A 69,167-nucleotide genomic window follows, 5' to 3' on the forward strand; every position below is an offset into this window, starting at 1 on the left:
CCCCACCCACACCTCATCTTGAATGGTAATCCTGGGTGTTTAGGGAAAGACCTGGTGGGAAGTGACTGGATTATGGGGGCGGTTTTCCCCATGCCGTTCTCATGATAGTGAGTTCTCACGAGATCTGATGGTTTTACAAGTGACAGTTTCCCTGGCTCCCTCCTGCTGCCACGTGCTTCCGCTTCACCTTCCACCGTGATTGTAAGTTTCTTGAGGCCTCCCCAGCCATATGAAACTGTAAGTCAATTAAACCTCTTTCCTTTATAAATTCCAGTCTCGAGTATTTCTTTATAGCAGTATGAACATGGACTAATACAGCACTTAATAAATACTCCTTACATTTAGCTATCTCAATCAAGGGTGGGCTAGATAAGGGCTTTGGCCAGGGCAGGATCACCATCCACCAGCCCATGGCAAACTGCAAAAGGACGGCCTTCCATGGAGAAGACGTAGCCCTGACTGCAATTAATGTGGCCTGGGCCAGTCCCCTTGTGCAGTGCACAGCCTGCACAACCCTTGGTGGTTGCCTGAACAAGGTGCTTGCTAATTATTTGTTGACTGATGGAAGAAATTCATGAACTTACTCCTGACAAAAAACCTCAGAGGTTTTTTGTTTTTTTGAGACAAGGACTGGCTCTGTTGCCCAGCCTGCAGTGCAGTGGTGCAGTCTTGGCTCACTGCAGCCTCCCAGGTTCAAGCGATTCTCCCACCTCAGCCTCCGGAGGAGCTGGGATTACAGACATGCGCCACCATGCCCTGCTAATTTTTGTATTTTTAGTAGAGACAGGTTTTTTGCCATGTCGGCTAGGCTGGTCTCGAACTCCTGACCTAAAGCAACCTTCCCCACCTGGGCTTCCCAAAGTGCTGGGATCACAGGCGTTAGCCACCTCCCAGCCCCTCAGGTTGTTACCTGCGGAGGTCACGCCCTAGGGAAAGAAGGAGCCTGCTGGGTGTCAGCTCCTCCCTCTAGGGAGTGAACCGAGGGTCAAGGGTGGAGCCCTGGGCCCCTTAAGGAAGGAACTAGTGCGGAGGTCCGCTGAGCTGCCTCGCGTTCAGGGAGTTTTGCCTTGCGGAGGAGGGGGGTGCAGGTGTGGGTGCTGAGCCGCCCGCCGCCTGGAGGGGGAGACTGAGCTTCAGGACACGCAGGCCGCAGCGAGGGCCCGGGCCCCAGGGACCTCAGGTTAGTCTTCCCGCGGCGAAGGTGCGGGGCCGGGCCGGGAGGGACGCAGCGGGGTCCGGGGCGGGGGTGGAGACCGAGCGCAGCGCGTGACGCGGCGGCGGGGCCGGGCGGGGCCCAGCGACGACGCCGCGGAGGCCGTAGGCTCGGGCCGACCCGGAGCTCCGCCGCTGCTTCCAGGTTGCGGCCCCGGGGGGACGGGCGGCGGGCGAGTGGGGAGCCGGGGTCTCAGGCGCCTGGGCGTTCACGGAGCCTGCGGGCGCTGGTCCGGGCGTCCAGGGCTGGGGGGCGCGGGCGGCTGGGCCCGGACTGGAGGCCTGGCCCCGGGGCCACCCGGGCGGAGGCTCGCGGCCGCCTCCACCCCTGCCACATCCCGAGGCCATTGCCGGATTCGGAGAACTGTCAGGGGACCTCCAGGCCCCCACGCGCCTGCGAGATCCGGCGCCTGCCTTTCCCCAGCCACGGTTTCTGTTTCCGAGAAACCGGTGAAGTAAGAGTGCCCCGAGAGCTTGCTGGGAGGGTGGGTGCGGTGAAGGCCAGCACGAGACGCCGGGCCGGGCAGTTGGGGAACCCTATCGGTGTGAGGGCTTCCTAGGGCTGGCATGGACTTCCCCACCACAAAATGCCCCGTGTGGGGGCGGGGAAGGGGCGCAAGAAAATGCGGACTGGGCCAGAGACCAGACTTCAGTCACCACGGTAGGAAGCTATTGGTGCCTAAACGCCTCTAGCCTGGAGCCCAGTGACTTTTATTTGGTCTAGAGTCTAGACAGTGACTTTAGAAGTTGCCAGCGTTTATTTATTTATTTTAGGCAGTCTTGCTCTGTCACCCAGGCCGGAGTGCAGTGGCATGGTCACAGCTCACTGCAGCCTCCACTTCCTGGGCTCAAGCGATCCTCCTGCCTCAGCCTCCTGAGTAGCAGGGACTACAGGCACGGGCCACCAGGTCTAGCTAATTTCTTTTCTTCTTTTTTTTTTTTTTTTTTTTTTTTTTTTTGAGACAGAGTCTCACTCTGTTGCCCAGGCTGGAGTGCAGTGGTGCGATCTCAGCTCACTGCAACCTCCACTTCCCGGGTTCAAGCAATTCTCCTGCCTCACCCTCCTGAGTAGCTGGGACTACAGGCACCCGACACCACACTCAACTAATTTTTATATTTTTATAGAGACGGAGTATTACCATATTGGCCAGGCTGGTCTTGAACTCCCGACCTTGTGATCCGCCCACCTCGGCCTACCAAAGTGCCGGAATTACAGGCATGAGTCCCCACCCCCAACCTAATCTCTTTTTTTCCTAGAGACAGAGTCTCACTATGTTGCCCAGACTACAGGCATTTTTAAAATTGACAGGTTTTACATTTTTTTTCGAATGCTACATTTGCTTCTCATAACTTAGAAGACTTGGCCACATTGAGTTTTTTTTTTTTTCCCCTATCAAAGCCTTTTTCTTTTTGACAGTTTTGCTGTTGCCCAGGTTGGAGTGCCATGGAGGAATCATGGCTCACTCTGCTCCAGCGGGCTCCTTCTTTCCCTAGAGTGTGACCGCAGCAGGCCTCATGGACTCTAAGTTAGAAAACCTCTGAGGGGCCGGGTTTGGTGGCTCACACCTGTGAGCTACTGCAGCCTTGACCTCCTGCGCTCAGGAGATCTTAATACCATAGCCTCCCGAGTAGCTAGGACCACAGGCACTGGCCACTATGCCCGGCGAATTTTTTTCACTATTTGTAGAGACAGGGTCTCCCTGTGTTGCCAAGGTTGCAAAGCATTTTTTCTCTTTTTTTTTTTTTTTTTGGAGGAGTGTCTTGCACTGTCACCCAGGCTGGAGTGCAATGGCGCAATCTCGGCTCACTACAACCTCTGCCTCCCGGGTTCACGATTCTCCTGCCTCAGCCTCCCAAGTAGCTGGGATTACAGGTACACATGACCAAACTCGGCTAATTTTTTGTATTTTTAGTAGAGACGAGGTTTCACTATGTTGGCCAGGCTGGTCTCGAACTTCTGCCCTCCTGATCCGCCCACCTTGGCCTCCCAAAGGGCTGGGATTACAGGCTTGAGCCACCGCTCCCAGCTTGCAAAGCATTTTTCACGAGGCACAAGTACCTCACCTGTTTTCTCTGCCATGTAAAGTATTCCTCCCCGGGCAGGAGTCAGCATACACCCACCCTCCGGTTTTCTGGGATGGGAGCTTTCAGAAGACTATGAACTGCTGCTATGGCCAAGCCTCTATGGAAAATCAGAAGAGGCCACAGCAAAAGGCTGGGTGCAGTGGCTTATGCCTGTAATCCCAGCACTTTGGGAGGCCGAGGTGGGTGGATCACCTGAGGTCAGGAGTTCAAAACCAGCCTGGCCAACATGGTGAAACCCCATCTCTACTAAAAATAAAAAATTAGCGGGGTGTGGTGGCGGACACCTGTAATCACAGTTACTTGGGAAGCTGAGGCTGGAGAATTGCTCGAACCCAGGAGGTGGAGATTGCAGTGAGCTGAGATCCCACCACTGCACTCCAGCCTGGGCAACAAGAGCGAAACTCTGTCTCGGGGATGGGGGAGGGAAAAAAAAAAAGAGGCCAGCAAGGTTCTGTTTCCCTGCTTGTAGGTGGAGAACATTCTCCTCGTGTGTAAGCAGATGAGGCCCACCTGAGTGACAGGGCAGAGCCCTGGCTGCTGGCCAACCCCCACCTACCTGGGGCAAGTACCTGGGATCCCCTTAGGGGACTAATAGGTGCCCCCAGGTAACAGATTCAGGCCAGGGCTGTGGCACTGCTTGAAGTTTTCTAGAACCCGTGTGCAGTGCAGAGGTACAGGGAGGACAGTGTTGAGGGCAGTGTTGAGGGCAGGTTTGTGCTGGCAGCAATGCTGACCGAAGATCTGTGTTTCACTTGGTTCTCCTGGCCCTTCCAGGGTCGGGACAGTTACCCCCTCCTTTCCACAGCTTCCCAACTAGTCACTGCAGACCAGGATTCAAACCCAGGCAGTCTTCTCAGGCACCCTCCATCTGATTTTTGTTTTCCGGCCATCTCCAAGTAGATTCTGGCCTGACACCCAAGGCAGCCCAGCCGGGTGCTGTGGGGGCTTCCATGGGGTTGTTTGATCACATCTGACTTCCAGGCCAGAGTGAGCTTCTGGAGAGAGGCAGGTGGTTTCTCAGCGCTAGCCATCCACTGAATGAACATTCATGAATCTGGGATGTAAAAATGATTTTATATTCTGGCCAGGCGCGGTGGCTCTCACCTGTAATTCCAGCACTTTGGGAGGCCAAGGCGGGTGGATCACGGGGCCAGGAGATTGAGACTATCCTGGCTAACACAGTGAAACCCTGTCTCTACTAAAAATACAAAAAAATTAGCTGGGCATGGTGGCATGTGCCTATAGTCTCAGCTACTTGGGAGACTGAGGCAGGAGAATCGCTTGAACCCAGGAGGCGGAGGTTGCAGTGAGCCAAGATCGCACCACTGCACTCCAGCCTGGGCAACAGAGCAAGGCTGTCTCAAAAAAAAAAAAAAAAAAGGATTTTATATTCTAACAATGAATCCAGAGCATTAAAATAACAACAATCACCAAAACCCTCACAGAACTTTGCAGATAAGTGTGGCCTCCACAAAATCTTACAGTCCACCCAAACCACTGGCTTTAAAATTAAGCAATTTTTTCTTAAATTGGGGAGGAGCCTTTTAAAATATGTGTCTCTAAAGACTTTCCTACTTGTATTGCACTATTGTATTCTGAATGTGGGTCCCATGACTACTCTTTCCACTGAGGGGCTACTGTTTACTGGAAGGACCCTCAGCCTCCGAAATGCTCTTTTGTGGTTTTGTTGTTTTTGTTTTTGAGCCAGGGTCTTGGTCAGTTGCCCGGGCAGGGGTGCAGTGGCGCGATCATAGCTCACTGTAGCCTTGAACTCCCAGGCTCAGCCTCTGCCTCAGCCTCCCAACTAGCTGGGACTCCACGCGTGTGCCACCACACCTGGCTAATGCAGGGTTGGAGAGGAGTCCCTGGCCTAGACCTCCCTGGTCAGGCTCATAACCGCTGTCCCCCACCACAGGCCATGGATGCTCCCCACCCCAAGGCAGCCCTGGACAGCATTAACGAGCTGCCTGAGAACATCCTGCTGGAGCTGTTCACGCACGTGCCCGCCCGCCAGCTGCTGCTGAACTGCCGCCTGGTCTGCAGCCTCTGGCGGGACCTCATCGACCTCATGACCCTCTGGAAGCGCAAGTGCCTGCGAGAGGGCTTCATCACCGAGGACTGGGACCAGCCCGTGGCCGACTGGAAGATCTTCTACTTCCTACGGAGCCTGCACAGGAACCTCCTGCGCAACCCGTGCGCTGAAGGTGGCATGGGGGCAGGGTGGAGGCCGCCACCGGGCTCGTTCCTTCCCATCCTTGGGCCTTGGCACTTGTGATTCCCACGCTACCTGGAATGTTCTCTAATCCTAAACACCCACCTCACTCCCTTGGTTCCTTCTCATTCTTCAGGTCTCAGTTCAGAGACCTGCCCTGTGCTCCCAATCTAAAAACAGCACTCTCCACCTCCAGCATAGCACCTCCATTTCATGCCCTGTAACATTTTTGACCAGGCGCGGGGGCTCACGCCTGTCATCCCAGCACTTTGGGAGGCTGAGATGAGCGGATCACCTGAGGTAAGGAGTTGGAGACCAGCCTGGTCAAAATGGCGAAGCCCTGTCTCTACTAAAAACACACGAAATTGGGCATGCTGACCCACACCTAGAATCCCAGCTGCTCGGGAGGCTGAGGCAGGAGAATCGCTTGAACCTGGGAGGCAGAGGTTGCAGTGAGCTGAGATGGCTCCACTGTACTCCAGCCTGGGCGACAAGAGTGAAATTTAGTCTCCAAAAGAAAAAGATTTTTTTCAGACTTTCCTTATTTTTTTCTGCCACAAACTTCAAGTTCCAGTGGCCAAATGGACATTGTTTGCTACACTATAGCATCCACAGTGACACCCGCACATAGCAGGTGCCCAAGAAATGCTCGTTGAATGAACAAGCACACTGCAGACCCGCCTGTCCCCCAGAGTACAGCCCAAGCTGCCTCATGTTGACCAAGGGCCTCCTCTGTGTCAGGTATTCATGGGAGATCTTTACAAATGTACTTACCCATCCTCCTGTTAGCCCCATTATACAAACAGACAAAATGAGGATCCAGAGGGGCCTGTGATCACAGCTGAAGGTCCCCACTTAGCCTGTTACATTATCTTGTATTTCCCAGGCATTTTTTTCCCTTTTCCCTTCCTTCGTTTGGTACCTGCTATGTACCAGGCACCACGCTTCCCATATATATATATATTTTTAATTAGAGACAGGGTCTCACCGTGTTGCCCAGACTGGTCTCGAACTCCTGGGCTCAAATGATCTGCCTGCCTCAGCCTCCCAAAGTGCTGGAATTATAGGCATGAGCCACCATCCACCCCGGACACACCATACTTCCTGTTGGGACTCCAGCAGCAACTGATTTTGAGACCTGGTTTGTGTACTTAGAACCTCCTTGCTATCTGTGTACTCTCTTCATCCTCATCAGGATCCTGGGAGATTGGCCGGGTGCAGTGGCTCATACCTGTAATCCCAGCACTTTGGGAGGCTGAGATGGGTGATTACTTGAGGTCAGGTGTTCAAGACCAGCCTGGACAACATGGTGAAACTCCATCTCTACAAAAATACAAAAAAATTAGCCAAGCATGGTGGCAGGCACCTGTAATCTCAGCTCCTCAGGAGGCTGAAGCAGGAGAATCGCTTGAACCCAGGAGGTGGAGGTTGAAGTGAGCCAAGATTGTGCCACTGCACTCCAGCCTGGGAAACAGAGTGAGACCCTGTCTCTGAAAAAATAATTTAAAAATAAAACAAATAGGCCAGGCACGGTGGCTCATGCCTGTAATCCCAGCACTTTGGGAGGCCAAGGCAGGCAGATCACTTGAGGTCAGGAGTTCGAGACCAGCCTGGCCAACATGGTAAAACCCTGTCTCTACAAAAAATACACAAATTAGCTGGGCATGGTGGTGGGCACCTGTAATCCCAACTACTTGGGAGGCTGAGGCAGGAACACTGCTTGAACCTGGGAAGCGGAGGTTGCAGTGAGCTGAGATTGCGCCACTGCACTCCAGCAGCCTGAGTGACAGAGGGACACTGTCTCTCTCTCTCTCTCTCTCTCTCTCACACACACACACACACACACACAGAGGAACCTGGGAGATGCCAAGACAACTAGGGTGGACTCCATTGTATAGATGGGGAGCTTTGGGCCCGAGATGAGTGACTTCCCCAAAGATGCACAATTGCCCAGCTTCCAGGGTTTGGTCCTGACAGATAAAGGCCTCAAACTCCCCCCACCCCAAATCCCAGAGCCCCCATAGACAGCGCCCGACACTCAGTCCCTCTGCCTGCCCCAGATTTCATTCAGAAGCTGCCCACTCAGCTTCACACCGCCTAACGGAGCTGGCCTTGCAGCCTGGCCTGCCCGGGGCCGGCAGTGTTCAGTCAAGCCTTGCTGAGATACCCCCAGGTCTGTACTCAGCGTCAGCCCAGCTCCTAGATTTCTGTATTACTCCTCTGGTTCTCTACTGGGGACCCCAGAGCACCTGAGAATAGCGGGCTTCTGGAGGGGGAGCAAGCCATTGGAAAAGTGCCCCAGTGATTGCCTGGGCAGCACCGGTAGAGAAGCGCCCTTGTTTTCTAAGGTCCTCTAAGTTCAGTGTGAACAGGGTGATCGCCCCCCTGAACCCACCAGGCCCACCTAATGGAAGTCCACCCATGAATGTTACCACACCGCCCAGCCCAAAGGGTACCGGTTCCTCCACTTAGCACTCTTGCCCTGGGCCATCTGGGCCCTATGGGAATCTTGGTTCCCATGACCACCAACAAACCCACAAACCCATCCTCTAGGGCCTCCAATCTGGGTTATGTCGTTAACCAAGGGCCTCTCCCTCCTGGACATCTGGGGTGCCATCTGGGTCAAGTAAGCAGTCTGTGTTGGGATGAACACTTGTTAGCCTTTTTTAAAAAATTATTTTACTTATTTTAAAAAAAAAGAGGCCGGGCGCGGTGGCTCAAGCCTGTAATCCCAGCACTTTGGGAGGCTGAGATGGGCGGATCACGAGGTCAGGAGATCGAGACCATCCTGGCTAACACGGTGAAACCCCATCTCTACTAAAAAATATAAAAAATTAGCCGGGCGAGGTGGCGGGCGCCTGTAGTCCCAGCTACTCGGGAGGCTGAGGCAGGAGAATGGCCTAAACCCGGGAGGCGGAGCTGGCAGTGAGCTGAGATCCGGCCATTGCACTCCAGCCTGGGGACAGAGCGAGACTCCGTCTCAAAAAAAAAAAAGAAAAAAGAAAAGAAAAAAAGGGTGTCGCTATGTTCCCTAGGCTGGTCTTGAACTCCTGGATTCAAGCGATCCACCTGCCTCAGCCTCCCAAAGTGCTGGGATTACAGGCCAAGCCACCGTGCCTGGCCTCACATTAGTCTTTGAGGACAGTACTCTCACAGGTCCCTCATAATTTCATTTTTTGAGAACTGATACTTGGGTATTTCCCAGAGTTCCACCGCAACATGGAAGTAAGGAAGGGGTTGGTTTAGAATTTCTCGTAACACGCATTTTCTCCAGCTGTGTGTTAGGAGTGAGGCCAGTTTGGGACTGTGTGGGAGGGACAGAGTCAGGTCGGAGCTGATATGGTGAGGACAGGTGGGAATGTGTTGGAGGGGTGCTTTGTAGGGGTGCTCCAGGGTGCAGTTGGGGTATACTTGGGCTGGTGGGGTACCTTGGCTACACAGTGCCCTTGAGAAGGAACAAGCTTGTTAACCCTTTGGTGTCCACAGCCCCAGAAACCTGAGCATGAGCAAATTCTGCCTCCCAAGAAGGTCACTAACACCAACCACCCTCCCTCCCGCCCTCCCGGGACCAGGTGGGGAGGGCTGTATTTTGGATTTACACAGGGGGTCTCACCTCGGCTTCTGTTCTTCCTAGAGGATATGTTTGCATGGCAAATCGATTTCAATGGTGGGGACCGCTGGAAGGTGGAGAGCCTCCCTGGAGCCCACGGGACAGATTTTCCTGACCCCAAAGTCAAGAAGTATTTTGTCACATCCTACGAGTAAGGCAAACTGAACCTACCAGGCTTGCATGGAGGGGACAGAGGGTTAGGACACCTCTGCCAAGTCTCAGGCAAAGTCTTCTAAGGGAAGGCCTCTCTGTGAAGCTCAAGGGAGGTGGCCCCAAAACTTGCCCAGAGTCACTGCTTCCTGGAGTCACTCAGTGCTGTGTTCATGGACAGTGGGGATGGGGATCACTGAAGCAGGCCAGGAGTCCATTGGGTGGTTAAGATAAGCCAGGGCTATCTACAGGCATCCATCCCTAAGCTAGGAACTTGAGTTTACAAGAGTGCCCTGCCTGGTGCCCTGGAACACTGGGCCTTTGGACTGGAATCAGATGCCACCCAGGCACAAGTGGGTCAGACTCCCTCCTACACTGGAGGAGAAACCAGTCAGCCCCAGCCAGTGCCTGTCCTGCAGCGGCCAAAGGATACCCTAAGTCCCCAAACCACCTCCCTGGGCTCACAGGGGCTGCCAAGGCTTGGGTGAGGGGGGGCCATGCATAGCACACCCAGGTACGCAAGCCCCCAACTCTGCTCCCCAGAATGTGCCTCAAGTCCCAGCTGGTGGACCTTGTAGCTGAGGGCTACTGGGAGGAGCTACTGGACACATTCCGGCCGGACATCGTGGTTAAGGACTGGTGAGTAGGGTCCATGGCCTGTGTCCCCGACTCTACATGCTCGTCTTACTGCTGTGCCGGGTGAGACAAGCCATAGCAAGTGCCCACTGTGCCCAGCAGTGTCCTAGAGCCAGGTAGCCCTGGCCTCTGCCCCCGCTCTGTGCCCAGACCCTGCGGCACCTCCTGGCCTCCCCACCACCCTGTGACGGAGTCAGCAGGACACAGCAGCGCCAGTGTGCAGATGAGGAGGCTGAGGCCCCCAGCTGGGTTGTCATGGACAGGCACTTTTTTTTTTTTGAGAGTCTCGCTCTTTTACCCAGGCTGGAGTGCAGTGGCGCGATCTTGGCTCACTGCAGCCTCCACCTCCCACGTTCAAGCGATTCTCCTGCCTCAGCGTCCCGAGTAGCTGGGATTACAGTTGCCCACCACCACGCCTGGCTATCTTTTTAATCATTTTAATACAGATGGAGTTTCACCATGCTGGTCAGGCTAGTTTCAAACTCCTGACCTCAAGTGATCCACCCACCTTGGCCTCCCAAAGTGCTGGGATTACAGGCGTGAGCCACTGTGCCCGGTCAACGCTGACAGGCACTCGGGCAACAGAGGACCTCAGGCCTCTCTGGACTGGGTGGAAACCCCCAGGTCCCCTGACCTACCTGCCTCCGCAGCTCCTTTTCCTATTCATCCCATGACTCTTTTTTGAGCTCCTACTCTGTGCACAGAAGTGTGCCAGGCTCTGGCTTGGCCGGTGGCAGAAGCAGGACCCCAGTTCTAGGCAGGCCCCAGGGCCGCCACTCTGAGGATAAATGGGCGAGGCTGGAGGAGTATGCAGAGCTGCAGAGGGGAGAGGTGGCTGGGCTGGGCTGAGCAGAAGGTGAGCTCTGTGCCAGCCCCATTACACAGGCCACCCCCTTGACTCTCCCACTGAATCCACAGCCTGGTCCATTGTAAGTACAGGTGACGTGGCTTGGACAGACCAGGCCTCTCTGGAGGGGTCTTTTGCTTTTTGAGGTCACATCTTTAGTAGGATGCCCGAAAGGGTCCCTTTTCTCAGATGGGGTAACTGAGGCCAGTATGGACCAACTGTTTACCCCCAGGCCACAGTGGGGCATAGGGAGCGCTGCCAGCTGGGCCTAGCAGGCAGAGCAGTGTTGGCTGATGGGAAACGAAGCTCCAAGCTCCAATGTGTAGGTCCCCCCTGCCCCCAGTGCTGGGGCCAGCCCTCGGTGGCTTGGACACAGGGCTCTCAACCCCTCCACCAGGTTTGCTGCCAGAGCCGACTGTGGCTGCACCTACCAACTCAAGGTGCAGCTGACCTCAGCTGACTACTTCGTGTTGGCCTCCTTCGAGCCCCCACCTGTGACCATCCAACAGTGGAACAATGCTGCATGGACAGAGGTGAGGCCTCACCCACTTGCTCTCTCTACCCACTCCTCCCAGGGCCAGGATGGCAGGAAGCAAGGGGCAGCCTCAGGGCCCAAGGTGCCCCTGCTCTCTGGCCTGGAGCTGTTGCCTTCCCACCTGGGCAGCTCTCTTAGAGGACCTGGCTCCTGCCTTCCCCTCCCCAGTCCTGGTGGTCACTTCCTGTCCCCTCCTCCCGGCAGGTCTCCTACACCTTCTCAGACTACCCCCGGGGTGTCCGCTACATCCTCTTTCAGCACGGGGGCAGTGACACCCAGTACTGGGCAGGCTGGTATGGGCCCCGAGTCACCAACAGCAGCATCGTCGTCAGCCACAAGAGGACCAGGAACCAGGCCTCCTCCGAGGCTCAGCCTGGGAAGAAGCATGGACAGGAGGAGGCTGCCCAATCGCCCTACCAAGCTGTTCTCCAGATTTTCTGACAGCTGTCCATACTGTATCCGGGTCAGCCAGAGGTTCCTCCATGCAGGAGCTGAGCATGGGGTGGGCAGTGAAGTCCCTGTACCAGCGACTCCTGCCCCGGTTCAACCCTGCCAGCTTGTGGAAACTTACTGTCACATAGCTCTGACGTTTTGTGTCAATAAATGTTTTCAGGCTGGGCACGGTGGCTCACGCCTGTAATCCCAGCACTTTGGGAGGCCAAGGCGGGCAGATCACGAGGTCAGGAGATCGAGACCATCCTGGCCAACATGGTGAAATCCCGTCTCTACTAAAAATACAAAAAATTAGCCGGGCGTGGTGGCGGGTGCCTGTAGTCCCAGCTACTCGGGAGGCTGAGGCTGAGCTTGCAGTGAGCCAAGATCACGCCACTGCACTCCAGCCTGGGAGACAGATCGAGACTCCGTCTCAAATAATAATAATAATAATAATAATAAATAAATAAATAAATATAAAAAAATTAAAAATACATGTTTTCAGTAAAATCAGCCTGGGGTTGGTTTTAGGAGTGGGGAGAGGGGGTCCCTGGCATTTTGGTGGAGAAGCAGCACCCCCCCACCAGGTTTTCCCCTGGCCATACCTGTCCCTCCCACTCTGGTTAATGATGGCATCAGCTCAGCCCAGCCCTTGGGGCCCCTTTATTGAAAGAACTCACAGCACAGTATTTGAGACAGACAGTGTTTGCCGGCGGAACCCCAGGAGGCTGAGAAGTTGAGGTTGCGGCATCCTTCACTGCCTCCTGGGGGAGGCATCCTCCAAGCAGACCTGAGCGGCCCCGGGCTGGGGCGGGCGATCCACACACAGAGGCGATAAGAGCACTTGGAATCAGGGCAGCCATGCAGCACTGCCCTAGGCGGGGATCCCCCAAAGTCTGACAGTTCGGGCATCAGTGAGGTGGCAGATACCCCCTCAGCTGCCTTTGTGAGCACGCTCTTCCACGTAAAGCTGCATCTGACAAACACAAACAAACAGCTACAGTCAGCGAGACAGCCAGGGCATCCCTGCTGGAGGACACAGAAGCACCTGGTGGGCAGATCTCCGCCAAGGGTGGGGCCTCGTGGCCATAGCCGAGGTGGAGAAGAGTAGAGACGGGAGGAGCCCTCCACCAGGCATTCCCTCGTTCTCTCCCCCAAGCCCTCTAGTAAGGCCTCAGTGCCGGGCCTCACTTCCTAAGCAGCCCCTAAATAAGCTTCCCATGTCCCCACGAAGCTCACCTTTAAAATGTCCGACGTCATGGTTTTTAGTGGTATCAGACGGGGGTCATGCATGTGGACATCCTGCTCATCTGCCAGGATCCAGGGGAAATCCTAGGGAGGGGACAAAGGTCAGGGGGGTGACGGAGCTGGGCCCTTGCCTGCCCTCACTTTGCTGTCCCTCCCACTCCAGACCAGGGGCCTACAACCTGAGCCTCAGAATCACTAGGAAGCTGTTGGTGATGCAGACCCCAGGCCCCCCCCCATTCCCCACAGAGGCCAAGTCCATAGAACCCAAGGGACAAGCCCCAGGCACCAATGCTGAACCTGATGGGCCAGGACCCCTCCCTGGAGAGCCCCCACTTCAGAAGAGCCAGGATGAGCTGGGGGCCCCAGCAGGTGGCTCCACCTGAGCTCCTCACTGCCCCAAGTGCCCAGATGGAGCAGTGGCCAGGCCTGAGGACCTGCTGGGTACCAGGCACTGCTGCACCAATATAATGGATGGCTGGCCACAGGCAACGCCCCTGCCTGCCTGAAACTGCCACATCACGTTTCTAGAGCCTGCACCCAGACCCAGACCCGTCTCATCTCACCTTGATGACCTGGATCTTCTCCATGTTGCGAGTGGCGGCTTCTCTTGTGTGCACTAGGACTGTGAAGGTACAGCCTGGAGAAGCAAGAGGTTGGTGGAGGCTCCCCTGCCGCCCTGGTGCCTGCCACTGGGCCCAGCCTCTTCCCACTTCCCTTGCTGGCTCGGCAGCACCCCCAGAGCAGATGGCAAAGCAAGTGCTAAGAAAAGCCCCAGTCAATAGGGAGATGGAAGCCAGGTGGAATCAATCAGGGAAGCTTCCCAGAGGAGGTGGACTCTCAGGGTTAGGAAGAGATGAGTCTCAGAGCAGCCAAACATGGACCTGGGAACACAGACCAACCCGAGACAACCGTGGAAACGCCAAGGGAAGAGAGGGTGGGGAGTGGACACACCTGGGGGGTTGTGGTCCAGGACGGCATCGCACACGCTGATCTTCAGGATGAAGGCTCGGAGCAGCTGCTCCACGTGAGACAACAGGGAGTCTGAGCTGAGAGGAGAGGAGGTCTTCCCATCACACTGGCGCCCTCCCCTCCACCCCAGGCATCAAGCCTGGATGTAGACCTGGGGTACAGAACCCCCTCCAGTGCCTCTGAGAGTGCTGCATGCCTAGGACCCAGCTCCCTATCCGGTCCACACAATTCAAACCAGCAAGGGAGTTTACAAGAAATGCCCAGCCCCACCCCAGACAAAGTCAGAATTTGGCGGGGGGCAGGGGAGATAGAGGCGATCTGAGGAGGCCTCCCTAGGTGATTTTAATGTGCAGCCAGGCCCAAGAACCAGGACACCAAGCCAGGAGGGGAAAGGGCTTGCCTAAGGCCACACAGCCTGTGGGGACAGGTTGGGCATAGATTCCAGTGCCCTGACCTCACCATCGGAAGCATGCAGTTGACCAACTAACATATGTGCCAAAGGTCAACTTCAAGTTGACTGGACACTTGCCTGAGGAGTCAGAAAACTGGTTCTGTGTCCTGGGCTCTGCCCCTACCCAGGTGACCCTGGGTAGTTCATGTCATTTCTCTGGACCCATCTCAGCTGCTCACAGGCTGTCCCCTTGTCAGGCTGGCGCATCTTGCCCTTTCTCCTCCCAGGCCTTTTCCAAGGTATTCAAGGGCCGCCTTAAAGGGGTGGGTGTGTTGCCAGAGACAGACCTGCTGCCAGCTAGTGGGCGAGGGGCAGGGGCAGCCCACCTGATGGACAGCAGTGGAGGCTGGGTGATCTCAAAGACGAATTTCTCCACTGGGCGGTGCTCTTTATCCAAAATCACCACCACCACTTTCTCCACATCATTCTGCAAGGAGAGGAACCCCCGCTGCAGAGCCAGGCACCCCACCCCCACTCCACCACCCCGCCTCCACCCCCTTGCCCAAGGAAGGAGGGGAAGCGGCCCACTCACAGCCCGGCTCAGCTGCTAGGCTGGGCGTCCCCAAGAGCCCAGATAGCGCGGGTTTGAGAAGCTGGCACCCTCCGGTATGAGCAGTGCAGGCTGAGGGAATAACCAGGCCCCATAGGGAAGGTCCCAGGAAGTCTGAGATCAGGACTAGATGGGGAAGAAACCCTGAGGGGCTCAGCTCAGACAGAACGTTTAGCGTGGAGAACAGGGAACGGATGTGAGAAGAACCTAGAATCCACCAGGGCAGTCCCTACTCACAGCCAGCTTCAACCCAGGTTCCCAGGCCCAAGGCACCCTGCACATGGCCCACATGCCTTGGAGCCTGCCCCTGGGTTGGGATGGTCTCCAGAGTGCAGGGAACAGGCTTCTGGGTATTGGAGCCATGAAGACGCCACAGAGTCCTAGCATCACCCCATCCCAGAGTTGGACTATGAGCATAGAGGGACAGGGGTGAGCATGGGGTGAGGTGGCTGGGGAGCCCAGTGCACCCTCACCTTCTCCAAGAGTGGCTTGACGCAGTGCAGCGTGTCCTGGATATACTGATTCAGCTCCGGGTGGCAGGACATCTGCACACAACACCATGCGGCTGGTGAGGCCCAAAGCACAGATGGGGAAACCATCCAACACGACCAGGAGCCCAAGGCCCCGTCTGCCTTCCGTCAGAGGCCCAGCAGCTCTCCAGGGCCCCCGACCCAGAAGACCCCACTTTCCCTCAAGAGGCTAACAACTGTGAATTTATCCATGGAGAAAGAAGTTAGAAGATAAGAACTCAGGCTGGGCGCAGTGGCTCACTCCTATAATCCTGGCACTTTGAGAGGATAAGGTGGGTGGATCGCCTGAGGTCAGGAGTTTCAGACCAGCCTGGCCAAAATGGCAAAACCCCGTCTCTACTAAAAATACAAAAATTGGCCAGATAAGGTGGCATCTGTAATCCCAGCTACTCGAGAGGCTGAGGCAGGAGAATCACTTGAACCTGGGAGGCAGAGGTTGCAGTAAGCTGAGATCAAGCCACTGCACTCCAGCCTGGGCAACAAAGCAAGACTCCATCTCAAAGAAAAAAAAAAGATAAGAACTCAATCCCAATATGAGCATTTAATATACCATTAGGGGTTCTTAATGTGGGGTCCATGGACTCCTCCAGAGTCTGAAAAGTCCCTAAAGTTGTATCTTTGTGCATGTGGGCATTTTTCCAGAAAAAGGATCCAGAAAAACGTAATCAGATTTCAAAAGTTAAGAACTAAGGAACTGTGTGGCCTCAGGTAAATTCCTTAACTTCTCTGAGCTTCAGTCACTTCATCATAAAGAAAAAGTGAGTAAATGCCAATTTTTTTTTTCCTTTTCCCTCTAAAGGTGACCTTCAACAACGTACTATGGGTTTGTTGTTGTTTGGATACTATGGGTTTGTTGCTGTTTGTTTGGATAAAGCCATCAAATATCGCCAGTGGAAAATGCAATTAATACATGTAACATACAGAACATCATAGCTTAGCCAGGCCTACCCAAACACACTCAAAACACTTACATTAGCCCACAGTTGGGCAACATTATCTAACACAAAACCTATTTCATAACAAAGTGCTCACGCCTGTAATCCCACCACTTTGGGAGGCCAAGGCAGACAGATCACCAGAGGTCAGGAGTTTGATACCAGCCTGGCCAACACAGCGAAACCTTGTCTCTACTAAAAATACAAAAATTAGCCAGGTGTGGTGGCACACGCCTGTAATCCCCAGCTACTCGGGAGGCTGAGGCAGGAGAATCGCTTGAAGCCAGGAGGTGGAAGTTGCAGTGAGCCAAGATCATGTAACTGCACTCCAGGCAGGGCGACACAGCGAGACTCAGTCTCAAAAAATAAAATAAAATGAAAAATAAAGTGCTGGCTTGGCCTGAAGTGGAAGAGGTTTTTTTTTTGAGACGGAGTTTTGCTCTTGTCACCCAGGCTGGAATGCAGTGGCACAATCTTGGCTCACTGCAACCTCCGCCTCCCAGGTTCAAGCGATTCTCCTGCCTCAGCCTCCTGAGTATCTGAGATTACAGGCGTTAGCCACCACGCCCAGCCAATTTTTGTATTTTTAGTAGAGACGGGGTTTCACCATGTTTGTCAGGCTGGTCTCGAACTCCTGACCTCAAGTGACCCGCCCGCCTCGGCCTCCCAAAGTGCCAGGATTACAGGCGTGAGCCACCACACCCGACCAAAGAGTTTTTAAAAGTCCACCCTGTACCCACTCTGTGGTTCTGGGACGTGACTCACCTGGACCGGCACGTTGTACTTCTTTCGTTTCTGGAAGATGCCCACAGGGTAGACCTCGCGCACGTAGAGGATGAGATGCACAGCCACCTCCAGGAACTCGCAGAGCACATCGGCCACCACTGCAGGGGGCACAAGCCGGTGGTGCGCTCGGGGAAGCCCGCCAGCCCAGACGCCCCCGCCCCCGACCCCGCAGGTCCAGCCTCCCTACCTTGGCCAAAGTTGAGGTCTTGTCGTGTGAGCGTGGTCATCCTTCCCGCTACCTGAGTGGTGGGGCAAGGGCAGAGGGTAGTTCCAGACACCCAGGAGCCCAGAACCCGCTCGCCTCCACCGTCTCTTCCCTCCCCACAGTCCGTGGGAACTGGGGCATGACCTCCCGCTTCGCACAGGCTCAGAGCAGCTGGGAAGAACCCCCAACCCGACGCTGGCGTCCGTGCTTGGCGGCATCAGCCTCTATCCACTGGCCGCCCGCGCCCCCTCGCTCCGCTGTCTCGGGGGGTGTAAAGATCACAGCGGTGCCCCTGAAAAGGGCAGGGCCGCGGACGCAGAGGGAAACAGCTGGATGCGCAGGGCCGGCAGTGCAAAGCGGGACACGCGGAAAGCAAAGCTGGGTTGGAATAAGACTCCGCCCCCTGCCCGGCCGCATCCCTCCCGGCGGGAATCCGCCCCCTCTCCCTCCCCTAGTACCGGCTCTGGGCTCGGTTCCCGCCCGAGATCGGGCCCGGCCCCGCCGCGGGGAGCCACCGACCGGACCGATCGCGCCTCCCGCTCAACCCGGGGCCTCGGCGCCGCTGGGTGACGTTCACAACGCTCCGGCGGGTCCTAGAGCCCGCCCCGCCCAGGCCACGCCCATTCCCGCGCAGTCCAAACCCGGCCTCGCACAGGGCGGTTCCGCCTGCGGGGACTAGGCTCCGGGGGACGGGGGCCGGGTCTCGGCGTCGGGGAGGGGCTGAGACCCGCCGCTCCACCTCCCTTCGACTTCAGGTGGGCGCGAAGAAAACACAACGTTGATCTCCAAGTTCCATCGGATTGCTACATATCTTCCCCCGAGGGCGTTTCTCTCGCTTTAGCACGCGCCGGAAGAGGGCGGGTAGGGGTTGCTGGGGAGGGCAAAGGGGAGGGCGCAGCTGGGGACTAAGGGCAGCCACATCTGAGCTAACCCGAGTCACCATTCCTGCAGCTGCCCACCTAAAAGAGGCTCCTCTGGCTCGGGGGCGGGAACAGGGGAGGACAGGGTTGCACCGGTTGTCAAGACCCGGGTGAAATTTTAAAAATAAAAAAAAGAGGGCGTGCACCGGCGCCGCCCCCGCCCCGCCCCCACCGGGTACCTAAATACAGCCTGGCCTGACGGCCCAACAGGATGAAACCTCCCCGCCCTACGCTTCAGAACAATAGCTGACCTTTATGGAGCTCCAGCCGAGTGCTGGGCACTGGGCTACGTGTGTCCCTGGATTATCTAAGTCCCCGGAGTAACTCCATGAGGCCGTTACTCTGACTGTTCCCTTTATACAGATGAGTGAAGCGAGGTGCAGAAGGGTGAATAACCTGCCGGAGTCTCCCAGCTAGTGGGGTGGGCGATGGCCGAGGTGCCTCCTGCCGCTACCTTTTACTGCTCCGAAGTCCCCCACGGACGTGGACTCCGTCTGGAAGTCCTGAAAGGGCCCTCAGAGATGATATTATTAAAATAATAAGAAATGACTAGCATCGAGTGCTTCTTATGTGTCAAACACTGATTCCTTTAATTCCCTCCTTAACCCTAGCAGCTAAATCTCCACTTTACAGCCCCACTTTACAGATGGTTAAACAGGCCCCGAAACGTTCTCTAATTCGCCAAAATCACACAGTGGGAATATAAACCTAGCTCTGATGCCTTTTCTGACACCAGGGCTTCCACTTATTTACAGCCCCCTTATTTTACAACTGAGAAAACTAAGATCTGAGAAGCAGCTACGGAGTTAGTGGGCAACAAGTCAGGACGAGAAGCCAAGAGGACTTTGTCTGCGACCTCCAGGGAGGTAAGAGCTTGTTAATCCCATCCGTCTGTTTGGTCACAGATCTAGCCAGGCTTGTTTATCATTTACAGCTCATTATAGGAGACCCGGATCCCTCCCCCGACCCCCTGATGCCTTCAAACCTGCATTTCCAGACTTCTAATGGGGAGAGAAAAGTAACTTGTAAGTAACCCATTAAGCTAGGAATGTCAGCAAAACATTTCTTCAAATGCAGTCCTAGGAAATCTGCATCAGAATCCCCTAGGAGCCCATTAATCACAGCTGCTGTGCTGCCCAGAGCAACCTGATCGAGGTGGGGTGCACAGCAGGGCACTGGCCCTTTAACAAGCTCCCCAGGGGCCCGGATGCCCAGCAAAGTGTCGGAATCGCCACAGAGGTTTGGACTGTTCCCAGAGAATATCTGCATTTTGTAAAAACATGATGCATTTTGTAAAATTGTGATGTAAAATCATCCGTCCAAAGGGACGGATGATTTTGTTTTAGGAACTGGTGCATTTGGCAGCACATTCTGGGCACAGCAACCCTTCTCAAGACGTGGGGATCCTGCCCACATCATGCCATTTCCACACAGAGCTGGCCAAACAGCTCACTGGCTTATAGACAGTGTCCCGTGGTTCCCTGAGATTGACTAATTGCAGAACTTGGGAAAAACAAGCGTCTTTCCTTTCCATCTCTGGAGGCTGCTTAAGCAGCTTTTGTATTAGTGACAGGCAGTGGCGGTCATAGGGGGCAACTCCTTGCAAAGGAGCCCTTCAGACTGGGGCCTGGGGTGGGGAAACTGAGAGTCAGGTGACTCCTGTGGGATGGCCTTCAGGACACAGTGTGAGGGGCACTGGGGCTCAAGTCAGGCCCTCCGTCCATGGACTCCCAGCCCCAGCCCTCTGCCCCGAGAAGACACATTACAAGCCACCCATAGAATTCCTGACACACAGAGCTAAGAACGTGAGAAAAACCTTGGGGGACATAAACTCAACCCTCATTTTTCCTTGGGGAAACTGAGGTCCCAACAGCTTTTGACACTGGGGTACCCACTTTGTCAACTAGAAACCTGTGGATAAAAATATCTGGGTTTGCAAATATCGTATGTTCTCACTTGTAAGCGGGAGTTAACCTATGGGGATGCAAAGGCATAGGAATGATATATTGAACTTTGGGGACTCTAGGGGAAGGGTGGGGAGGTGAGGGACAAAAGACTATGTATTGGGTACAGTCTACACTGCTCAGGTGACGGGTGCACCAAAAATCTCAGCAGTCACCGCTAAAGAACTTATCCATGTAACCCAAAATTATTGCAATTAAAAAAAAATGTCAGCTGGGCGCGGTGGGTGGCTCATGCCTGTAATCCCCGCACTTTGGGAGGCTGAGGCGGGCAGATCACCTGAGGTCAGGAGTTCGAGATCAACCTGACCAACATGGAGAAACCCTGTGTCTACTGAAAATACAAAATTAGCCAGGCGTGGTGGCACATGCCTGTAATCCCAGCTACTCGGGAAGTTGAGTCAGGAGAATCGCTTGAACCCGGGAGGCGGAGGTTGTGGTGAGCTGAGATCCAAGATCGCACCATTGCACTCCAGCCTGGGCAACAAGAGCAAAAACTCCATCTCAAAAAAAAAAAAAAGTCTGGGTTTGGGGCCTTGGGTTCAGATCCAATCACAAACAGAAGGAAGGTGGGCTAGGAAGCAGATGGGTAGGGATTCAAACCGATCTGACCCCAAACCCCCAAAAGGCTTCAGTCTCATTAGTGAAATGAACAGGCCAGACAGATGTTCCCTAAACCTCTGATGGCCTCAGGTTCCATGGGGGTGGGAGCAGGGGCAGGGGGCCGAGTCAGCATGGGCCCATCCGGGGAGCTCTGCCAACGCTCCATCCATGGACTCCTCAGCATCTGGTTTTGCATATCTTAATCGTATCAGCATGATGGATGGTCACGGGATCCAGATTACATTATGGGGTTAATTTATTACATTTTTGAACACCCGTCTGCTGGGAAACTGTTGTTCAAAGTTATTTGCATATTTTTCACCATAATGACAATATGTAGGAAGGCAGCTGGGAAGGAAGGATGGGTGTTTAGGGGGAGCCAGAGCTTATTTGCCAACTAGAGCAGGTCCCTGAGGATCTGCAATGGGGATGGAGGGAAAATCACTCCCAAGAGACATTGAAGTGGAAACTGAGAAGGTGAGCTGTGAGCACCAGCCCAGCAAAGAGAAAGACCTGCACGGGCAGAAGAGGACTGCTGGGGTTTATGGAAAACAAACACACAGTGAGTGAACCAGGTAATAAGGTTTCCAGCCCCCAGAGGTGATTCCAAGACCCCTCCCATCTCCACCAGGCTGATGGCAGAATGAAGGTTCCCAGGACACCAATCACATGGGTATGGGGGACACACAGAGTGAGCCACACATAGCCTGGTGACAATCTCCTGATACCCTGATGCTCAGGGGCCCATCCAGTTGCAATGACCCTGGGCAGGGACCCAGCCTCATTCATTATTTCAGTGCAGTGCCTAGCCAAATTCAGGTTCTCTCTCTCTGTCTTTTTTTTTTTTCTTTTCTTTTCCAGAGACAGGGTCTCTCCTTGTCACCCAGGCTAAAGTGCAGTGGGGCAATCATAGCTCACTGCAGCCTGAAACTCCTGGGCTCAAGAGATCCTCCTACCTCAGCCTCCTGGGTAGCTAGGATTACAGGTGTGCACCACCACACCTGGCTGATTTTTAAAATTTTTTGCAGAGGCAGGATCTCACCATGTTGCCTAGGCTGGTCTCGAACTCTGGGGCTCAAGTGATCCTCCTGCCTCAGCCTCCCAAAATGCTGAGATTACAGGCTTGAGCCACCATGCCCAGCCCAAATTCAGGTTCTCAGCGAATGTGTGTCAAATGAGTGGATGAAAGAATGAGTGACAGAGGAATGAAATGATGGTGGACAGTGGCTCATTACCACTTGCCTGACTTGAATCTCAACTGAGTCTGGATGAGGAGCAAAAGACATTGGCTTCAGTGCCTGGGCTATGGGCACTATGCAGAGAAAAGTTATTTTCAAAAACAAAAGCAAGGGCTGTGGCATGTTCCCTATGGTGTCCCCAGCACCCACTCGTCCTGCTCATGTGTCCAGCCTGCTGCTTCTCTCCCCAATGCTGCCCCTTAACCAGCTGTGAGGCTCTTCTTTCTCTGAACCTCAGTTTGCTCATCTGTAAAATAGGATAATGGTAGTTCCAATTTCATAGGATTGAGCAAAGAGCAAATGCTTATGTCCATGTTCATATTTATAAAAAATATAAAGTGCACAATGCCAGGCACAGTGGCTCACTCCTATGATCCCAGGTTTTTGGGAGGCCAAGGCAGACGGACCACTTGAGCTCAGAAGTTCGAGACAAGCCTGGGCAACATGGCAAAAACTCTACAAAAAATATAAAAATTAGCTGAGCATGGTGGCATGCACCTGTAGTCCCAGCTACTTAGCGGGCTGAGGTGGGAGGATCACTTGAGCCCGGGAAATCAAGGCTGCAGTGAGCCATGTTTGTACCACTGCACTCCAACCTGGGTGATAAAGTGAGACCCTGTCTCGAAAAATAAATAAACAAATAAAATGCACAATGCCTGGCACATAAATGCTCAATTAATGGCTGTTATGACAATGATATTAAGGTCTATATACACTATTTAAGCCCCCAGAACAAACACTCTGGACAAGCTGTCATGCTTTTCAAAACCCCATCCAAACCATCTTTAGCGGCCTCCCCATAGCTCCATTTCCATTTCCCAAGGCAGCAGGCAACTCCCAAGCTGCCCTAGGGAGGACACGTATCATCACGGAACAAGACGCCTAAAGACAAGGGCTTCCGGCCGACAGCTCCTCTCCGCTCTCATCTGCCTTCTGGTGTGAGGCCTGACCTGGACAGCTGTCCCAGATCTCGGGGTTCACTGCTGACCTGAGATGGCTTTCAACACTGCAGCCAGAGCAAGGCCTCACCCACCATTCCCTCTGTGGGATTCTACTGATTCCCAGTGTTGCTGACCCTTCGGTGGTCAGGGGGACCTTGCTGGTCATCTGCTCTTTTTTCATAGAGACAGGGTCTCGCTGTGTTACCCAGGCTGGTCTTGAACACTTGGCCTCCAGAGTTCCTACCTCAGCTTCCCAAAGCTCGGATTACTGGCATGAGCCACCACGCCTAGTCGTATGTTCTTAAACTTTGGGCTTCTATACAGAGACACAAAATGTCTCTTTCTCTTTTTTTTTTTTTTTTTTTTTTTTGAGACTGAGTCTCACTCTTGTCGCCCAGGCTGGAGTGCAATGGCGTGATCTCGGCTCACTGCAACCTCCGCCTCCTTGGTGCAAGCGATTCTCCTGCCTCGGCCTCCCAAGTAGCTGGGACTACAGGCATGTGCCACCACACCTAGCTAATTTTTTTTTACTTTTAGTACAGACAGGGTTTCACCATGCTGGCCAGGCTGGCCTTGAACTCCTGACCCCAAGTAATGTGCCCGCCTCGGCCTCCCAAAGTGCTGGGATTACAGGCTTGAGCCACTGCACCTGGCCCAGAGACACTAAATGTCTTACACAACATCAGGAGTGTCCAGATATATTCTGCAGCCATCCTGGGCCACAAGATAAGAACTTTTGGGCCGGGCGCGGTGGCTCAAGCCTGTAATCCCAGCACTTTGGGAGGCCGAGGCGGGTGGATCACGAGGTCAGGAGATCAAGACCATCCTGGCTAACATGGTGAAACCCCGTCTCTACTAAAAATACAAAAAATTAGCCGGGCATGGTGGCGGGCGCCTGTAGTCCCAGCTACTTGGGAGGCTGAGGCGGGAGAATGGCGTGAACCCGGGAGGCGGAGCTTGCAGTGAGCCGAGATCACGCCACTGCACTCCAGCCTGGGAGACACAGTGAGACTCCGTCTCAAAAAAAAAAAAAAAAAAGAGAACTTTTGATCCAGCTCAACTGCCATTTTAAAAAAAAAAACTTCTCTATGGAGATATAATTCACAAACCATAAACCGGGCGCGGTGGCTCACGCCTGTAATCCCAGCACTTTGGGAAGCTGAGGCAGGCGGATCACGAGGTCAGGAGATGGAGACCATCCTGGCTAACACAGTGAAACCCCGTCTCTAGTAAAAATACAAAAAATTAGCTGGGCGTGGTGGCGGGCGCCTGTAGTCCCAGCTACTCGGCAGTCTGAGGCAGGAGAATGGCGTGAACTGGGGAGGTGGAGCTTGCAGTGAGCCCAGATCACGCCACTACACTCCAGCCTGGGGGACAGAGCGAGACTCCCAGACTCCGTCTGAGAAACAAACAAACCAACCATGAAGTTCACCTTTTCACTGGGTGCAGTTCAGTGGTTTTTAGTATAGTCATAATGTTGTACATCGCTACTTTGTCATTCAGAACATTTTCATCACTCCCCATGTCTTGAGAAGGGTTGTTAATGCCCAAAGTGTGCTGCCGGGTACATCAGTTCCGAAACCACTAATCTACTTTCTGTTCCATGGACTGTCCAATTTTTTTATTTTTAATTTTTTTATTTTTTTTATTTTTATTTTTTGAGACGGAGTCTTGCTCTGTCGCCCGGGCTAGAGTGCAGTGGCCGGATCTCAGCTCACTGCAAGCTCCGCCTCCCAGGTTTATGCCATTCTCCTGCTTCAGCCTCCCGTGTTGGGACTACAGGCGCCCGCCACCTCGCCCAGCTAGTTTTTTGTATTTTTTAGTAGAGACGGGGTTTCACTGTGTTAGCCAGGATGGTCTCGATCTCCTGACCTCGTGATCCGCCCGTCTCGGCCTCCCAAAGTGCTGGGATTACAGCTTGAGCCACCGCGCCCAGCCAAATTTTTTTTATTTTTAATTTTATTTTTTGGAGACAGGGTCTCACTCTGTCACCTAGGCTGGAGTGCAGTGACGTAATAGCAGCTCACTGAAGCCCCAACCTCCTGGGCTCAAGCGATCCTCCCACCTCAGCCTCCCCAATAGCTGGGGCTACAGGTGTGCCCCATCACACCCAGCTAATTTTTATTTTATTTATTTATTTTTTGAGACAGAGTCTCTCTCTGCAAATCAGCAAACCTGCTAAAAACCTAAGTCGGATCATGTCTCTGCTCTGCTCTTGGTCCCTCTAAACAACCCAAGTCCTCCCCGTAGCCTTTGCAGGCTCACATTGTCAGAGGTGTCTGAACCAGAGCAACCTCATCTTGAGTAGGGGCTGGGTAAAATGAGGTTGATACTTACTGGGCCATATTCCCAGATGACTAAGGCATTCTAAGTCACAGTATGAGACAGGAGATCTGCACAAGGTACAGGTCATAAAGACCTTGCTGATAAAACAGTTTGCAGTAAGGAAGCCAGTCAAAACCCACGAAAACCAAGATGGCCACGAGAGTGACCTCTGGTCATCCTCACTGCTCCACTCCCACCAGCACCATGACAGTTTACAAATGCCACGACAACATCAGAACATTACCCTATATGGTCTAAAAAGGGGAAGCAAAGGCCGGGCACAGTGGCTCACCCCTGTAACCCTAGCACTTTGGGAGGCCAAGGCAGGCAGATTGCCTGAGGTCAGGAGTTTGAGACCAGCCTGGGCAACATGGCGAAACCCTGTCTCTACTAAAAATACAAAAAATTAGCTGGGCATGGTGGTGTGTGCCTGTAACCCCAGCTAATTGGGAGGCTGAGGCATGAGAATCGCTTGAACCTAGGAGGCAGAGGTTGCAGTGAACCGAGATCATGCCACTATAGCAGCCTGGGCAACAAAGTAAGACTGTCTCAAAAAAAAAAAGATAGAGGGGCTGGGTACTGTGGCTCTCGCCTGTAATCCCTAAGGCTAAGGCAGGTGGATCACCTGAGGTCAGGAGTTCAAGACCAGCCTGGCCAATATGGTGAAACCCCATCTCTACTAAAAATACAAAGTTAGCTGGGTGTGGTGGTGCGCACCTGTAATCCCAGCTACTCGAGAGGCTGAGGCCGAATTGCTTGAACCTGGGAGGTGGAGGTTGCAGTGAGCCAAGATCGTGCCACCGCACTCCAGCCTGGGTGACAGAGCAAGACTCCGTCTTAAAAAGAAAAAAAAAAGAGGGGAGGAGGCATGAATAATCCATCCTTTGTTTAGCATATCATCAAGAAATAACCATAAAAATGGGCAACCAGCAGCCCTCAGTGCTGTGCTGTCTATGGAGTAGCCATTCTTTTTATTCCTCTACTTTCTTTTTTTTTTTTTGAGACGGAGTCTCGCTCTGTCACCCAGGCTGGAGTGCAGTGGCCGGATCTCAGCTCACTGCAAGCTCCGCCTCCCGGGTTCACGCCGTTCTCCTGCCTCAGCCTCCGGAATAGCTGGGACTACAGGCGCCCGCCACCTCGCCCGGCTAGTTTTTTTGTATTTTTTTTTTTAGTAGAGACGGGGTTTCACTGTGTTAACCAAGATGGTCTCTATCTCCTGACCTCGTGATCCACCCATCTCGGCCTCCCAAAGTGCTGGGATTACAGGCTTGAGCCACCGCGTCCGGCTATTCCTCTACTTTCTTAATAAACTTTTTACTCTGGGGACTTGCCCTAAATTTTTTCTTGTGCGAGATCCAAGAACCCTCTCCTGAGGTCTGGGTCGGGACCCCTTTCCTGTAACAACATGGTCCCACCCCAGCTCCCCGTCTGATGTCACCTCGCTCTGTTCCAGCCTAACTCTTCTCCCCCAAACACACCAAGCACACTCCTGCCCCAGGACCTTTGCACTGGCTCTTCTGCTTTCAGCAGTCTTCTCCCCACAACCACGTGGCTCATTACCTTCTTTTCTTTGCCAGAAGAACTGCCCCACCAAAGAGGCCTTTCCTAACAACTTTATGTAAAACAACACCTCTTCCCTTCATGCTTTGTCTGTAATGTGCTTTCCTTTTCTTCATAGCACTAATCACCACCTGACATCATTTATTTTTATTTATTCACTTATCTTCTGTCTCCTTCACTAGAATCTGAGTTCCATGGGGGCAGGGATTCTTGTCCACGTTATTTATTACCCTACCTCTGGTGCTGGCCCATAGTAGGTGGTCAACCGGTATTTATGGGATGGGTGACTCAAACTTTTCTGTGAATAAACAGTCCAGTGTTCTCATCAATCCATCCTGGTGCCCACCAGACTAGTAATATCATAGTAACAATGGTAGCTAATTTTTCAGGAGCATTTCCTATGGACCATCCTTAGAAACGTTATCTCCTTACACAGGGCACTGCGTTCAATCCTGGAACCCTGAACTTTAGGTATAATCATGAGCTCAGAGGTTAGGCGACTCGCCCGAGACCACAAGAGACGGCATCAGAAGAGGAACACAGACATTTAGCCTGACGGCAGAACTGTGTTCTAAAACCTCAAAATCGTAATTTGCCACACGCTGGAGAAAGAAAACAGTCGAAATGGAAGCCACCTGGCGAGCGCTGGGCCCCAGGTGGGAGCGCTGCTTCCCACGTATGGGAGTCCGGCCCTATCGCTCTTTGATCTTTGCAGCGTCCGTGGCCCCACCGACCCCGTCGTGAGTTATGGGAGCCACGGGACCCATAACCCAGCATTCCCGGACTCCCAGCGTCGTCAGGACACGGCGCCCCGCGCAGTGATGGATGAGCCGGCCCCAGCGCTGGCTTTGTCCGGGTTGGGCCGGTCTGAGAAGCTTCAGGCCGGCTTTGGACGGGGCGTGGCGACAGCCGGGCCGCGTGTGTGTGTGTGTGTGTGTGTGTGTGTGTGTGTGTGTGTTGGGGCCGTTGTCTTTCTTCCTTCCCTACCGGAAAGGGGGCACGGGTGCGCCGTCGGCGCCCCAGGTGAGCTGGCAGCACTTTGAACACCCTTTGTACCCCCACATCCAGGAGCGACCTGTCGGAGAACCCCGCCCGCCCACTCTGCGCACTTTCTGCGGCTACAAAGGCCCCGCCGTTCCCCGTCCCGCCTCCCCAGCCCTGGGCATTTCTTCCGTCCCTTTTGACAGTCTAGGCGGAATAATCCTTTTGCGGACCCGGGCCCCTTCCCGGCCAGACGCGGCCGCAGCTGAGCGCGCAGCCTCGCTCCATTGTTGGGGTCCACCGAGGACCCCCCGCCGCGGCACTTTGTCGCCCTCCCGCCGCGGGGCCGCTCCAGATGCGCCACCGCTGCCGGAGCCCCTCCCGTCCCACGCGCCCTGGGCCGCGCCGAGGCGGCTCTTACGCACCGGGAGGAGTGGGCCCGCCTCGCCCGGTGCCCGCACGGCTGCTGGGCTGCGCCCGCCTTTGTCTGCCTCCTTTGTCTGTCCCGCGCCCTCGCGGCGGCGGCGCCTAGGCCTCTGGGGAGCTGGCCTAGAACGCGAAGCGCAGCTGCCGAGGGCGCGCTGGCCGGGAGCGCGCGGGGCCCGGCCAGGGGCTGCCCCTTGGCTGGGGGCAGTCGAGCCCGCCACCCGCCGCCCCTCCTCTGTCCCCTCCCCGCGCTCCCGCCCCCTTCCCTCCTGCCCGCCCACTCCCCCTTCCTTCCAGCCCCTCTCAGCCTGGGCACATCCTCCGGCTGCCCGCGCACCTCTCCACGCCGTCCCGGTTCCGCCGCTTGCCCTCGGCTGCGCTCGGCTCCAGCGGCCGCTTGGCCCCGAGCCACTCTGCCCCCTCCCCGCCGGCCGGACAGGTAAGGCACGGCCTCGGCCCGCCCCTGGCCCCGCCCCTCCCGCCGCACCTGGTTGCGAGCCCGGACAAAGGTGGGCTACCTGGCGCGCCCAGGGGCGGGGTGCGCGGGGTCCCGAGGCTGGAGGTGAGGATGCTGCCTCCTTCCCAGCCCTCGGACCCGTCCATCCGCCAGTCCTTCCGCCGCCTCCTCTCCTTGCCGCGTCTCCCCACGGCCCCTGGCTCTGCTCCAGGGTTCCCCATCCGTCCACCCGCCGCTGGACGCCCACTTTTCCACGCTCTGACACTCGGCCTCGCGCGCGCCCTCGCCGCCCTCCGGGGTCCCGGCTCGCGCCCACTCTCCTCGGCACTAACTTTCTCTCTCCGGGACCCAGTCTCCCTTTGTCTCTCTGTCTCTGCGTCTCCGGGTGGTCTCTCAGACTGGGGGCCCCAGTCCACCACCGTTGGAAGAAGCCTTCGAAGACTCCCTGAGCCCCGGGCAGAGCTGGCGGGCGTGCCCTCCCACCCCTTTCGAGGCCTCCCAGGAGGCTGGGGTGTGTGGCCGGGGGACGCTGAGTGCGCCCAGAACCAGCACCGCCGGTGGCCCCGCGCCCTCCCGTCTGTGCCCAGGACGGTACTCAGCCTGGCTCCCCCGACGGCGCTGGTCTTTCGCCTGTGGCCTCCCGCTCTGCCCCTCCCTCTCCCCACCGCCGGCTTTTGGCTTTTCCCCTTCTGCTCGCCAAGGATCTCAGCCGCCTTTGGGGCCCGGGTATGAGATGAGAGAGGGCTGGGGTTTCCCGCCAAGTCTTTCTTGCTTTCCTCAGCTGGGTGCTCCCTGGGCCATCCTGTCGGCCCGACGTGCTCCCTCCACGCTGCCCACCTCCCAGCCTAGTGACACACGGCGTCTGGAACCGGTTCACTACCATGCGTCTGGGGTCAGGGACACGGGGACTCTGGGAGTGATCTTGGACAAAGGAATGCATCTCCCTGAGCCTCAACGTTCCTATCACAAAACAGGGATGGTGCTAGTCGCTACCTATAGGGATGTGAGTGGAAATAGTGGGGTGCCGCTTGGTGCTGATTCACACACCCTGTGGAGGAAGGGAGGGGAGGAGAGGGGAGGAGAGGGGAGGAGGGGAGGAGAGGGGAGGAGGGGAGGAGAGGGGAGGAGGGGAGGGAAAGGGAGGGGAGTCTACAGACCTGGGGTGGGGTGGGGACAGGGGGCTCCACAGAAATGGATCTCAAAGTCAAGGCTTAGAGGCACTTCAGAGTAATCCCCCAACCACAGCCTCTTCCCCCAAAACACTTCCTATCACCGTCACCTCCTCGTGCCCGTACAGGCGTCCACACCCTTGCAAGCACTCTTCTCTTTCTCTCTCTCCTCCTCTTTGCTTGTCTTAAAATCAGCTAAAACAATCAGGGTCCACAGGTCACTTTTTTTCAAGATGAGATCAGTGTGGCTGTGCTGATGTTCCCAACAGCTGGTCGCTAATCAGCAGGCATCCTGTGACTCACCCGCAATTCTGAACCTAGGTCTTGGCCTGATGTCTTTTATAGGGGCACCAGCTCACAGGCCGCTTCCTTTCCTCTGAAGGGATTGTCTTGCTGGCTCCTGGACCTGCTGTGTGCTTGCCCAAGCCCCCTGACCACTGTCTAGGTTGTCATAACAGGTGACACACCACTCCAGGAGTCTGGCAGTGACATGGCCTGAGTGTCTTAATGAGAGCAACTTCAGAAGAGAGAAACCTCTCAGCTGGCAGGTTCCAGGCTCCTCTGGCTGAGTTCTTGTTTTAGCCACAGCCGGGCTGGCAACTGGAGCCTTTCTCTTTAGAGGCAAGAACGGCCGGATATCCCTGCGACATCCCACATCCAGGCTTCTGCTCAAAATCCTACCTGGCAGACAGGCTCTACTTTGGTGAACCCAGCCCTTCACACCATCTCTGCCCCCTGCCTTCTGCAGCAAAGCCAGCTCAGAGGCTCAGGAACCTTGCTCAGCTCCTCCCTGCCCTCTCCGCTGCCTTCCTCCCCACTATTCAATTCATCCCCTTCCCCAATCCATACTCCTCAGTGGCTCCCTGTGGCCACTCAGTTAACTACAGAGATCTCAGCCCAGCCTATCCCTGTCCTGCCTGCCTCCCAGCATTGCCCCCTCTGCGTCCCAGGTTGCAGCCACGATGGAGAGCTGACCATCTCCACGGCCTGCCCTCCTCTGGACTTTTGCTAGGGCTCTTTCTGCCCTGCCCTATGTTTGATCTCAGCCCTTCCGTCTTTGGTGACCAAGGAGGTCTGATGTCCCCTCCTGTGGGAAGCCCCCCTGCACTCCCTTGCCTCCCTGTCTCTTGTGAACTGCACGGCATGATCGCTATCTGGGAGGAGTCTGCTCCTCCCTGGGTGGGGGCTGGGTCTCCTGCTTGTGGTCCCAGTGCCTAGCACGCAGTAGAGGCTCTGTGCACACCTGTTATATTGAATGTGATTCCTGGTCAAAGGCACGGGAATGAACTGAAAACTGCAAGCCCCAGTGTCTTGCTGAGTTCTGCTGGGTCCCGCTGGCGGGGCCAGGGCGGAGCCGGCCCTCTGGCTAGGGAGGTTGGAGGGGGAGCAAGCTGCCCGGAAACCCCTCTGATACTGAGGCCCAGCATAACTCTGGGAAATGAAGGTGGTCTCTGTGCCTGATTATAGGGGTCGAAACTGAGACCAGAGAGGGAAGTGGCTCACCCCAGCCATGCAGATGGGTGTGAAGCCCAGCTGATCACTTAGCAGCTACAGGACCTGGAGGGAGTTCCTTCATGTGTGTCGGCCAGGAATGTGATGGGGCAGGGACTTGCATCCTGGCCTCCCTGACGACACAGTCTGGGAAGACCAGGAACTTCCCTCAGAGGCGTGGGCGTGTTCCTGGGTGGCAGGTCATAGCAGCACCCCTGTTCTGGCCCAATGGGTTGGAGCTGCCTCTCTCTTGCTTGACTGGCCCTCTTTGCTTGCCCTACTCCAGCCTTCCCTCTCAGGGGTGAGCCGCTGTGGCCAATGGTCCCCAAGAAGAAGAAGGCTGTGGGAAGATGGCTGAATCTTTGCCAGTAGAGGCTCTGCCACCCCAGGTCCCAGCTTGGCAATGTCCCATGCCCCAAACCAAGACTTCCCTTGATGGGATGGGGTTGAAGGGGTGGTTATGAGGGATGAGGCTCCTGCTGGAACCCACAGCAACTGGAAGGAGCTCATTGCAGGACTTAATGGTTTTCGGGTGTACCAGGCTCTGGGTCAGACCCCAGCTCATGCCACCTACCCTGGGACTCAAAGCAGCTGCACTGGTGTTGGTTACTGAATGGCAGCATGAAGAGCAGTCTCGGCTAGGAATGCGATGGAGCAGGGAGGATGAGTCCGAGGAGTCAGATGGCTGCGGGTTTGAATCCCAGCTCTATCACATGCTCTACTAGGCAACCTTGGACAAGTCCCTCAGGCCATTGTCTTAATGTTCCTACACAGCCATTGTTACTATTACCATCTGAAAAATATTATCCACTTCGGGCCAGGTGCAGTGGCTCACACCTATAATCCCAGCACTTTGGAGGCGGAGGCAGTTAGCTCACTGGGGGCCAGGGGTTCGAGACCAGCCTGGCCAACATGGTGAGACTCCATCTCTACTTAAAAAAAAAACACACAGGGCCGGGCGCGGTGGCTCAAGCCTGTAATCCCAGCACTTTGGGAGGCCGAGACGGGTGGATCACGAGGTCAGGAGATCGAGACCATCCTGGCTAACACGGTGAAACCCTGTCTCTACTAAGAAATACAAAAAACTAGCCGGGCGAGGTGGCGGGCGTCTGTAGTCCCAGCTACTCGGGAGGCTGAGGCCGGAGAATGGCGTGAACCCGGGAGGCGGAGCTTGCAGTGAGCTGAGATCTGGCCACTGCACTCCAGCCTGGGTGACAGAGCGAGACTCCGTCTCAAAAAAAAAAAAAAACAAAAAAAAACAAAAAAAAAACCACACACACACACACAAAAATTAACTGGGAAGTGTGACGCACGCCTATAATTCCAGCTACTCAGGAGGCTGAGGTAGGAGAATCATTTGAACCCAGGAGGCACAGGTTGCAGTGAGCGAAGGCTTCAGTGAGCCGAGATTGCACCACTGCACTCCAGCCTGGGCAACAAGTGAGACTCTGTCTCAAAAAAAATAATAAAAACAAAACAAAACAACATATGTATATATATATCAAAGGGTCAAGTTAAATAAAGCATATAAAGCTCTGGGCCTAGAACAGTAGATGATACCCAAACAAATGTACACATTTTTCAGATGTGGAAATGAAGCCCAGAGAGGTTAATTGACTTGCTCAGGGTCACACAGCCACTCAGTGCTGGAGCCAGAATCCACACCCAGGATGGTCTGACTCCAGGAGTCTGTCCACTCCACATCAGCCTCTGCCAGAGCTAAATGGTCTAGGTACTAAGATAATGAAGTTTGATGAATATGGGGGCTGAGGCTTGCTTCCCCCCACCCCCAAATTGCCTAGGAGAGCAGGAAGAGGGGCCACAAGTACCTATAATCTAGCAGGAGGTAGGACTCGAGCTCAGGAGGTGAGTAGGGAATACTGGGTGAGGGAAGCAGAAAGCTGGTGGCCTTTGGATGGGTGGGGCCTCTGACAAACTCCCCCAAAGCCCCTATACAGGTTTTTTAAGGTGTGAGGCCTGGGTTGGGTTGAAAATCCCAAGGCTGCTGTCGGAAACAATAAAAGCAGATGGAGCTGCCCCTGCAGGGAAGCCAAACCTCATTTGCCAAGACAATGGTCCCCTCCAGGCTGGCCTAGGACGGTCCTGCCCTGCCATCGATCACCCCACTGAGGACAGAGGACACAGCCACCTGCGCCTGCCCCTTTGCACACCCAGGCACAGATGCACAAATGCTCCCAGGAAACTCCCCGGCCCCCACCACACCCACTCCCGCCACCTTACTCCCTCTGTCTCCCCTTCCCATAGTAACAACTACTGTTTATTTCACCCTCTCTGTGTCCCATTTACTTTATCCTTTACTCCCCAGCCAGGCACGGTGGCTCACGCTTGTAATCCCAGCACTTTGGGAGGCAGAGGCGGGTGGATAATGAGGTCAGGAGTTTGAGACTAGCCTGGCCAAGATGGTGAAACCCCATCTCTACTAAAAATACAAAAATCAGACAGGCATGGTGGCGGGCACCTGTAATCCCAGTTACTCGGAAGGCTGAGTCAGGAGAATCGCTTGAACCTGGGAGGCGGGGGTTGCAGTGAGCCGAGATTGCACCACTGCACTCTAGCCTGGGCAACAAGAGCAAAACTCCGTCTCAAAAAAACAAAAAACACTTTGGGAGGCCAAGGAGGGCGGATCACGAGGTCAAGAGATCGAGACCATCCTAGTCAATATGGTGAAACTCCGTCTCTACTAAAAACACAAAAATTAGCTGGGAGTGGTGGCCTGCACCTGTAGTCCCAGCTACTCGGGAGGCTGAGGCAGGAGAATCGCTTGAATCTAGGAGGCGGAGATTTCAGCGAGCCTAGATGGCGCCACTGCACTCCAGCCTGGCAACAGAGCGAGACTCCATCTCAAAAAACATAAACAAAACAAAACAAAATAGCCAGGTGTGGTGGCGCATGCCTGTAATCCCAGCCGCTTGGGAGGCTGAGGCACAAGAATCACTTGAGACCGGGAGGCAGAGGTTGCAATGAGCCGAGATGGTGCCATTGCACTCCAGCCTGGGCAACAGAACGAGATTCCGTCTCAAAAATTTAAAAAAAAAAAAAAAGCTTTTACTCCCCAATCCTCATGACAGCTGACATTTCACAAGAGAGGAAACTGGGGCCCAGAGGAGTTGAGAAACTTGCCCAGTTTGTCTAGCTCCTTCTGCTCTGCTCAGTGAGGGCCCTCCCATGGGCCAGCTTAGTGGGTTTGGGCTGACATCTGTGGGTTGGAATCAGTAATAGTGATGTCTGGGCCTCCACCTCTCGTTAGACCTGTGACCTCTCACCAGGACTGGTCTCCCTTATCAGTGGGGATACCCGGAGGCAAGGACTGTGTCTTGGCGGGCAGATCAGCAGCTCCCTGTTCTGGGACCCTCCCGAGGCCAGAGCTGTGCCTCTCCTATCAGATTGGGAAATTCCTGAGGACAGCAACTGTATCTCCCCTGCTAGATGGGAGGCTTCCCCAGGGCAGGGGCTGCTTCTGGCTTAGATTGAAAGCACTCTGCGGGCAGGGACTGGGTCCCCCAATAGTCATAGAGTCTTCTAAGGCATGACCTGGCTCCCTCCTATCCCAATGAGCCAGGACTATGTGACCCCCCTCAGACTGGTGGTTTCGAGGAGCAGAAGCCAGGTCTCTCCCTTCAGACTGGAGCAGGTGCCCTTGTCTGGCATCCTGGTTCTGCACACAGAGGGGCTCAGCTAGTGGTTGACCACCGGGTTTCACTCTCCCCTGCGATCTCCATCGCAAGGAGGCAGCAGTCCCCAGCAGAGCAAGAGGCAGAGCTCTGTGCCGGAGAAAGACCTCTGAAGGAGTGGGTGGGGCTCTGACTGCTCTGAGGCCTAAGGGTTGCTGAGAGGCCCCTTCCTATTGGCAAGGTGGCACTTTGGGGGATACAGAGCCACAGGGAGGCAGGGAGATGAGTAGGGACTAGCCCAGGATGATCAAGGCACCAGTATGCCAGTGAACACCCAGCAGGGCAGCTGCTGTGAGTCTCACTTGCCCTGTCCTCTACTCCACCTGCACTGCCAGGCTCTATCCATACCTGGAACACCACCACCACCCACCCATACTGAAGCACTGACTTCCTAAGTAGTCAAGTCTCACGGCAGCCTAATAATCCCATTTCACAGACAAGGAAATAGACTCATGAAGGGAGGAGATGTTGGGAGGGATCAGAAGGGCGATTAGAACACTCGCATCCCAAATTACCTTGGGAAGAGCCCAGCCCAGGAATGAATTTAGAATCCACACAGTTGCTCCCTGACTCTCATGTAGGGTATGACTGCTTTGACTGAACAAGAAAATTACCCACTTTCCAACCCTGGGGGTGTCAGCTCCACCGGAAGAAGACAGAAGTCGGCTCCTAGGGGGCCGGGGTTCCAGGATGCCCTAACTAGAGCTGGGGCTGACTGCACAGTGGCCACACTCTGCTAAGAGCAGACGGGGCTTGAGGACTGCACCACCCATCTCCAATTCCTGCCATTTCAGGAAGTGTCCATGTGAGTGATGAGGAGTAGCCAGAGGGAAAATTGGGTAGATCAATTTCAAGTTAAAGCAACTGCTGGGTCCGGGGCTCACGCCTGTAATTCCAGAACTTTGGGAGGCCAAGGTGGGAAGATCACTTGGGGCCAGGAATTCGAGACCAACCTGGGCAACATAGGGAGAGACCTCATCTCAATGAAAAATAAGAAAAAACTAGCCTGGCATGATGGTATGTGGCTATCGTCCCAGCTACTTAGGAGGCTGAGGCAGGAAGATCGCTTGAGCTGGAGAGGTCGAGGCTCCAGTGAGCTATGATGGTACAACTGTACTCCAGCCTGTAGGACAGAGCAAGACCCTGTCTACAAATAAACAAACAAACAAAAAATCTTAAAGTCTTCCTGGAACTATAGAGACATAAAATCTGAGATGATTCCTGCATTCAACAAAATCTGAATCTGGGGATACAATTCCTCCCCACAGAGCTCCTAGGTTGGGAGTATCCGGAAGGGAAGAATATTTTGTCCCTAGCCCCTGGAGGCCCAATCCACACCCTATGGCTATTATCTGTCACCCCTCCCCATAGGCGGCTGGCAGTTGAACAGACAGACAGATGGAGGAGCCTTGTCATCATGCATCATAAATTCTCAGGCTCCCTTGGCAGACAGGGCCTTTGAGACCACCTAATCCAATGGCCCAGTGGTCCTCCTCCCCTACTCCCTGCCAAAAATAAATGTTTTGAGTAGTGCAAATGTTTTCTCAAATGAAATTCGACCCATAATCCTAATACATAAAACCAACAAAACAGTGTTTTATAAGCAGTGTAGCACCCCACCACCACCAAGAATTCCTTTCCCCAAATCAAAAATTTCTCTATTTTATGCAGACAAAACACAACTTTAAGCCCTACTTGCGACCAGACTAACTCTCTTTGGCCTCTCCCGCCTAGATTCTGTGCAACAGCTGCTTTGCCCCAGTTTATAATACTTAGTTTAATTTTTGTTAAAATTTTTTTTTTTTAGAGACAGGGACTTACTATGTTGTCCAGACTGAATTCAAACTCCTGGGCTCAAGGGATCCTCCTGCCTCAGCCTCCCAAGTAGCCAGGACTAATATTTACTTATTTTAAAGTAAACTGCTGGGCGCGGTGGCTCAAGCCAGGCATGGTACTCACGCCTGTAATCCCAGCACTTTGGGAGGTCAAGGTGGGCAGATCACCTGAGGTCAGGAGTTCGAGTCCAGCCTGGCCAACATAGTGAAACCCTGTCTCTACTAAAAATACAAGAATTAGCTGGGCATGGTGGTGCGTGCCTGTAATCCCAGCTACTCAGGAGGCTGAGGCAAGAGAATTGTTTAAACCTAGGAGGTGGAGATTGAAGTGAACCAAGATCACGCCACTGCACTCCAGCCCGGGTGACACAGCGAGACTCAGTCTCAATAAATAAATAAATAAAGTAAATCCAGGTGTGGTGGCTCACACCTGTAATCCCAGCACTTTGGGAGGCCGAGGCGGGTGGATCTTGAGGTCAGGAGTTCAAGACCAGCCTGGCCAACATGGTGAAATCCTGTCTCTACTAAAAACACAAAAATTAGCTGGGCGTGGTGGCAGCGCCTGCAATCCCTCAGGAGACTGAGGCAGGAGGATTGCTTGAACCCGGGAGACGAAGGTTGTGGTGAGCTGAGATTGTGCCACCGCACTCCAGCCTGGGTGACAGAGCGAGACTCTGTTTCAAAATAAATAAACAAATATAAATAAAGTAAACCAATGAGAAAAAGAGAAGCTGTTCTCCACGATATAAAATAATGTAATGGATGTCCGTTACACTCATGGGTATGTGGCTGCGCTTCTAACTGGCTTGGATTGTTCACGTTCAGAAAATCCTGGAGCATGCAGTTAAATAGCTGCAAATGGTAGTGAGTCTTTGCAACTGCTCACCTTACATCCCTGGAATACTCTTCAGTGAACCAGAAGCCCGAGTTATGATGGGGCCGTGCCCATGTTCAAATTGGGTAGAGAATGTATTTGAGAGTGTCTGTTATTTTTACTACAGTTTTCAAAATAATTTTAAAAATTTATTTTTAAAGTGAAGCTAGAATCAGATGCTTACAGAACCCCTGAAACATTCCTGCCAAATACAGTCGCACAAATTTGTCACTTTGGCACATGAGGAGTAGACTCGGGCTAAGGGAGGGAGGCTGATGAGGTTCTCCCAATGGGGGGTTGTCTGCTTCACACCATAATCCGCGCCATCTGAGCATCACTGATATCCCTGACCCAGGATTCCCATCGGACCCGCCTTGGCCAGCCATGACTTGCTCCCCCCAACCCACTATGCAACAGGAAGGCCGATCAGCGCCGCAGGAATGCTGGTCTGACAGCTGTCCCAAGAAGCCTGGGGGCCGAGCTCCACAGTTGTCCCTCAGGCAGGCGGGGCAGGATCCCCTGAGTCTCCTGGCCCCCAAATGCAAGGTTGTTGTGGGGGAGGGGCTCAGGAATCAAGGCTGACTCCAGGCTCGATTCATCGCCTTCGTTTGCATATGATGATGCTGCTTTCCTGCGGCCTCCCAGATGGAGACAGCTCTCCAATTCTCCCCTAGGATGGGGGACAGGATGGCGGCTTGAGATAAGCCCGTTCTCCTCCCTGGTTAGTGTCTGTTTCCCAGCTGCTGGTGGCTCCTGGTCCCTGACCGCACTCAAGGACGAAGATGCCTCTTACCGCGAGGATGAGCGGCTGCGTGGGGGAGGCAGGTGGCCACACGGACAGTGGGGACAAGAACCATGTCCTGTGTGCGCCGGGTGCCAGGAGAACCCCAGCTTGAGATGGGCTTTGCCACTTGCCAGTTGTGCCATCTTGGATTTATGGCTTACACCCCCCTCACCCCCAGAGCCTCGGTTTCGCTATTCTAAAACCCTGGAAAAGTCTCCCTGATGTACAGCGCAGTCGAGAGGAAAAATGAGACGTGGATGAAAGAAAGAAACGCAGAAAGGCCTGGGATTCACAGCTGCTCGGGGACAGCAGCTCCTACAATTACGATTGCTTTTGTTTTAATTTGTTTTGTTTTTAATGATTCGCTATCAGACCTCAGTTGTGAAAGGGGCCGGCTCTGGGTTGTGGATGCTCCTGCCATCCCTCAGCAACTCTGGTCCAGGGTCATTCCGGGCTGCTGACTGTGCCTGACTGGGAGGAGCAGACCAAGGACCAGAAGCGCAGGCTTTGTGAGCAACCCAGCCCGGGCAGAACTGCCCCGGACTGCAGGGAGGTGGAGGGGGGCTCCCTCCTTCTTCCGCCTGGTTGCCTGGTGCTTTGTGACACAGCCTCCAACTGGCTTCCAGAGTGACAGAAATGGATTGGAGCCCTTGGTCGCTGTGGATCCTTGGCACGACTTCTGTAGCAGCCCATGTTTCCTCGGGGGCTCCCTGCCAGGCTGGCATCTCAGCTGCTGGGCTGTGCCAAGAGCTGGGTACAAATCCCTGGGGCTGGAGAGAGGGGCCTGTGCAGTCTTCCCCCAGCCTCTCTTCCAGCTGACACACACTCTTGCACACACTCCACACCCATGCTCACAAACATGCTTGTGCACACACATACACTCACGCATGCTCACAACACACACGCTCTCACACACACGAGTTCACATACACATGCTCACATACACACACGTACACGCCCACACATATTCACGCTCACACATGCTCACAACACACACATGCTCACAACACACACATGCTCACACACACACAATGCTCACACACATCCACACATACTCTCACAACACATACACACACTCACGCATGCTCACACACTCACACACATGCATATACACACCCACACATATTCACACTCACACGGTCACAACACACACACATGCTCACATACATGCTAACACTCCCACACATACACTCACAACATAGACACCTACACACCCACACATTCACGCTAACACATAATCACACACACACACTCACACATGTTCACACACACATGTGAACACTCCCACACACTCACAACACACATACACCCCCGCACATATTCACGCTCACACATGATCACAGTACACACACACATATGCTCACACATGCTTCACACACACGTCACGCTCACACATACATGCCTGATGCTCACACACACACTCACATATCCTGGGGATTTATTTATGATCTTCTGCTGAGGTATAAATTCTCTTTTTTTTTAGTCTCTCTCTGTCTCCCAGACCTGAGTGCAGAGTCACAATCTCGGCTCACTGCAACTTCCGCCTCCAGGTTTCAAGCAATTCTCCTGCCTCAGCCTCCTGAGTACCTGGAATTACAGGTGCATGCTGTCATTCCCATCTAATTTTTGTATTTTTAGCAGAGTCAGAGTTTCACCATGTTGGCCAGGCTGGCCTTGAACTCCTGACCTCAGGTGATCCACCCGCCTTGGCCTCCCAAAGTGCTGGGATTACAGGCATGAGCCACTGTGCCCGGCCTGATATATAAATTGGATTGTGCTCAATCCACTTCTGTTCTGATCCATGGCTACTAGTGCCTATTATGTGCAGGGCCCTGGAGATGCCGCAGAGCAGAGGGGAGACTGAGCGCAGTCCTTTAGAAACTTCCAGTCTAGCCAGGGGCTTAAAAAAACCTGACAGCCCCAGCACAAAATGACACACGAGGTCTTCAAGAGCAGGACAAAGGCATGTGGGAGCACCAGGTGGGGAGCACTTCGAGTCAGGGGACTGAACGAGGCTTCCTGGAGGAAGGGACATTTGGGTTGAGTCCCAAAGGATGGGCAGGACTTGGACGGAGAGAGATGAGGGAGGAGGGGAGAGGTTCCAGGCAGAGGGGACAGCCTAAGTGAGAACGGAGATCCAGAAAGCGGGGGTGTGTTTGGGGCCTAGGGAGCAATCTCTGTTGCCTGTGAAGGGGAGAAAGTAGAAGGTGGAGCTGCAAAGCTTGATTGGGGCCATATTACATGAGGTCTTAAGTGCCAAAGTAAGGAGTTTGTGGTTATGTGGGAAGGCAATAGGGAGCCATAGACAGTTTTGAGCAGATAAGGGTCACAACCCGAGTAGCCATACCACCAGTATGTGCTGGGTCTGGGGAGAGGATGGAGCCCCCTTGGGTGCACCCCCATGGGTGCTCTGGCACTGCACACTGAAATCCCATTTCCTCTGTCCCAGGCTGGCCGCGTGGGTGATATGTGGGGCTTGAAGCATGGGAGGGAACAAAGATGGCACTCAGACTGGGGTTCCACTGGCCCTGAAGCAGGATGGGCGCAGTGAACAGACCCACAGCCAAATAGGGTCTTGGCAACAGAGCTTGGGGAGATGGCAGTCCGGGTGGGACCATGCCGCTTGGGGGTGTTGGAGTCGGGTGGGAGTGGGGGTTCATCTCCTGGCTCTGCAGGGGAGGAACTGTCCTCCAAGACCAGCACCTAGGCTGGTGACCAGGCTCAGACGCTGGTTGTGAGGTTTACTGACAGCCTTGTGTGTCCCTGGGGGACAGCAGTCTAGCTGAGAAGTTGCCCACCTCTCTGCCGAGCCTCCTCTGCTCTCTTGCCCGTGCTGTCTGGGTTTTCTACCTCATTCTTCTCAACCCCCAGGACAAGGAGGAGGCAGTGATTCCATTCATTGGCCAACGCCCCGAAGTTTCCCTGTCCCTGGGATGCTCTTTGGGCTTCTCCCAGGCTGTCATGTCCCTGCAGGACAGAAAGGCAGGGCTGGGTCTCAGGCATGGACAGGATCCCATATGCGCTTGGCCTTTCCAGTCACAGGAAGAGCAGGGGACGAAGTCTGGCAGTAGTCAGGCTAAACACCAGCCCAGAGAGCAGCCCTAATCCACTGGCCCGGAAGAAGGATTGAGGTTCCCTCTGCCCCGAACAATGCTTGAGTGACAGGCCTTCAAAATGGGCCCCTCCACCCCCTGGGCTGCTTCAGGAACTAGGGCACAGGTCCCGCCTGCTGAGCTCTGGCCTCAAGAACACTTGTTAGGGAAGGGCTGGAAGCAAGGCCAGTGGGGCAGTGCCTTCTGTTGCTGGTGAGGTGACCAGGACAGTAGCAGGGACTGTGGTGCAAGGTCTGTGGCCTTAGGAACGGATGCAGGTGTGATGGTAGACAAGGTTGTCACAACAAGCCTGTCCCAGGGTCCCACGCACGTCACCAAGGCTCACTCAGAATCTTCAGCCGGATCCCTGGGATAGGGGACAAGATGGAAAGTGATGGCCACCTCCTTGTCTCCACCCATGGTTCTAGGAAGAGCTGAGCTGTGGGCAGTGGAGGCCAGGGCCCAGGATCCCAGGAGACCAGGACATGCCAGGCTGGGATGGAGGCAGAGCCAGGTGAAGCCACCACAGACCCTGTGAGGCTGAAGGAGGTGTTTCCCCCCTCCCCTCCCCAAGTGGGTGGTCAGGGCTCCAAAGGCACAGCAGTTTCCCCGCCCCTCCCACCCTCACTTGGGGTCAGCTAAGGTGACACTGGGGTGGGCCAGCCAGCATGGGAGCCGCAGGGAGAGGCGCCAGGAAGCAGGGACACATCATAGGCCCACCAACCTTTCCTCAGCCCTGGGCAATTATATGGTCACAAATCACAAAGAAACGGTGGCGTAAGCACCCTTGCCAGCCTAGTGGAATACTCAGGAGGCCATAAAAATTCAATTAGCCTGGCTAACCTGGTGCCCAGCTCCAGGATACGGTGAGGCTGGTGCAATGGAGGGGGGTGCGTGGGGGAGCAGCTGCAGGTGGCCCACGGGGGCAGGAGATCTCCAGAGTCTGACAGACGCCTCCACCATCCCCTGAGCTGCAGCTTCTCCCTCCAGTGTGGAGGGAGGGCACCGGGTCCCCTGAGGGGGCTCTCCTGAGGCTAGGTCCGGTTGGCTCAGTCTACCCTGCAGGGGTCAGAGCCAAGTCTGCAAAGCTGTCCCCAAAGCCCCTCCGCCAGGGGAAGGGACAGTGTCAGAACATTCTGGGGCCTCAGAGCTCATCGTGGGAGAAGAAAAAGGCAGAGCTGGGCCATCCTGGGACCGCCACACGGGGTTCAGGGCTCAGGGATAGAAATGACATAGTGCCACTTACCAGTTGTGACTTAACCTCTCTGAGCCTTAATTGCCACTTCAGAAAAATGAGGAAAATAACAGGAGCCATTTCAGAGAGCTATTGAAAGGGCGAAGTGACATGAATTCACACAAAGCTCTTAACGTGGGTCCTGCCCACAGCGTGCGTTCAAACGCTATTATTCCATTTGTATGGAATTAGGCTCCGAGTCAAGTCTCAGGGCCTAGAGGCACATTTCTGAGCTCTGAGGGACTCAGTTCCCTTCTGGGGGACTTGGTAAGGGGCAGAGGTTTGTGCAGAGAAAGGAATTCCGGACGGATCTGGAACTTGGATGCTGCTGAAATGATTTAAGCCGGGGGTTCTCAGCCTCGGCATTCTTGTTTTCTGGGCCGGATGAATCTCGGTTTCAGGGCGGCGTCCTGTGCATTGTCAGGCGTTTAGCAGCATCCCGGGGCTCCAACCTCTACATGCCAGTAGCACTCCCCAGTTTTGACAACTAAAATATGTCTCCAGGCATTGCCAAATATCTCCAGGGTCTAAATCCCCCTCTGTGGCTGTTGAGAAAAACTGGGCTTTAATCATCTGAGCGGGGAGGGGCAGCAGAGGAGGGGCCTGGGGCTTCGAATTCATGGTGTTGCTTTTCTTGCAGGGAGGAGCCAATGGCTGGGCCTGCCACCCACACCGCCCCCATGCTGTTCCTCGTCCTCCTGCTGCCCTTGGAGCTGAGCCTGGCAGGCGCCCTTGCACCTGGCACCCCTGCTCGGAACCTCCCTGAGAATCACATCGACCTCCCAGGCCCAGCGCTGTGGACGCCTCAGGCCAGCCACCACCGCCGGCGGGGCCTGGGCAAGAAGGAGTGGGGCCCAGGCCTGCCCAGCCAGGCCCAGGATGGGGCTGTGGTCACTGCCACCAGGCAGGCCTCCAGGCTGCCAGAGGCGGAAGGGCCGCTGCCTGAGCAGAGTCCTGCAGGCCTGCTGCAGGACAAGGACCTGCTCCTGGGGTTGGCAGTGCCCTACCCCGAGAAGGAGAACCGACCTCCAGGTTGGGAGAGGGCCAGGAAACGCAGCAGGGAGCACAAGAGACGCAGGGACAGGCTGAGGCTGCACCGAGGTAGCTGGAGAGCTGCGAGGGGTGGGGATGGGGGAATTCCTGCCATGGACTGAGAGGAGTAGGACAGGATGCAGGGACGGATCAGGGCTGTGAGGTCCCTGGAAGAATATCCAGAGGAGAGGAGGGTTCTCAGAGGGACCTGGTACGGGGAGGAGGCGGGGAGAGGCCTAGGGTTGGGGCATGGGAAGAGGAGAGGGATGTATTGCAATAGAATCTGTCTTATCAACAGATCATCCTTCTGAATCAGGAAGTTCTACCTAAATTTCTCCTACTGTAAGTTCTGAGTAGAGATGGAGCAACAGTTCAGTGCTCTCCAAGCACATTCCTTACTCGACTCTGAAGCATCGGGTAGGGGCTAAGAGCCTAGACTCTGAAGCCAGGTCTGCCTGAGATCAGGTCCTGCCTCCACCACTTACTCGGGTGTGGCCCTGGGCAAGTTCTCTTTCTGTGCCTTGGTTTTCCCCTCTGTAAAGCGAAGAGACTGGTCCTACCTACCCTCAGTGTCGTTGCAGAGACTTGGTTAGTGGGGCACTTGGGGCTCAGCTGGCAGGGCCACGAGCGGTCATTGCTCTGGTTAATCCCAGCCCCGTGCTGAGGCCAAATCAGTGTCCTCCAACCTGGATGCAGGTGACTCCAGAGAGGCATCACTTGCCTCCTGCTCCTGCCTCTGCCCTGTTTGTCTCGGTGCACCCCTAGCCCTTCCCACCTTCCTGAACATTTCCTCCACATCCCCTGGGAGCTAGCTAGCCCCCTGCTGGCCCGGGCTTCCCCCTCCCGGTGCCCATTCAGTCTCAGAGCAGACATATCCTGCCAGCTCCAGTCAGGTGGCTCCTCCCAGCCTTGCCTGGCCCTAAGCCAGGGAACTCAGCTTCTAAGCTTTCTGTGTGACCAGACTGCCTCTAGGGGCATGCCGAGTGCCACAAACGCAGTGGTGGTGGCGGGGTTCTTTGGCAGGAAGGCAATGGAGCCTCAGCGCCTCTTATGCAAACAGCTGAGGCTGGCTTCCCTGCGAGGCCTGAGAACCCCCCAAGTGGGCAGAGGCCAGTCAGGGTCCCCTGGCTTTGACTTTCAGCCTCCCACTCCTGGGGTCACCTGTGTCAGCTTTCGGGGGAGGATGCTGGCACCCTTGAGGACAGCTAGAGGGCACGTGTGGGGTGTGGACCTGTCCTGCTGGGCTCCTGCTCCCCCAGCTCCAGGGCTACAGCCGGGCCTCCTGAGAGAGTTGACATGGAGAGGAGGAGGCGGGGAACGGAGAAGGTTTGCGGGGTAGGCCCTGTTCTGCTGACAACTGGCTGTGAAACCTCAGGCCGGGCCAGGTGTGGTGGCTCACACCTGTAATCCCAGCACTTTGGGAGGCTGAGGCGAGCGGATCACTTGAGATCAGGAGTTCGAGAGCCACCTGGGAAACATGGAGAAACCCATCTCTACCAAAAAAACAAAAATAAGCCAGGTGTGGTGGCACAGGTCTGTAATCCCAGTTACTCAGGAGGCTGAGGTGGGAGAATCACTTGAACCCTGGAGGCAGAGGTTGTAATGAGCCAAGATTGAGCCCCTGCACTCCAGCCCTGCTGGAATTGAATCCAGGCCCTACTACTCATGAGCTGTGCATCCTTGGGCAAGTCACCTAACCTCTCTGTGCTTCAGTTTCCTTCCCTGTAGGTCAGACTGAAGGAGCACCCACTTCCCAGAGCTCTTGCAGTAGTTAGATAAAATAATGCTTGTGATGCAGCTCATCTGGTACCCAGCACACAGCAGGTGCTCCATTAGAGGGGTGATGACTAATTATCACCACACAGGATGCTCTCACTTGTGTGTGGTAAGCAGTGATTCCCACCTCCCAGCTTTCTGAAAGGCCACTGCAATGATTCTCAGCCTCATGACATTTCTCCCTACTCAAACTTCACCTCCTCCAGGAAGCCTTCCATGGTTAATCCTACTAGTTCCCATCTGTTACACTTACATATCTGGCTGCGCCCAGCCAACCTGGACTTGCACTTGCTGGAATGTTGCTTTACAGGGAGAATCCTTGCGCTGTCTTCCCAGTGACACTGCAAGTTCTTCCAAGACATTTTCCTCCAAGTTCCCCTCCCCCTCCCCCCCAAGAAGGGTAGGAAGCAGGGATGGGGGCTGAACCAAGGGCTTGTCACATGGTCCCTGCTACCTCCCAGTTTGTAGCATAAAACGTGGGTTCTACTATAGACCGCCACGAGGTGGCAAGCAGATACAGCCCCTGTGCTCCCCACCCTGTGTCTCAGGCCGAGCCTTGGTCCGAGGTCCCAGCTCCCTGATGAAGAAGGCGGAGCTCTCCGAAGCCCAGGCGCTGGACGCAGCCATGGAGGAGTCCTCCACCAGCCTGGCCCCCACCATGTTCTTCCTCACCACCTTTGAGGCAGCACCTGCCACAGAAGAGTCCCTGATCCTGCCTGTCACCTCCCTGCAGCCCCAGGTAAGGGGTCCCCAAACAGCCTCGGATCTGGAAGGGTCCTTGAACCCATGTCATGGAAAACCCTGTTAGTACATGTAGGGAGACTGAGGCACGGGGGCAGGAGGCCACAGAGCTTAGATTGAAACCAGATCTCCTGCTGCTCATCCAGTCTAACTCCAGCCCTGGTGGGTGTTCCATCCTGACAAGGGGCTGCCACTGTCCAGGGCAAAGTGGTCCCAGGGGCCCACTCTGGGGACAGCCAAGGAGGCAAGCGGCAGCTCAGCATGCTGGTGTCTGCATGGAGAGCAGCGAGGCCTGGGTAGGAGCTTTCTGCATACAGAGGAACATGAAGCATAATAAGGGTGATTTTTAAAACCATGTCGTCAAGACCCAGAATTAATAAGCATTAGCTAACACTTGGACCCATCTGCGTCAGATCTTTAAAAAAGGTATGTGGGCCGGGCGCGGTGGCTCACACCTGTAATTCCAACACTTTAGAAGGCCAAGGCAGGAGGGTCACTTGAGCCCAGGAGTTTGAGACTATCCTGGGCAATATAGGGAGACCCTGTGTCTATAAAACTTCTTTAAAAAGTTAGCCAGGCATGAAAGCATGTGCCTGTGGTCCCAGCTAATTGGGAGGCTGAAGTGGGAGGATCGCTTGAACCCAGGAGGTCAGGGCTACAGTGAGCCATGATTGCACCACTGCACTCCAGCCTGGGCAACAGAGTAACAGCCTGTCTCAAGGGAAAAAAATATATATGTGAAGAGAAAGTAAGCGAGCAAATGTGACAAAAACACTACCCACTGGTGATTCTAGAAGAGGGGTATATAGGAGCTGACTGCATCATTCTTGCACCTCTTCTGTGGCTTTGAAAGGTTTTCAAAATAAAATTATTTAAAAGGATCAATAACGTATATGTATTAAAAAATACATAAAAAAGAAATAGGCCAGGTGCGATGGGTGGCTCACACCTGTAATCCCAGCTCTTTAGGAGACCGAGGCAGGTGGATCACCTGAGGTCAGGAGTTCGAGACCAGCCTGGCCAACATGGTGAAACCCCGTCTCTACTAAAAATACAAAAGAAATGAAGCTTTTTTAGCAGCAGATCTTTCTTATCCTTTTTTGGGGTCTTGCACGCCCTTGAGACTGTGATGAAAGCTGCGGACCGTTTCTCAGGAATGCATGGTTATCCATGTCATCGTCCAAAGCCCCCTGCAGCCCAGCCTAGTAGGTGCAGTTCCTGCCCATGTCCTAGTGCGCACAGACCCATGTGTAGATCCAGCCATGGACCTCTAGCCCTCTGCATTCCTGGGGCCACTGACCTGGGCTGTGAGTGGGACTGAGCCCTGGTTGTGGCCTCAATGGTGCCGCGGAGAGCTGGTAACCTCTGCTGAGAGAGGAAGGGATGGGAAAGTCCAGTGAATGGCTTGGCTTTTATTTATGGGAGAGGGAGCCCAACTCCCTCGTCATGGGCTTAAAGACCCTGGGCAAGCAAGATTGCCTTCCCAGCCTGCGGGTGGTCTCCGCCCCTCCTCAGAGGGCCTGGTGGGTAACTCACCTGTGTGTGTCTGCATGGTTCTTCTTGAGTAATGGCTGCAAAGAGAGGAAATTAACCTAGTGAACACTGGAACAGGAGCCTGCGGCAGCCATCTTTTTTTTTTTTTTTTTTTTTTTTTGAGACGGAGTCTGGCTCTGTCGCCCAGGCTGGAGTGCAGTGGCCGGATCTCAGCTCACTGCAAGCTCCGCCTCCCGGGTTTACGCCATTCTCCTGCCTCAGCCTCCCGAGTAGCTGGGACTACAGGCGCCCGCCACCGCGCCCGGCTAGTTTTTTGTATTTTTTAGTAGAGACGGGGTTTCACCGTGTTAGCCAGGATGGTCTCGATCTCCTGACCTCGTGATCCGCGCGTCTCGGCCTCCCAAAGTGCCGGGATTACAGGCTTGAGCCACCGCGCCCGGCCGCGGCAGCCATCTTTACGTCCTCGGGCCGAGACTCCAGGCTGCCCAGCAGAGGATGAGGTAGCCTCTGAGAAGCCTCTTTTTTGCCCTCTGGTCTTGGGACTCCACACTCCTGCTTCCATGGATTCGAAGGTTCCAACATCCCTCCCTCTTCACCGTCTCCAACAGGCACAGCCCAGGCCTGATGGGGAGGTGATGCCCACGCTGGACATGGCCTTGTTCGACTGGACCGATTATGAAGACTTAAAACCTGATGGTTGGCCCTCTGCAAAGAAGAAAGGTATGCCCACCTACCCCACCACCTTCCATGCCTGGGCACCCTGCCCTCCCTCACCATCTGTTGAGGTGGGGGCCCCAGTGAGCCCTGTCTGATCTTCAGATGTCCAAAGGTGGTATGCGGGGAGAGGGGGAGAGCATGGAGCCTAACCTGGAAATGCCTCTTGGAATGGAGAATGCTGTCACATGCTTATCATGTGCCACACGCTTCCATGTTTCCACTCATGTTACCCTGGGGGAAAATACCTGTTAGGTCCGTAGTACTGTTGATCCCATTTTAGAGAAGAGAAAACTGAGGCAGAGAGAGAGAGGTGTATAGTGCCTTGTCCAAGCCACGCTGTAGGATGGTGGTATGGGCACTCCAACACCTGAGTCCCTGTGCTTAACCTCTGCTCTGCTGGGCCCCAGCTTCTAACGACAGATCTTCTTGTCCCCAGAGAAACACCGGGGTAAACTCTCCAGTGATGGTAACGAAACATCACCAGTCGAAGGGGAACCATGCGACCATCACCAAGACTGCCTGCCAGGTACCAGCCTGCATGACCCAGTCACACGCCGCCCCCTCCCCTCTCTCTCCCGGGCTCAGTCTTCCTTCCTCTTCCGCCCCCCTCCTTTTTCTCCGGGCAGCAGCCAGCACCCACATTCAAGGCACCAGGCTGGGTGCTGAGAGGAAACCTGGGTGGGAGTGGGGGTTCCCATGTGTGCAGGACCTGAGGATCCTTGACCCTTCATGGATGATAAATAATAACAACAGCTGCCACTTTCCTGAGAGTTGTCGTCAGACATTCATTCATTTAATACATTTCTCACGGCCAGGCATGGTGGCTCACGCCTGTAATCCCAACACTTTGGGAGGCCAAGGTGGGTGGATCACCTGAGGTCAGGAGTTTGAGACCATCCTGGCCAACATGGCGAAACCGCATCTCTACTAAAAATACAAAAATTACCCAGGCATGGTGGCACATGCCTGTAATCTCAGTTACTCAGGAGGATGAGGCAGGAGAATCAATCACTTGAACCTGGAAGGTGGAGGTTGCAGTGAGCTGGGATCACGCCACTGCACTCCAGCCTGGGCGATGAGAGGGAAACTCCATCTAAAAAAAAAAAAAATTACATTACTCACAACAACCCAGTTTTGAAGTCAGGTGATTGAGCCCCAGAGAGGCTGTCTTGCCCAAGGTCACACAGTTAGGAAGTGGCTCCAACCTGGCCTGGCTGGAAAGCCTCTTCACAGCCCCACGGTGTCTTGAATCGGGGTGATCCTGTCTTGCCCTCTTCCTCCTGACGCCAGGCAGGGCTTAATGCTGTCCTTGTCCCATCACAACACTGCCGGGCATTCTGGAGATGCCTTTGGTGACATCCTTACTGTTTGGCAGCCTGTCCCCATGGAGACAGTCTAAAAACAAGAAGCTGGACGTTGTAACTAATGTCCTAAATGCTGGGGGCTCTTGGGGGTCTGTCGGGCCCTTCAGGAAGCAGATACTGAGGTAAGTTAGAAGTGTGAGGCCTGGCGCAGTGGCTCACACCTGTAATCCCAGCACTATGGGAGGCCGAGGCGGGAGGATCATGTGAGCCCAGGAGTTCAGGACCAGCCTGGGCAACACGGGAAGACTCCATCTCCAAAAATAATAATAATTTAAAAAATTAATCAGGCTTGGCCGGGCACGGTGGCTCACGCCTATAATCCCAGCACTTTGGGAGGCTGAGGCGGGTGGATCACAAGGTCAGGAGTTCAAGACCAGCCTGGCCAAGATGGTGAAACCCCGTCTCTACTACAAATACAAAAATTAGCCGGGCATGGTGGCAGGCGCCTGTAACCCCAGCTACTCGGGAGGCTGAGGCAAAGAATTGCTTGAACCTGGGAGGCGGAGGTTGCAGTGAGCTGAGATTGCACCACTGCACTCTGACAGAGTAAGACTGTGTCTCAAAAAAAAAAAAAAAATTAACCAACCAGGCTTGGTGGTGTGCGCCTGTGGTTCCAGCTATTCGGAGGCTAAGGCAGCCTCGGGGGTCAAGGCTGCAGTGAGATGTGATCGCACCACTGTACTCCAGCTTGAGTGACAGAGCATGACCTTGTCTCAACAAAAGAAAACAAAAAGTGCAACAGATTTTTTTGGGGGTGGGCTAAGGTTGGGAAACACTTGTGAATGATGAGAGGGGGAGGAAGCTGGATTGGATGGGGGAAGCTTCAGACATTATGCTGTCATCCCAGCACTTTGGGAGGCGTTCCGGTGCAGAGGTGGCCTGTTAAACAAGGCACATGCTGAGGAGAAATGGCTGGGCCCCAGAACCCCTGTGCCAGTCATTGGCAGGGGCTGCTGGGAACAGCCTGCCATGGGCGGAGGTGGCCCTGAAGTTGTACCAGCTGGAGGCCGCCAGCAAGCGCTTTCCCCAGGAGAGATCCCAGCGGCACACCTCCATGGCACCACAATTGTTAGACCGATGACCAGAATATTCCACAGAACAGCAACCAAACCAGCAATTAGCATCGTATAAGGCAGACCACCAGCTCCCTGACAGGCTGCTTCATTCCCAAACCATTGTTTTCACCCTGGGCGCAAAGAAAAGGCCCGCGTTTGGGCCGACTGGACCGTCGCTCTGGGAACTGGCTCCGTGGCAGGTGCCCAGGGCTTCAGTTTCCCCATCTGTCAAAAGAGGACGTTGGTGTTGGGGATCCTGAGGTCCCTCCCAGCTCTGAGCTGACTCCACACCTGGCAGCCCCCAGCTGTTCTGGTCTCTCTGGGAGGAGACCTCATACCACCTTCGCTCTTCCGTGATCAGTCAGTTGCCTATCTGAGGCAGCTGGGGTCTCTGCCGCCGACTCTTGGGGGCCTCGGCCATGACATCCGTCTGCGGTTCCACCCAGGAGCCTTGCACACCAGATGGCCCACCCCGCCAGGGCACGGCCTGCCACAGAGATGATGGATCTCTTGTCCAGTAGGACGGAGTGCAGGGCTGCGGGGAGGGGCGGCTCGGGGCGGCTGACTGAACGTGCTCTCTGTGTTGGCAGGGACTTGCTGTGACCTGCGGGAGCATCTCTGCACACCCCACAACCGAGGCCTCAACAACAAATGCTTTGATGACTGCATGTGTGTGGAAGGTGGGTCCAGACTCCTTTGCGGGGGGCTTCCCATGCTCTGAGAACCACAAAGCCTCCTTTTCTCGAAGCTGGTTCTGCACTGAGTGGGGGACAAGCTTTCCCGGCAGAGGGTGGATCAGGGGCCTGCGGCGGGGGAGTAGGTGGGAGAATCCCTCGGGAGCCGAAGACGTGCGCAAGAACAGCTTTATCAGTGCCTTCCCAATCTGTGAACTCATTTAGTCCCGATTCTTGGCATCATTTCTCAGATTTGCTTTTCTCAACTTTTGAAATACAAGCTGGCGCAATCTCCTACTATCTGGAGGAGGGAGAAGGGAGGAGACAGGAGCACATCTCTTTAAATTAGATCCAGCCTCAGAAGGCTGCCGCTTTCACACCAGAATTCTATCCCAGGGGAGGCACTGAAGTGTGATAATGGGGTGGGGGTGGGTTTCCCAGCATGTCCCAGGGAAGGATGCACTTGGCCAGCTGCCTCTTTAACTCCTCCGTGCCCCCATCTCGCCTAGGTGTGCTGGGCTCTGTGCTGAGCTCTTTTCTACTGAAATCCCCATGACCACCCATAGAAAGGGGCTATGATGATCCCCACTACACAAATAAGCAAACTGGGGCACCGAAAGCTTAATGATGCCCAAACTTACACAGCCAAGAAAGTGGGGGAAGTAGTTTCAGGGTTTTTTTGTTTTGTTTTGTTTTTGAGATAGGGTTTTACTCTGTCACCCAGGCTGGAGCACAGCGGTGCAATTTTGGCTCACTACAACCTCTGCCTTCCAGGCTTAGGTGATCCTCCCATCTCAGCCCCGCAGGTAGCTCTGACCACAGGCCCATGCCACCAGCCCAGATAATTTTTGTATTTCTGATAGAGGCTGGGTTTCGCCATGTTCCCCAGGCTGGTCTCAAACTCCTGACCTCAAGTGATCCACCTGCCTTGGCCTCCCAAAGTTCTGGGATTACAGTCATGAATCACCACACCCAGCCAGTTTCAATTTTTGTTTGTTTGTTTGTTTTTTGTTTTTTGAGACGGAGTCTTGTTCTGTCACCCAGGCTGGAGTGCAGTGGCGCGATCTCGGCTCACTGCAAGCTCCACCTCCTGGGTTCACGGGCCATTCTCCTGCCTCAGCCTCCCGAGTAGCTGGAACTACAGGCGCCCGCCACCACACCCGGCTATTTTTTTTTTTTTTTTTTTTGTATTTTTAGTAGAGATGAAGTTTCACTGTGTTAGCCAGGATGGTCTTGATCTCCTGACCTCGTGATCTGCCCGCCTTGGCCTCCCAAAGTGCTGGGATTACAGGCTTGAGCCACCGCGCCCGGCCCAGTTTCAATTTTTTATTCTGCAAAGTTTCAGATACATACTACAGTAGTCAGAATAGTCTAATGAACGCCCATTTCTCTTCACTCTGCTTCAGTACATACCAACTTGTGGCCAATCTGTGTCTGTCATTTCTCACACACTTTCCTTATTCCGACATGATTTCTAAGCAACTCCTGGGAGCTTACAGGTATTTCATCTGTGAATATTTTAGTGTGTACCTCTGAAAGACAAGTACTCTTTTAAAAACAAAATGCCAAAAATGAATGATGATTAATCTGTTCCATCCAATATCCAATCAGCATTCACATCTCCTGGATGGGGAAATTGGGGCTCAGCCCCTCTGTAGACCTGAGATACGTGTCCTGTTTTGCTCACATTAGCCTCAGAGATTATCTACCATGGTCATGCCACTGCACTCCAGCCTGGATAACGGAGCAAAACCCTGTCTTAAAAATGATAATAATAAATCTTTTTCTTCCCAATTTTTAAAATTGTAGACTTTTAAATTTAATTTAATTATTTTTTTGAGACAGGGTTTCGCTCTGTCACCCAGGCTGGAGTGCAGTGGCGCAATCCCAGCTCACTGTAGCTTTAACTCCCGAGCTCAAGGGATCCTCCCGCCTCGGCAATAAAGCTATGTAGTTCTGATTATTCACTCATCTAATCAGTTAAATATTTATGGAGCACCTACTGTGTATCAGACATTGTTCTGGACACTGGGGGGTTCAGTAGTGAAAAGAACCAGCAAGTTCTGTGCCCGTGAATTACATTCTAGTGATATGAGCAGACAACAATGAAATACACACAAAGGATGTCTTTAGAAAATAATAAGGGCTATGGCCAAACATGGTGGCTCATGCCTGTAATCCTAGCACTTTGGGAGGCCGAGGCAAGAGGATCACTTGAGGTCAAGAGTTGAAGACCAGCCTGGCCAACATGGTGAAACCCTGTCTCTACTAAAAATACAAAAATTAGACAGGCATGCTGGCACTTGCCTGTAATTCCAGCTACTCAGGAGGCTGAGGCATGAGAATCGCTTGAACCCAGGAGGTGGAGATTGCAGTGAGCAGAGATTGTGCCATTGCATTCCAGCCTGGGTGACTGAGTGAGACTCTGTCTCAAAAAGAAAAAAGAAAAAAAAGTAAGTAATAAGGGCTATAAAGGTAATAATATGATAAAGAGTCCTGCAGTTGTTTTAGAAAGGGTAGACAGAAGTGGGCATTGGAGGCCAGGCGGGGTGGTTCATGCCTGTAATCCCAGCATTTTGGGAGGTCAAGGCAGGCGGATCCTTGAGCCCAGGAGTTGGAGACCAGCCTTGGCAAGGTAGAGAGACACTTTCTCTACCAAAAATACAAAAAAAGAAAAAATTAGCCAGGTGTGGTGGCACACACCCATAGTACCAACTTCTTGGGAGGCTGAAGCAGGGAGGATCACTTGAGCCCAGGAGGCAGAGGTTGCAGTGAGCCTAAATCTTACCACTGCACTCCAGTCCAGGCGACAGAGCAAGACCCTGTCTCAAAAAAAAAAAAAAAAAAAAGAAAAGAAAAGAAAAAGAAAAAAGAAAGAAAGAAAAGAAAAAGAAAGAAGCCGGGCGCGGTGGCTCAAGCCTGTAATCCCAGCACTTTGGGAGGCCGAGACGGGCGGATCACGAAGTCAGGAGATCGAGACCATCCTGGCTAACACGGTGAAACCCCGTCTCTACTAAAAAATACAAAAAACTAGCCAGGAGAGGTGGCGGGCGCCTGTAGTCCCAGCTACTCGGGAGGCTGAGGCAGGAGAATGGCGTGAACCCGGGAGGCGGAGCTTGCAGTGAGCTGAGATCTGGCCACCGCACTCCAGCCTGGGTGACAGAGCAAGACTCCGGCTCAAAAAAAAAAAAAAAAAAAAAAAAAAGGATCCTCCCACGTTAGCCCCTCCTGTAGTTGGGACTACAGGTGTATGCCACAATGCCTGGCTAATTTTTACATTTTTTGTAGAGATAGGGTCTCCCTATGTCGCTTAGGCTGGTCTAGAACTACTGGGCTCAAGCGGTCCTCCCACCTCAGCCTCTCAAAGTGCTGGGATTACGGGTGTGAGCCACTGTACCCTGCGGACTTTATTTTTAGAGCAGTTTTCTAAAAAAATTGCACAGAATGTGGTTCTCATATACCTTCTTTGTCCCTGCATCCAGTTTCTCTTATTAATAACATCTTGCAATCATGTGGTACATTTGTTTGTTTGTTTGTTTGTTTGTTTGTTGAGATAGAGTCTCATTCTGTCGCCCTGGCTGGAGTGCAGTGGCATGATCTTGGCTCACTGCGACCTCCGCCTCCCAGGTCCAAGTGATTCTCCTGCCTCAGCCTCCCAAGTAGCTGGGATTACAGGCACCCACCACCACGCCCGGGTAGTTTTTGTATTTTTTTTAGTAGAGACGTGGTTTCACCGTGTTGGCCAGGCTGGTCTCAAACTCCTGACTTCAAGTGATCCGCCTGCCTCGGCCTTCCAAAGGACTGGGATTGTAGGCGTGAGCCACGGTGCCCGGGCTCTCACGGTACATTTGTTGCTTGACAAACCAATAATGATGTATTATTATTGCGAACTGAAGTCATAGTGTAAGTTATAGTTCACTGTGCAGTTCGTTCTATGGGTTTGGACAAATGCATGCCATGTCTCACCATTACGTGTTACACAGAATATTTTTACCGCTCTGAATCTTCTCTGTGCTCCTTCCGTGTTCATTCTCCCCCTCCCCCGGATTTGTGTCTTTTTTTTTTTTTTTTTTTTTTTTTTTGAGAAGGAGTCTTGCTCTGTTACCCAGGCTGGAGTGCAGTGGCGCAATCTCGGCTCACTGCAAGCTCCGCCTCCCAGGTTCACACCATTCTCCTGCCTCAGCCTGCCGAATAGCTGGGACTACAGTCGCCCGCCACCACGCCCAGCTAATTTTTGTGTATTTTTAGTAGAGACGGGGTTTCACCATGTTAGCCAGGATGATCTCGGTCTCCTGACCTCGTGATCCACCCGCCTCGGCCTCCAAAGTGCTGGGATTACAGGCGTGAGCCACCGCGCCCGGCCCGGATTCGTGTCTTTCAAGCTCACTGGGGCTGCCGGGAGGAGGCTGGGTTGCGGGGCAGAATAAAGAAGGCGGGAGAGAGCTGGCCGGCCCGAGCATGCAGGGGAAAGAAGGGGAGGGCACCGGCCCTTGGCGCCTCTGACCCCCTTGCCTCCCCTCGCCCAGGGCTGCGCTGCTATGCCAAATTCCACCGGAACCGCAGGGTTACACGGAGGAAAGGGCGCTGCGTGGAGCCCGAGACGGCCAACGGCGACCAGGGATCCTTCATCAACGTCTAGCGGCCCCGCGGGACTGGGGACTGAGCCCGGGAGGTTTGCACAAGCCGGGCGATTTGTTTATAACTAGCAGTGGGAGATCAAGTGGGGGAACAGATGACTGAGGCTGCAGGCTCAGGCCCAGTACACTCGACCCCAGGAGGGGAGCCGCTCGACGAATGAGCTGGGTGGGTGCCCAGGAGCCGGTCCGCAGCACCTGCACACCCACAGTCCGGTCCCACGCAACCTCCATCCCGCGTGTCTTGCTCTCCGCGATGGCAATGCCGAGAGTGCCCTCTGCTGTTCAACTCCAGCACTGCAACAGCTTCAAGTTCAAAACCAAGTGGCGTTTTTGAGAGTGGAAAAGAAATTTAAACTTCCCGAAAGAAAGTCCACTGGCAGGAGATGAATATGGATACCAGGCACTGTGCTAAGTGCTGAAATACATTATCTCACTGAATTATCACAACGACCTTCTCAAGTAGGCATTATCACCATGCGACAGGTTGAGGACCCTGAGGCACACTGGAGTTATTTAACCTGACTTGCCCAGGGTCAATGCTCCTCAAACCTGAACATGCTAAGAGTCACCTGGAGGTCCAGTTAAAAATGTATATCTGGCTGGGCGCGGCGGCTCACGCTTGTAATCCCAGCACTTTGGGAGGCCAAGGCAGGTGGATCACTTGAGGTCGGGAGTTCGAGACCAGCCAGGCCAACATGGGGAAACTCTGTCTCTATTAAAAATACAAAAGTTAGGCCAGGCGTGGTGGCACAGGCCTATAATCCCAGCTACTCGGAGGCTGAGGCACCAGAATCACTTGAACTTGGGAGGCAGAGGTTGCAGTGAGCAGAGATCATGCCACTGCACTCCAGCCTGGGGGACAAGAGTGAAACTCCATCTCAAAAAAAAAAAAGCACATCCGGCTCACTGGGCTCTGTGCTCTAACAAGCTCCCACGGAATGCGATGCTGCTGGCCTAGGGACCCCACTGAGAGGTCCTGGGAAGTACATGGCAGAGCAAGGACCTGAACCTGGGCCAAGGCTGTCCAGCTCCAAGGCCCACGTTCTTGCGACCCCACAACCAAGAATTTCTTCCAGATACTCCAAGGCTTTTGGCAAGAGAGGCTCACACCCTGGTAGTCCCTTTCTCTGCGGCTGAAATAGTTTGACTGTTCTCTGCCTTCCCTGGACAAAGATGTATCATGTTTAAAAACAAAACAAAATACAACTTAAGCACATACTTGCTTGCAGGAATGAGTTGGGCAGGTTGATCCCTGTGGTCTGGTAGCTGATATCCTGGGATACGAAGTGTTTGGGGAAAAGAATCACGTTGGCCTTTATGTCCCTATGGTCCTGCTCATCCAGTCCTGGATAGGCACTTTACAGCTTTCTGGAGAGCTTCCACCCCAGGGGTTCTGATGCGAGCACGGACTCAAAAAAAACCCCACACATATTGCCCACATTTGCCCACTTTGCATACTGTTTAGTGATTTCCAGGACCACAAAACCATCCCTGGACCCCACCCCACATTTTTGCAGCAGAGCCCGCTGGGAAGTTGAGGCTCCTCTGAAATTGAGGTGCTATCTGAAGCTAACTGCCCCCAACAGGCCAGACTCTCAATGCCCACCCAGAACATCTGTCCCAGTAGATCTGGCTTCAGGGGTCACTTCAGAAAAACCATTAAAATCCCCCCACTTGGCATCTCACTGCTGGCCAACCCTCTGTTCCAGGGCGAACCAGGTTGCAAATGACAAAAGACTTTCCTGGCCAAATTCCTCACTGGCCTGGATCACGCCCATAAGATGCCAGAGATGTTTACTGCGCTGGGAAAATCAGTGGGGGTCAGGGGTCAGGCACCAAGGCAAGCAGGCAGATCTAGAAGAAACTAAATATGCTTGTTCTCTCCCTATCCAAGTTTGGTGGGCATGGAAACCTTGTGGGGAGGGAGCAGAGAGGGCAGGGGAACTGGGAGATCAAAGCAGGCTAGCTGAAAGGCAGATATGGCTGGGCACAATGGCTCATGCCTGTAATCCCAGCACTTTGGGAGGCTGAAGTGGGTGGACCAGTTGAGGTCAGGAGTTCAAGATCAGCCTGGCCAACATGGCACAACCCTGTCTCTACCAAATATACAAAAATTAAGACCGGGCACGAGGGCTCATGCCTGAAATCCCAGCACTCTGGGAGGCCCAGGTAGGCAGATCACTTGAGGTCAGGAGTTCAAGACCAGCCTGACCAACATGGTGAAACTCCATCTCTACTAAAAATACAAAAATTAGCCAGGCATGGTGGCAGGTGCCTGTAATCCCAGCTACTCAGGAGGCTGAGGCAGGAGAATCACTTGAACCCAGGAGGTGGAGGTTGCGGTGAGCCAAGATCACACCATTGCACTCCAGTCTGGGCGACAGAGTGAGACTCCAAAAATACAAAACACTTAAAAAATTAAAAGGACAGATCTGCCAGCAGCTTCGTACTTGAGACCAGACAACCCACATGCTGTGTGTGCCTCACATTAAGTGGTGACTGGGGACCGTGCTGGCTCTGTGGGGCTAGAACCCTAAGGAGTACCGCAGGAAGAAAGCCCAGCATGACTATGGCTAGGGGACAGCTGTTAGACGGTCCTAGGACATCAGCCATGGAGAACACAGAGGGTCAGGACAAAGCTAAAAGGCTCACAGAACTGTCACTGGTTGCCAGGGCAGTTCCATGGTTGGAAATTCCAGGCCCATCTCTTTGCCCTAGCTATCTCTATTTGACATTTCCAAAGAGGCATGGGTGGATGGAACCTCTTAACTCCAGAGCTGGGAATCCCAAAGCCCTGTCAAGTGTCTAACCAACCTCTCTGCCAGGAAGTTCTTCCTTAGGTCTATCTTACATTTATTTTGCTCATACAGAAGCCAATTTCCTCTAATCCAGGATTTAGAAAACCTTTACTGTGAAGGACCAAATAAATATTTTAGGCTTTGCAAGCCATCCAATCTCCACCAGCTACTTAGCTCTGCCATAACTTGAAGCAGCCACAGACAGTGTGTGAATGAATCCATGGCTATGCTCCAGAAAAACTATTTATGGACACACATGTGAATTCCATATAATTTTCACATGTCACAAAATATTATTCTCTTTCTTTTTTTTTTTGGAAATGGAGTTTTGCTCTGCTGCCCAGGCTAGAATACAGTGGCTTAATCTCAGCTCACTGCAACCTCTGCATCCCAGGTTCAAACAATTCGCCTGCCTCAGCCTCCCAAATAGCTGTGATTACAGGCATGTGCCACCACACCTGGTTAATTTTTGTATTTTTAGTAGAGATGGGATTTTACCATATTGGCCAGGCTGGTCTCGAACTCCTGACCTCAGGTGATCCGCCCGCCTCAGCCTCCCAAAATGCTGGGATTACAGGTGTGAGCCACCACAGATGGCCACAAAATATTATTAGTTTAATTTTCTAAAACCATTTAAAAGTGCAAAAACTGCTCTTAGCAGGCCAACTACACAAAAACAGGCAGTGGGACAGATTTGGCCTGAGGACCACAGTTTGCCAACCCCTGCTCAAGCCTGCTCGCTCTCAACCTTGGCTGCACGTTGCAACAATCTGGGAACATTAAAAGGCCTGGGACCCACCCACAAGGCTTCCGCTTTGTTTGGTCTGGGCTTCATAGCTTTTTCCCCAGGTAACTCCAGGTGCAGCTGGGGCTGAGAGCCTCCGCTCTCCCCTTCCATCTGTAGCAGTGCAGCTGGTGATAAATCCACCTATTCCACCTCTCACCGCCTTGGCAACCTTAGGAAAGTTTCTTAAGGTCTCTGTGCCTTGATTTTTTCATCTGTAAAATGGGGATAACTCTCCGTTCATAGGGTTGTTGTGAGTACTGAATGCATACTTCGTTTTGATTTTTTTTTCTTTTGCGACAGAGTTTCACTCCTGTTGCCCAGGCTGGAGTGCAGTGGCGCAATCTTGGCTCACTGCGACCTCTGCCTCCCAGGTACAAGTGATTCTCCTGCCTCAACCTCTCAAGTACCTGGGATTACAGGCAAGCACCACCATGCCCGGTTAATTTTTGTATTTTTAGGAGAGATGGGGTTTCACCATGTTGGCCAGGCGGGTCTCAAACTCCTGACCTCAGGTGATCCACCTGTCTCAGCCTCCCAAAGCGCTGGGATTACTAGGCGTGAGCCAGCGTGCCTGGCCTGTGAATGCAGAATTCTTATAAGGTGTTTAGAACAGTGCCTACCACCTAATAAACCTCCAGTGTTAGCTAATTTGTTATTCTAGGAGAATTTTAGGAGATGTTTGGTTCTTTGACAATGACCCATCACATACTCTGACCCATCACATACTCTGAGATCATTTCTATTCAAGCTCTATTCTATTCAAGTCACTATTCAAGCTCCTTCCCCAAAGTGTGTTCCATAGAACACTGGGACCATGCGATGCTCCATTAGAAAGGGGCAAGGTACGGCTTCTGTGGTCAAAGAGGTTTGGAAAACTGTGCTGGCCTCAGCCCTTGGCAGCATGTACAGATTCCAGGCACCGAGGCAGGGCTGGAGGAGTAAGTGACTTTGCAATAAGATAGGTGCAGGAGTCTAAAAAGACACCCTGGGTGGACTGGGGGAGCTGAGCAGGAGGCCATGTGGCAACCAGTAGCCGCTGGGCCTGTGGCCTGAGCCCTCCTGCACTCCTCCCGCTGGAGTCTCACCGCGGATCCCAGGAATCCCTGCTGTTCCCACAGGGCTGCCATCCCATGGTTTGTCTGGAGACACCAAGAGTGGTTTCCATGTCTGCTGGGAATAGGCTGAGCGTGCAATGACATGACGGCCAAGGCTTGTGGGAAAATGACAGCTTCACAGCCCCTTGAGGAGTGACCAAGCCACAAAGTAAATCCTAAAGCCACAACCCCTTCTACCACTGAGCTGCTGGAGGTGGGTCCTATTTTAAGCCACATTCAACCCACCCAACAAAACCTAACATTGAGGTGGTGGGCGCACGGCCCCTGCAGTGCGGTTCACTCACAGCTGCAGAGACAAGGTTTATAAAACAACAGAACAGCCAGGAAAACAGTGCTGGGACAGACAGTGGAGAGGCCAGAGAAGCAAACCACTGTGGCTCCTCACTGGGGGTTTCTGGGGTTGGACTGAGCCCTGTCACCTCTGTGATAGTCTTCACTTTCACAGGCAATGGTGACTGTGTGTGTTTCCTGGGGAGGAGGTCGGCAGGGAAGGTCACCGTTCCTGGGAAGGGCGGTTTGCAGAACCAGGGGTTTATATTGCAGGGAGTGTATTTTCTGAATTGTAAGTCAGAACAAGTGGTCTCATACAGGATCCATGGCCGGGTCACTTCTGGGTGCAAAAGGCTTTCTAGACCTTAGACACTCAGATGATGGTCCCGGGCTGGCAACAGCACCTGGGAGCTTGGTAGAAATACAGAATCTTAGCCTGGGCAACATAGGGAGACCTCGTCTCAGCAAAAAATAACAAAATTATCCGGGCACGGTGGTGCACACCTGTAGTCCCAGCTATTCTCCAGGTTGAGGTGGGAGGATCACTCAAGCCCAAGAGGTCGAGGCTGCAGTGAGCCATGATCGCGCCACTGCACTCCAGCTTGGGCAATAGAGTGAGACCCTGTCTCAATAAACGACAAAAAACAAAAAGAGATGCAGAATCTTGGGCCCCACCACCCCACGCCTACTGAGCCAGAATCTCTGGGGATGGGGCCCAGCCATTTGGCTTTTCACAAGTTCTCCGGGTCATTCTTGGGCACGATCAAGTTTGAGAATCACAAGTCTAGGATGCGACAGGGAAAACAGAAATGTGGAGTGGTCAGGGACATTCGGATAATTCGGGGTATTTGTATTCAGGTGTGAGTTGGCAAATCTGAGACCTGTTTTGCCTAGCTAATTACTAGCAATAGCAAACTCCCAGGCTCTGAGGCCCAGCCTCCTGGGCTGCAACTGGTCTTTACTTTTTGGGGTAAATGAATGGAGCACCTCGGCCTGGGACCCTCAGTGTAGGGTTTTCTGACTCTTAGGCAATTTCCTAGGGTGCTGTAGTTCCTCTTTAAAGTTCAGAAGCGGCAGGGGGAGGGGGAGGTGCCACACCCTTGTAGTCCCATGATGTCATATTGCATGTGCTCTTGGGCTGTAAATAAAGAGATTTTAAAAGCCCACCTGGCGTCTCTCTTTGTTCCTCCAGGAGATGGTTTGCCTGTGCTGGTAGTGAGCTCCATACGGGCATTTGGAGGGGACCCTAAGCCTGGTGTTCCACCTACGACTTCTCAACACACTGGATTGAGCATTTGCCCCAAGCTAAGCAGCAAACAAGGCAGACAGGGTCCCTGCCCTCGCCTGGTCCTCATCATAATCCCTCAGCCAGACCTCTTGACTGCGAGTCCCAGATTTTTTTGTTTCCTTTTTTTTAGAGACAGAATCTTGCTCTGTCACCCAGACTGGAGTACAGTGGCACGATCTCAGCTCACTGCAACCTCCAACCCCCAGGTTCAAGCAATTCTCGTGCCTCAGCCTCCCGAGTAGCTGGATTACAAATGTGCGCCACCATGCCAGGCTACTTTTTGTATTTTTAGTAGAGACGGGATTTCACCGTGTTGGCCAGGCTGGTCTCAAACTCCTGACCTCAAATGATCCACCCACCTCGGCCTCCCAAAGTGCTGGGATTACAGGCGTGAGCCACCGCACCTGGCCAGAGTCCCAGATTTTTATCTCCCTTCCCATTTTAGGGTTGGGGCAGCCGGGGTCCTAAAGAGATGCTGAGGTGGGTTGCAGCAGGCTGGTCCCCAGCAGCTTCCTTCCGAGCCAAGGTGGCTGAGTGCAGAGAAGAGCAGACGCAGGACTCCTGCAAGATAAGAAAGGACAAGGCAGCTTAATGGAAGCCAGGGCTAGGGCAGGGTCTGATGCCATCTTGGGAAAGGGTGTGAACTGGTGAGGGGGTGGCCTGGCTTGGCACCAGGAAGGACATCTCTTATCATGGTGGCAGTTCCAGCCAATGCCACCCAGCTCTGCTGACCGGGGCTTCCTCGGGCAGGCTGTTATGTCTCCCCGTGGCCTTGATCCTAAAGCCAAGGTGGAGCCCAGACACCCCTGGGTGCCGTGGTGACCCCAAAGGTGGGGCACCCTAAGGGCCTGGTGTCCATCCCTGCACTGTGCCACTCATTTAGGACCACCGAGGCTGCTGTCAGGCAGGGGGCTGCCAGGACCGAAGTTGGATTCACCTTCAGGCCGGCCTCCCAGGGAGGAAGGGGGCTGGATTCCTCCTAGAGAGGCAGTGGAAGCACCCGGCCCTCCCCCACCCACTTCCTTGTTCTTCTCTTCTCTCTCCCTGTGGCCACTGCCCCCTGCAAGGAAGATGAGACCTCGAAGAGCCTGCAGCAGAGTCAGACGTGAAGCCACCGCCAGTGAAGCCTGAAAGCAGTGAAAGCAAACACCAAAGATAAACCCACGGCAGATAGGCGTCTCAGGGCTCAGCGGCCACAACAGGCCTCATGTGGGTATCTGAGCCATCACTCAGATGCAGCCAGAGCCCTCCAATGCCTCCCTTGGAATTTCAGCAGCATCCACATGGAAATATGGGAGAACGAACAGAGAGAAGGAGGAAGCAGCCCGAAGTTATGACACAACCAGGACAGGCCATGGGAGGCGGGAGGCAGGCAGCACACATTGAGGATCGCTCCGTGCAGGGCCTGGGCCAGGGGCTGAAGTTGAGCTCTAAACAAGATGCTCAGAGTTGAGGAAAGCACGTGAGCATGCACATGCACATGCACACACATGCACCCGCGCACGCACACACACTCTCACACACATGCACACACACACAAGCACAGACATGCACACACACCCGCACACACATGCACACACACACACGCACAGACACACGCACTCACACATGCACACACACACGCACCCACAGACACACGCACTCGCACATGCACACACACACGCAAGCACAGACGCATGCACTCGCACATGCACACACACACAGACACACGCACCTCCACACATGCACACCCACACACACGCACATGCAACCCTATACACATGCACACACACACATGCACCCGCATATGTGCACACACACGCACGATAAAATAAGAGGATTGCTGCTGTATGCAGCAGAGGTTGAAGGAAATACCATAGGTCAGAGAATTCGAGAGTAGCTGGAGTGCGCTCTCCTTCCTCTTGGACAATAGCCTCTTACTTCCGCTTTCGTTCTGGGTGGTTTCTCAACAACTGCAGCTTCCTGGACTCCAACAGGGCACAGGCAATTTCCTTTTCTGCCTTTTCCACAATCGCCAAGGGTTCCATAGAGCGTTCTGATGAGTTCTGTGAGACTAGGGTCTCTGGAGGGACAGGGCACTATTGCCACGTGTTTGGGAAGGCTTGGTGGGGATCATTCTTAACCGGCAGTAATTTTCATAGGACTCTGATGAGGTAACAAAGCAGTCGGAACATTAGGCATGATTTCCTGTGTTTTAAAGCTCAAGGAGGAGTATTTATGGAGCCTGGCTGGGGTCCATAAGTGTCAGCAAGGGATGCCGCCGTAAGTGTGAATTCTGTGCCATTGGGACAAATCGTTCAGAGTCAGCCCTCATTAGTTTTAAGTAGTCACAGAAACAAATGTCTCCTCTGAAGCGGGAAGTGGGGGTCTCACACCTCCCAGCAGTGTCCAGGCTCCTCTGGAAAACACACGAAGAAGGAAATAAAAGAACCAACCACGCTGACTCCCTCTGTGCCCACATCCCCCCAGGACTCTTCCCTCCTAGCTGTGAGCGAGTGGGGTGAGGACATGGCCGATGGTGCTAACAAGTCAAAATGGTGTTTGATGCTTTGAGAATCTTGGCATCAACCAGAGATTGGGCAGAAGGGCAGGAGATGAGGTCTGGGAGGTCAGCAGAGCCACCAAGCCACCCGACTCCAATCCTACAGGGTTCCATTGGCTTCCTTCCCCTTCTGCCTCCCTCTTTCTCCTGCCTTGCCGCTCATGGTAGCTGGCCCTCAGTGCACGAGAGAACATGTCCACAGACACAAAGAACAACACTGCCCAACAAAACACGCAGGCCTTCCCCAGCTCTGGCAGACCTCAGGCCAGAAACACACAGCCAGTGTGTTTGTGACGAGCTGAATGGAAATATCACAGGAAGGGGCTCCAGATAGAATCCCATTGGCAATTCCTATGCCACGAAAGGGCCCTTCTCTGGTGTGCTTCTTGTGGAGGGCTCTGCTCTCTTATTTTTATTTTTTATTTTATTTATTTTTTTGAGATGGAGTTTCACTCTTGTTGCCCAGGCTGGAGTGCAATGGCACGATCTCGGCTCACTGCAACCTCCGCCTCCTGGGTTCAAGCAATTCTCCTGCCTCAGCCTCCCTAGTAGCTGGGATTACAGGTGTGTGCCACTGCAGCTGGCTAATTTTTGTATTATTAGTAGAGATGGGGTTTCGCCATGTTGGCCAGGCTAGTCTCGAACTCCTGACCTCAGGTGATCCACCCACCTTGGCCTCCCAAAGTGCTGGGATTATAGGCATGAGCCACTACACCAGGCCTGAGGGCTCTGCTTTCTAGCAGGGGTGTGTGGCTTTTTCGCTTCTAGGTATTTGCCCAGGTAGTGTTCAATAACTATTTGCTGAATGAATGAATGAATGAATGAATGAATCTATCCTACATGTCAGTTTCTTTATTGAAGGTACAAATATCAAACTTGACTCAGACAGGTTGGCAAAGGGACACGAAAAATTTAAACTTGAATTCCAAAAGTGTACAGGTGCTCCCCAACTTACAGTGGGATTGCTTCCTCATAAACCCATCCTAAATTGAAAATATCATAAATCCAAAATGCACTCAGGTCAGGTGAGGTGGCTCATGCCTGTAATCCCAGCACTTTGGGAGGCCGAGGAGAAGAGGGTATTGCTTGAGCCCAGATGTTTGAGACCAGCCTGAGCAACATAGTGAGAACTCATCTCCACAAAAAACTTTTTAAAAAAGCAAAATTAGGCCAGGCGCGGCAGCTTATGCCTGTAATCCCAGCACTTTGGGAGGCCAAGTCGGGCAGATCACGAGGACAGGAGATCGAAACCAGCCTGGCCAACATAGTAAAACCCCGTCTCTACTAAAAATACAAAAATTAGCAGGGTGTGGTGGCGCGCGGCTGTAGTCCCAGCTACTTGGGAGGCTGAGGCAGGAGAATCGCTTGAACCCAGGAGGTGGAGGCTGCAACGAGCCGAGATCGCCCTGCTGCATACTAACCAGGGCAACAGTGTGAGACTTTGTCTCAAAAAAAAAAAAAAAAAAAAAAGCAAAATTAGCTGAGCATAGTGGTGTGAGCCTGTAATACCAGCTACTTGGGAGGCTGAGGTGGGAGGATCACTTGAGCCCAGGAGTTGGAGGCTGCAGTGAGCCAAGGTTGCATCAGTGTACTCCAGTCTGGGTAACACAGCAGGACCTTGTCTCAAAAAAAGAAAATAAAATGCATTTAATCCACCTAATCTACTGAACATCATAGCTTAGTCTAGCCTACTTTAAACACGCTCAGAACACTTACATTAGCCTATAGTTGTGCAAAATCATGAAAAACAAGCCTATGTCATAATAAAGTGCTGAAAACCCTAAGGAATTTATTGAACACTATACTGCAAGTGAAAAACAGAACGGTTATACTGGGGACTGGAAATACGGTTTCTACTGAACACAGATCGCTTTCACACGGTTGGAAAGTAGAAAAATCATGTCAGACCATTGTTAAGTTGGGGAGTGTCTGTACTCACTCAATATATGACCCCAAGCCTTGTGGAATGCCACGTGGGGGTCTATTATGTCCTTCCATAGCCAAGAATAGGTCTAGCAGGAACTCCGGTTCCTTTGAGGATACCGACAGTTTCACTTTCTTTTGTTTCTCCATCCTCCCCCATCCTCCCCACCCCACCAGCCTGCCAAGCCCGCCCAGCCAGCAGGGTCTTCTCGTGCCCTCCTCTCTCCGTCTCTGGCCCCAGCTGGTCGAGATGAATACAGTGTCAGTGTCTGAGCCACAGGGATATTCCAAGGTCCAGCCTTGTGCTGCCTTCTGATCCTTGTCTTCCCCGCCTTACTTCGCTCTATCTTTCTCATTTCAGCCCTGGCTGGATTTTCCTGCTGTGTGGTTACACGTCAGGGTCCTGGAGCCAGACCTCCTGGGTCCCACCCCAGTTCCAGCAGCAATTAGTGCTGCGCCTGTGGCAAGTTGTTTGTTTCTTTTTATTTCAGCTGCCTTAGTGTAAACAGGAATAAGAACAGCACATGCCATAGTGTCGCTGTGAGCATTTACTATGAAGCACTTTCTTCTTTTTTTTATTTTTGAGACAGGGTCTCGCTCCATCTCCCAGGATAGAGTGCAGAGGCGCAATCTCAGCTCACTGCAACCTCCACCTCCTGGGTTCAAGCGATTCTCATGCCTCAGCCTCCCGAGTAGCTGGGATTACAGGCACCCACTATCATGCCCGGCTAATTTTTGTATTTTTAATAGAGGCAGGGTTTCACTATGTTGGCCAGGCTTGTCTCAAACTCCTGACCTCAGGTGATCCACCCGCCTTGGCCTCCCAAAGTGCTGGGATTAGAGGCGTGAGCCACCGTGCCCAGCCCACTGTGAAGCCCTTTCACACTGTCTGCCACACAACAACTAGGGTTGGGGCTTAGAAAATGTCACCCCAATATCTGGCACATTGGCATACTAAGTACTGTATACTAAAGAAGACTGGAGGCCTCAAAAGCAAGGTCTCTGTGACCGCCTCCTGACCTCCTGTCTCCAGCCCCTCCTTCTCCCCTGAGGCAGTCACAGAACAATAATTCCTCCTTTGGCTGGGGTGGCTCAAGTCTTTAATCCCAGCACTTTGGGAAGCCGAGGCAGGTGCATCACTTGAGCCCAGGAGTTTGAGACCAGCCTGGGCAACATGGCAAACCCTGTCTGTATAAAAAATACAAAAACGGCCGGGCACGGTGGCTCAAGCCTGTAATCCCAGCACTTTGGGAGGCCGAGGCGGGTGGATCACGAGGTCAGGAGATCGAGACTATCCTGGCTAACATAGTGAAACCCCGTCTCTACTAAAAATACAAAAAACTAGCCGGGCGTGGTGGCGGGCGCCTGTAGTCCCAGCTACTTGGGAGGCTGAGGCCGGAGAATGGCGTGAACCCGGGAGGCGGAGCTTGCAGTGAGCCGAGATCACGCCACTGCACTCCAGCCTGGGAGACACAGCGAGACTCCGTCTCAAAAAAAAATAAAAATAAAAATAAAAAATACAAAAACTAGCCAGTCATGGTGGTACGTGCCTCTAATCCCAGCTATTCAGGAGGCTGAAGTGGGAGGATCACCCGAGCCCAGGAGGTTGAGGCTGCAGTGAGCCATGATAACACCATTGCACTCCAGCCTGGGTAACAAGAGCAAGACCATGTCTCAAGGAAAAAAAAAAAAAAATCCTTCTTCTCCAAGGTGGGTAACAGAAACTGGAACCTGTGTCTCCAAAGTAGCCATAAAACCTAGAAAGGTGGCTTTCTCCCTTCTCTCCTTGAAGACCTCATTACAGAGAGGTTCTACCCCGTAACCAGGAGGAAGGAATGCTGCATGGAGAGGCTAGGAAGACTCTGGACAAGCCTTGTTCATTCTTTTTTTACCCAACTGCATTGCTACAGGGCTGTTCATTCTTTTTATTTTTTTCTTTTTATTTTTTTATTTTAATTTTATTTTAATTTTATTTATT

The 69,167-nt window shown here is 53.7% G+C and overlaps 3 protein-coding genes across 12 annotated transcripts; 2 read left to right on the forward strand and 1 right to left on the reverse strand.

Annotated features, from left to right (window-relative positions):
• The first annotated feature begins 1,015 nt into the window (after positions 1-1,015).
• Positions 1,016-11,908, forward strand: FBXO6 (F-box protein 6). 2 transcript variants are annotated; one of them, XM_025401775.1, is made up of 6 exons: positions 1,016-1,180; positions 5,213-5,501; positions 9,144-9,270; positions 9,813-9,908; positions 11,150-11,285; positions 11,492-11,908. In XM_025401775.1, exons 2-6 carry the CDS (start codon positions 5,216-5,218, stop codon positions 11,726-11,728), a joined length of 882 nt encoding a protein of 293 aa, XP_025257560.1. In that variant the 5' UTR covers positions 1,016-1,180; positions 5,213-5,215; the 3' UTR covers positions 11,729-11,908. The 2 variants fall into 2 exon arrangements, with proteins under 2 accessions (XP_025257560.1, XP_025257549.1); XM_025401764.1 differs by lacking the exon at positions 1,016-1,180 and adding an exon at positions 1,267-1,357.
• MAD2L2 (mitotic arrest deficient 2 like 2) lies at positions 3,592-28,738 on the reverse strand. 9 transcript variants are annotated; one of them, XM_025401842.1, is made up of 9 exons: positions 17,852-18,886; positions 17,376-17,427; positions 17,168-17,286; positions 15,411-15,482; positions 14,714-14,814; positions 13,919-14,013; positions 13,531-13,604; positions 12,959-13,051; positions 12,343-12,689 (listed from the first exon to the last, which is right to left on the reverse strand). In XM_025401842.1, exons 2-9 carry the CDS (start codon positions 17,413-17,415, stop codon positions 12,654-12,656), a joined length of 630 nt encoding a protein of 209 aa, XP_025257627.1. In that variant the 5' UTR covers positions 17,416-17,427; positions 17,852-18,886; the 3' UTR covers positions 12,343-12,653. The 9 variants fall into 9 exon arrangements, 8 of the variants coding, with proteins under 8 accessions (XP_025257627.1, XP_025257610.1, XP_025257600.1 ...); XM_025401799.1 differs by having other exon boundaries at positions 12,347-12,695; positions 14,675-14,814; XM_025401855.1 differs by lacking the exon at positions 17,852-18,886 and adding an exon at positions 28,348-28,681 and having other exon boundaries at positions 12,360-12,695.
• DRAXIN (dorsal inhibitory axon guidance protein) lies at positions 27,934-57,725 on the forward strand. Its single transcript, XM_025401751.1, has 7 exons — positions 27,934-27,964; positions 43,617-44,077; positions 46,333-46,523; positions 48,628-48,739; positions 49,173-49,262; positions 51,746-51,835; positions 56,356-57,725. The coding sequence occupies exons 2-7, from the start codon at positions 43,627-43,629 to the stop codon at positions 56,466-56,468; spliced, it is 1,047 nt and encodes a 348-aa protein (XP_025257536.1). The 5' UTR covers positions 27,934-27,964; positions 43,617-43,626; the 3' UTR covers positions 56,469-57,725.
• The last annotated feature ends 11,442 nt before the right edge of the window (positions 57,726-69,167 follow it).

This window comes from Theropithecus gelada, chromosome 1 (genome assembly GCF_003255815.1).
Source record: "Theropithecus gelada isolate Dixy chromosome 1, Tgel_1.0, whole genome shotgun sequence".
Classification (NCBI taxonomy): Eukaryota; Metazoa; Chordata; class Mammalia; order Primates; family Cercopithecidae; genus Theropithecus; species Theropithecus gelada.

Bases quoted from the DNA above. Each gene is read 5' to 3' on its own strand.
- FBXO6 (XM_025401775.1), top strand. From the start codon at position 5,216: ATGGATGCTCCCCACCCCAAGGCAGCCCTGGACAGCATTAACGAGCTG. The intron at 5,502-9,143 runs GTGGCATGGGGG...TGTTCTTCCTAG, and splicing joins GCGCAACCCGTGCGCTGAAG to AGGATATGTTTGCATGGCAA. The intron at 9,909-11,149 runs GTGAGTAGGGTC...CCCCTCCACCAG, and splicing joins GACATCGTGGTTAAGGACTG to GTTTGCTGCCAGAGCCGACT.
- MAD2L2 (XM_025401791.1), bottom strand. From the start codon at position 17,611: ATGCCGCCAAGCACGGACGCCAGCGTCGGGTTGGGGGTTCTTCCCAGC. The intron at 14,815-15,410 runs GTGAGGGTGCAC...CTCTCCTTGCAG, and splicing joins TCAAGCCACTCTTGGAGAAG to AATGATGTGGAGAAAGTGGT. The intron at 12,696-12,958 runs GTGAGCTTCGTG...TGTGTTTGTCAG, and splicing joins TGACGTCGGACATTTTAAAG to ATGCAGCTTTACGTGGAAGA.
- DRAXIN (XM_025401751.1), top strand. From the start codon at position 43,627: ATGGCTGGGCCTGCCACCCACACCGCCCCCATGCTGTTCCTCGTCCTC. The intron at 44,078-46,332 runs GTAGCTGGAGAG...CCTGTGTCTCAG, and splicing joins CAGGCTGAGGCTGCACCGAG to GCCGAGCCTTGGTCCGAGGT. The intron at 49,263-51,745 runs GTACCAGCCTGC...CTGTGTTGGCAG, and splicing joins TCACCAAGACTGCCTGCCAG to GGACTTGCTGTGACCTGCGG.